Genomic DNA, 72089 nt, shown 5'->3' on the forward strand with positions numbered 1-72089 from the left:
TCCACCTACACCCTGCTGCCCCACCTGGCCCAGGCTGCTGCGCTCCTGCCTAATCCTGAAGTTGTTGCTAGGATACACAGAGCTGTGGTGAACACTTAGACCCCAGGGATCCGTTACCATGACTTCAACAGTATTTCTGACCCACTTTTCACACTGTTACCAGATGCATGACCTGATGAGTCTAAGTTTTATTCCTGGGACACAAACATATTCTCTTTATTGCAATCAATTGACTTTTAGTGGGATACTTGTAATGAAAAAGCAAATCTGTGACAAGAACTGACATATTTATTTCAGTTAATTGTCCATTGTTGTGCTTTATTTGTTTGTGTATTTGCTTTACCTCAATAAATGCATTGTTTCTAATACATGTCACATGATACTTTAAGTTAAATGAGAAGAAGTCATAATGTGTGCTGCTTATGGTGTTGAATAACACAATATCCAGGTCATTGTAATCAAACCCTACATGCAGTGTTACTTCCTGTTTACCATGTAAAATAGATGAGAGGCCCTCTGGCTAAGGCATGTGAGACGGGCCAGGACAGAGGACACAGTGTTCATGGAAAGAGAAAGAACATAGAGCCCTGAGAAAATGCGTTATTCTCTCATTGGGACAACTTTACCAACTGATCATTTTTCCTTGAACGCTTGCTTTGCAGCTTCTTCATCACCCTCAATCTGGTAAGGTTTAACTTTATCCTCACATCAATATTTTCCTAAAAAGCAACTCATTACATAATTCTCAGGTTTACTGTGCTGCTTAATACTTATATTTCTTCTTCTCTAAAAAATATGTCATATAATTAGGTTAAATGACCAATATTGATATCCCTAAAGTGTTTTCATTTTTCTAATGTAACATGTTTGTGTCATGGAAGTATCATGACTGTTTTATTAATTAAGCCGTTAATTGGCTCCAACACTTCAATGCTGGTTTACACAGTTTCTTGTGAACAAACTCTACATTAGCGTTCAACAACTGCCATCTGCCGACAGGGGGCGCTGTTGGGTGTTTTAGCTTATTAGCCTAGCATTTTACTAGCAAATTCTTAGCTCGTTTATTCATAAGATGAACCACTACGATCCACAAATACTGGCCTATCTTGCAGTTTGCACGACGTTTAGATTATGTGCAATGAAACGGCTTTATTAGCCAAGTATGTTTGGGGAATTTGACTATGTTTTTTGTTGGTAAATGTAAAGTGCCTTGTCTTTACAAAAAACACTCTATTCATATTATTAATATAATCATACATGTTATTATTATAATCAGAAATAGACATAAACCCTCAGTTATAAATAAGGACAACAAAGCTGAATATTATACACAGAGAAATATTATGCACATAATGGTGAATAAAGAGATACACACACGCACACACACACACACACACACACACACACACACACACACACACACACACACACACACACACACACACACACACACACACACACACACACACACACACACACATTAATTGGAAACAATAAGGAATTACATATGCAAAATATATATCTTCAAGGAAAAATGTATACAAAGAATATTCCAAAAATAATAAATATTGAATTAACATAGATATCAAGTATTTTGCCCTGCCCATAAGTATGTTAACATGTACTTTTCCAAAAGCAAAAACTTTACATTAACAGGGCAGCACTTTTTTTCCTTTTTTTTGTATTGAACTTATTTAGAACATACAAAAGCTCGGTGAGGATATCTTCAAGTTATCAACAAAAGTGCAACAAAAAAAAGACAATAAAATGACATTAATTCACAATAAGACAAAAAACATAAATAATACATCCAATAAGAGCCAGGGGGAAAGAAAAAGCATAAAGGCACACAAACATTTAAGAGGCATTAAGCGTACTTAAAATAATAACCATTTGGAAATGTCATTGTAAATCTTTATAGACAGGTTACAAGATTGTATTTTTAAGGGACAGACACGGCAGCATTTTGAAGGCTTAGTTCCTGTTAGGTTGTTGGTTTCCGTGAACCGGTCAGAGTGAGCCCTCTCTCTTCCTGTCTCTGGTGTCCACGTCCCCGTGCTCTCCTACCGGCTGCGATGTGTTACGCGCCCCTGCTTTAGAAAAAAACAGAGAAGGAAAACTTCATAGAAATGGCGGAGGGTACTACGACTCTCAAAGGCTTGCGAGCCCAAATGGGTAAGAAACATCTTGGCAGTCGTGGTTATTTCAACCCACTTGTGTTTTACAATGTAGTCAACACTTTGTAATGTGTGTGTGCCGCTGCCGCCGCTAACCGGGGTATTTGAACGAGTTGTAAGGAAACCAGGCTAGTAACGTTAGCTCGCTGTCCGGGTATCTGCTGACAATGGATGCGGAGAAATATGCAACTTCTTCTAAATAAGTTAATGTGGATAATCTATGTTAGTGGATATGTGGTAAAGCTCCTGGGTTTAGCGACGTAGCTAATGTTAGCTAAAGTTGTGACGTTATTTTAGTAGCCGGGTTTGAAAGCCGGTTGACATATCACGACTTGTCTGGCGCCTAGCTCAACTAGCTGTGCTTTAGCTTTGTTTTACCGCATTTTAATCTCGTTTTCTGACAAAGTGCAGCTGTGTGGATATATTAGACAAGATGGACAAACTTGTAATGCTTAGTAAACGAAGCTAACTACGTTGTAACTGCCATTCTCCAGTAGGTTAGATAACGCTGCGCATCACTTGGGGATTATTGTCAAAAGTGATCATCTGCTAACCCTATCAGGAAGAGTTCAGGAAGCTCGTTTCTTTGCACGTTAAAGTTGACAGCGATGGGAAAAGATGCCTTCAGGAGACACTTTATATTGCCATGTTGTATCTTCTTGCTCAGAACTCCTCTTGTCTTACACAAAACTGTATTTTCTCCTCTATATCCATTGGACAGTTATGCTTATTTGTTGACATATGGCATAACCCCCTCCACTCTCCGGGGAGGGGAACTATAACAATGTCTGACCTGAATTTGAAATATAGCTCAACACTGAGCAGTGTCAGACACGCATCTCTGATAAGAGAATAAGGCTGCATCGCTGCTTTAGTGAAGGAGTTTTAGTTGGACCAGCAGCCCTATAAGAGCTCTGTTAAGCAGAAGGCACATTGCTTTTTTTGTAAATAGTACTTTATTGGCCAGCGGCAAAGTCTATCAATGCTTCTCATCCATGCCTCAGCTGGCCCCTTCCAGACGCAGACATGTTTACTGTGTCTGTATCTGTGGGCATGAATGCACAGTTTGTTATGACTCGAGCTGCAGTTGGTTTCACCGTTTTTCTTAGTGTTTTAGGGCAAAAGGGAGTTCTCTGCATACCCAGTGTGGGTGTAGGCATGTTTTACTCCTGGCTGGATCGTATTTAGTACATATTCTTCCTGTTTCCCTTGACTTTCCATTCAGTTCTTTAAATTTGGAATTTACGCCCCCACCCAGTTCTGTGGTTTTATGAAAATATCCACCACTTTAAGAGTGATGTGAGATGTAGGAATTCTCGCACTGTGAGGAATAAAAGGATGTCCTCTTGCTCGGCCTTCAGTTAGCAGAGGACTGACAATGATCAAATAATGCCAAGAATCTTATGTGCATTTCCACAAGAATGTGAGCAAGGTTAAAATGTACCCTGCTATTATGGAAGCAGATCACACTGCTGCAAGTCACACTGCAAGCAAGGCTGTCCTGATCCTGGCTCAGCAATTGCTGCTGCAGAATTAAAAGCATGAGAAGTATTTCTGAACTGGTCGGATTTAACCAAAGGAGGAAATGGATCAGCGGCAGCCTCATTTTCATTGTCTGTTTCTTGGATCTATCCGTTTAGCTCTGCTGTTCTAGTACAGATGCTCCCTCTCTATTTTATTTCAACATTTTACATTGACTGACAGGATGTGTTACAGTATGTGTGTACACACACCAAAGATTTGAATAGCAAAACATCTCAATTTGTATAGGCTATAACTAAAGGGCAGTCAACATCAGTCAACATCCTGGCCTACCTTTCCTGAGGATTTTTTGTTTGGGGTCATTTCCCTTTTGCAATCAGTTCCAAATGTTCCACTAGTTGTATTCTCTTTTGATGCTGGTACATTGTAAACAAAGACCACAACTATAATTAAGGCGTGTCGTGAAAGTTTGATTCAATTCTGTATCATGTTACAGTATGTAGGATGTTTGGTTTGTCCCTCTTGGTTCTAATTTGTTAAATAATTACAGGTGTAAAAGACTATTAAAGTTTATTTACGGTCTGTGTCTTGGTAAGTACCTAGTACTTCCAAAATACATTTTTGTGATATATCTGTAGTGTGATGTGTTTAATAAGAACTGACATAAAACTAAAAATAAATGCACTGAAGGTTCTGGACCTAAGCGCCCGATGACTTATGATAAAGAATTTGATTTGAAAAAAGTTAAGCAACAACTGTATTAATAATGCATTTGTATGATCCCATCCACTTGATGCCCATCTCCACAAGGGAATGTGGTCCAGCTGGAAGAGGAGACTCCTCAGGAAACTGGGATGTGTCATCATTATCCTGCCAGTCCTGCAAATAGCCATGGCTTACCTTTGCATGAACACGTCCTCTGTAATCCCATAGAAGATCTGGTGTGCCGTGCATGTTAGTGCACGTGTGAGCGTGCATCAGCAGTGTTATCTGAGGACCTGAAATCTCCAGCCAGCCATGGGAAGCTCTCTATGCCATAGATAGTCAAGAAGCCAAGTGATAGACCTTGCAGGGTTCACTGAGATTTAGGACAAAATTAACAAGGTAAAAGGAACTTTTGTTTTGGTGATTGAATTAAGCTGTTATAGTGTTTGGTTGGAGTTGAAAAATCCCTATGTACTTTGAGTACTTTGTGGCAAATGTCTGTCCGCCCTTGCTTTAAGCACTTCCTGTGCAGAAGCTACTTAATTGTCCTGAGCAGGCGGGCTCATTAAAGGCTGCAGAAGAGGGACAGAAGACGGTCAAACCCACTCTTACTTACCAACATTACCAACATTGTCTCCTGCCAAAATATGTCCAAATGATTCTTGTTATTTAGAAAACTAGCATTTGATCAGTGTTAGCATTCGGACATAAGTGTTATGAAGTATTGTAGGCTGCCCTGTTTCCTGTTAAGTGTTTTTTTCAGGCCTGCAGAGCCGGGTCATCCCCCCCACTCCCTGGTGGCCTTTACTGCCGCCATCATAACCCGGCAGCCTGAAGGTTGAACCACATCAATCAATAGGTATAGGCCTGTATGTGGCACTTAACATCCAGTGGTTTTGAGCATCTCCTAGTCTCCTACTACCTACAACTGCTGGATGATGTTGTAATAAGTGTCAATATAGCTAAAGAAATATACATATTCAATCTGCTGAATATTAACAAACAGAATATTAATTTAATAAGTCATTGAAATATATATATTTTTTTATTACCACATCATTGAGTTAGAAAACGCACACTCCAGCCCCTGCTCATTGGAGTTTTAACCTGATACCCGCCCAACCCTTCTGCCAACATAAACCTGAACAATAGATCATGTAGCGTTAGATAATGAAATTGATCAGCCCAGTGTATAATGAGTGCCAGGTTAATTACTTGTGGTTTTGTCCCTCTAACTTATTAAAGTGTCTAGCCAGGTCTGTCGATGCAGCAATGATTTATGTTAATATTTGCAAATCTCCATAGTGATGATGGAGTGATTAAAGACAGCTCCTCTGATTGGCTCTTTTTATTTCTATGAGCACACCTGGCTCTCTTGTGGTCTGTTGGTAAACAGGATCTCTTCTCCCATCTCATTCCAGTATTTGAATCAACACGTCAATGTGTGCATCAGATTCAGAGCAAGCGCCTCTTTCTGACTTGGGTCTTTTATGCCCTTAAATTGAACAGTAAGTTCACCGGGCAGGGACATCCTCTGTGGTTGTGGCTCTTAGAAAATTCAGTTAAATCTTAACAGTTCGCAGGTTTTGCGACTGAAAAAAATATTACAGATTGTGATTTCACACATAAGTAGTGTCTTAACAGTTGGTACATTTTCAGCGTTTTCTCTCTGCTTTCTTTGACGTACCTAATGTCCTGTAGTGTAAGAAGCTCTTACCATTGAAGCTTAATATTTGTGTTTTAAATAGTTTACAGTATTTAGTTTGAGCTGCCCCTTCATAGATTTATTATCAATCCACAGATTGCAATATCTGCATCATGCCATGATTGATTGTGAATGTACTGTAAGTTGTACAGCCCAACTAAGTAATTGTTGCTTGTAAGTTAGTTGACACATCAGTCTGATGAGAAGGCTTCAAAGCTTTACCGACATGTTTTATATGTATTTAGCTATGAGTCATGTCCTCTCAGATTCCATGTCTACCTTGATGCAGGCTTAAGCACGGCTGGCTGAGAGCTCTTCATCCATCCTGAGCTGCTCAGTGCATCACTTAGCAACAGTTACCCTGCAACACAGGCGGCCTGGCATTTATTGATTGTATTTTTGTTGCCATTTATATGAATCTTTGGAGGCTAAGAAAAACACGGAGACACGATCCTGGGCAGTCTTCTGCACAACTGGCCCCTGAGCCTCAGAGATACAACAGCTGAGCATCAATTTAAACATTTTGATGTAGAAATAAAGCTGTTCTAATTGTGTGTATCATTTGTACCCTAGATATAGATGGCATTTCCATCTGAGTATAGATCAGCTCTTTTGGCCCACAGTGCCTCGACTGCTTTTCCTGTCTTCTCTCTCGAGGAAAGAAGAATGTTTGTGTTGTCACAAAAACGTCACAAAATCCATGTGCTAAGAAACTGTCTGCTAAACATGTGTGATACCGTACCATGCTAAATCATAGGCTTGCGTTTAAGATCAGTGTGTTCTTTATGGTATTGTATTACCCACCACATATACAATCATATAGCATGGATTCTTGTGAATGATAGTCATTTGTCAAATACACAACAACAATATGCTCTATATGGTAGAAATGCATTGAAATCAAATATGTTGCTCTTTCACCCACTGTTTGGCCTACTTATGACAAGTGAGATTGAAAAAAGGAAGTCTGAGAACAAAACTAAGTGGGCAGAAGAACACTTCTACAAGGCGCTAGCTGCAGACTTTGACCCTCTAGAGCTGGATGTCATCGATGCTGCTGCAGAATACAGATAATCAGTGCATGGTTACTTGCTACAGCTCCTGCTAACCTATACCTGGTTTGTTACAGCTACTTCAGGAGGGATGTTAGGTCAAAAATGTATCCGAGACTAACGTTATCAGTCTCAAAATGATTGATTCTTATTTCTTTTGTCTGCATTAACACATTTTGTTTGGTTTAGGGGCGCAAACAATGCATATTTGATATTGAACTAATGTTATCTCTTCTTTTGTCCTGTCAGGCTTTTTGCCCGCTTTCTTGTCTGCTTTTCAGAGAGCAAGGCAGGAGAGTGTAGAGTACATTTCCATAGAGATAGGACATGCTCACCACACTGTGCACGGAGTAACCATGCTCTATGCCTGTGGTGGGCCCAGCGTGAATGTTTTCCATACGCTATGGAAACCATGGTAAAAGGTGTTGCTTATATGAACCATTCATCATCATATAACCATTCAATTCACTGACTAAGGCTGCACTTCCTATAGTTGCTTTGTGAAGAAAAGCCTTCCATGGATACGCTGATGGGAAGAGTTTGATGTGAAGTAGCAGATATTCTTTAGCTTGCATTAGCAACATCCTAATGATGTGTTCAAGTACGGGTGGGGGAAGGTGACAATACGGTATTTGTTTACTATCAGAGTTTTATCACACAATATATTGATATTGCAAGATAAAACTACCCTTCCCCTTCCCTTTATCAGACACTACTTAAAGAGGAGCAGATCTGAAGTGTGGCTACTTAATGTTGGAAATAAAATAAAAGTCCTCGAGTGCGGGTATACACTGCTTCGAGGCACATCATGACTCTGCAAATCATGACTCGGCAAATCATGTTACAAGCAATGGAAATAAGCCATGTTTTCTCTCGTCTCTCTGAAAGCTGAGGGAGAGGCAGTACTAATGGGCTTTAAGTTCACTTGGTCAACATTGGATTGGCTTTTCTGTGATACTAAAGCCTACAAATCAATATGGTTTACAAATCTTTATATTTATTTTTCCACATTAAGGGTTTTTATTGATGACCCTAATGTTTGATATTCTTTATCCAAGTGAGTCAATACTGCTGGTGTATTTGCCTGTTGTAGATTAATGACTAGAAACTGCATACACTACGACGGATCATTTTCAAGATATTTCTTTTAGATTCACAATTAATTTAACTATCATTGTTTTGTTTGTGTTAGATTCAGTAGCATACTCTCCGATTTTAGAAGTTTCTCTGGCCATGCTTTTTAACTGTATAACCACAAAACACAAGTTAATGGTGACAGTTTATGTAATTTGCAGTACAATAAATAGGCTTACACTTTGAAGAGACAAGGTTATATAAACATAATTGTAATGATAATAACAGTCATCGAAAGTTGTATTCATTTTTATTACATGCAAATTGAAATGAGTAGTTTTATTGGGTTGTAACAACATTAAAATGTTATGTTAGAGAAAGAGATTGGGAGGGCCTTTACGAACTCAGAAGTGTTCATCAGTGGTGTGCATATCACATGACTGACCCTCAGTGTCTCTGTCAGCAGTTCTGTAATGCTGAACACACACCGACAAAGTGGGAAAGAGGCTGGAGAAAAGGCTGATACCAGGACACATAAAGCTTAATCATTTCCTCACTGCGTCCTTCCTTTCCGCCCCTGTATCTCCTATTCATGATTTCCCTGTTAATAGATTTGACTGTGCTATTGGCTCTTTGTTGGTCCGGGTGGGAGAGTTCATACTTGCTACCATAAGAGCATGTTTGTAACCTGTATGTGAACTTGCTCCATAGCGTTTGGGTAATATATTAAAATGAAAACAGCATGTAGTCTATAGAATGCACAAGAAAATAAAAAATTAAACCGCTTCAAGCACAGGACGACTTGGAATTGGAGTAGTTTGGTGTAACCCTAGTAAGTTGTGCACCCCTGGCGTATTAGCTGTATACCGGGAAGCTCACAAGAGTTTGATTCCAGACATGTTTCTCACAGCAGCCCATCCCTCCTAGCTTGTCACAGGAAGCAGTGTATAGCTGGCTACAGGGTTGACCATGAGCGGGGGGTTATGTCAGACGGCTGAATAGCTGGATTGTTCTGTAGCTTCAAATCCGTTGGATCTGTCTGAATGAGCATTCCTATTGAGAACAAAGTGGCTGATTTACACTTGAAGGAGAACCCAAAGAAATTCTGATCACTAGATAGTATTTGATATCCCAGCTTTGCAAGACATGACATGATGTGGCTGTAGTTCTTGGTTTTTTAAACTGCGGATGTATGTGTGTTTCCTACAGCTGCAGCTGCACAGGCCCAAGCCGAGGAGCGGCGCAGCCTGGCAGATAACAGCCCAGGACCTACAACCAACGCTCCAGCTAAACCTCAGGGGAATAGGCCAGGTAAAAGACACCACATGGTGACACAGAAACAGATTGGTTCCCACAGACACTGCCCTGTCACCGCTCTATTGTATTCCATAATCTGAACCATTAGATGCAACACAATCCACTTCCAGCACCCTGTCAGTGTAGCTTACTGCAGGTGAAGCTTAGTCATTATCTTATTACTGTATCTACAATGACAGTCACATGCACACGCCTGCTTCCTGATTCAAAGCTGTTGTAACGCTGCGCTGCGTTCTAATTCTCTCCTTTGTTTTCTGAATATGCGCTGCTGATATGTTTTACCTTTTTAACCACATGAATACATGTATGTGTTTGCAGTCATTGACGGTGCTGCACTTAGAATAGACGACCGACTGCGAGTGGCAAAAGAGAGGCGAGAGGAGGCAGAGAAACAGCAGGGTGAGTCGGCTATCCGACTATCAGCTATGGGCTCTCAGTTCCTGTTTCAAATGATTTTAGCCGTAGCTTTAGAAATCATACTATAATACGTGTCTCTTCTTCCTGCATGTATGCACATATTGTATGTGTGATCAGCTTTGCGAGACTCTCATATCATGGATCGGGAGCGCAAGGCCAAGATGCAAGTGGAGCGGCAGGTGGAGGAGCGACAGAAAAAGCTTGACGAACAGAAAAGAAAGGAGGAACAGAAAAGATTGGCTGTGGAGGAGAAGAGGAAGCAGAAACAGGAAGAGGAAAAGGTAGCTGCAGGCTTATTTTTGCCCAGTTCATTTGACTCGTGTGGCTAAAATAATTCAAATGTCATCGAAACACAGGTTTATGTTGCAGAGTTTCCTTTGTATATATTTTATAAAGAGAGGAAATAATCTGACAGTGTAAAAGGCAAAATATAACAACTATTTATAATATATATTGTGGTTATGACATTGTTTAGTCTTCTTCACTTAAGGGTTTATACGGCTAAATGAATTGTAAATATCTCTTCCTCTCTGTGATGCTGAAGGAGCACTATGAGGCAGTGATGCGGCGGACTTTAGAGCGCAGTCAGCGTGTGGAGCAGAGACAGAAAAGATGGTCCTGGGGGGGGACTGTCCACAGACTCAGATGGACGGACAGGTAGAGGCACTTCCTTCACCCGTATACAAGTCCACCCCTTTCTCTTCTGTTACCATGGTGCATTAAAGAGCCAGTAAGGTTACATGGAAATCTCAATGCTAGACATGGAAGTCGTCACGTTGATAATGGGATTATGGTTTATCAAAGACGCAATTCTATCCAGACTAGGGCTGTGCGATTATGGCAAAAATCATAATCACGATTATTTGGGTCAATAATTGATATCACGATTATTAAATACGATTATTCATTGACTTTGAAAAAATCCATTTATTGAACTTTAAAACAAATACAAATAATAATTTGAACAGTATCTTTTTAACTGTTGATTTCCCTGAACGTATAATTCAACTGAAAAACCAATACAAAAATAAATGATACATTTATATTTACATTTAAATAAATAATATCAAAATAATAAATACCAATAAACAAGATCAACAAATATTTTGGAGCGCACTTCCACAAGCTACTAAACATATATATATATAATAAATAAATTAGACCAAAATTAATTAGATCAAATATGTTGCAGTGCACTGTCACAACCTAGCAAAGCAAAATAATTGTTTTTTCCGATATTATGTTGTTTTCGTAATTGTGGCAGGCCAAAATCGTAATTGCGATTAAAATACGATTAATTGCACAGCCCTAATCCAGACACAACACAAACAAGCAATTCAAAGCTACTTTTTGCCAGACCCTTAGCTGTATTCTGTTAACGTGCTCGCAAGCTGGTACACATGACACTTGGCCTGAATGTTATCATCTTAGGCAAAGTACTTTTTCATAAATACAGAGAGGTAACTGTTTTTTTTGTATTACTGTGATTCATACAAAAGTAACTTGTGATGCCATATTCACACAAATATGTTGATATGTTTTTCATTTGTAGGGGCAGCCGCATCTTTAATAACATTGATGTTAGCAGCTAACGGGTTATCAGTCAAGCATTATTTCTTGATTTATTTATTTCCAATGAATAGCTTCAAATCTGAATCCCGAAGCGACAAAGAGAGTCCCTAATAAGACCGGTAAAGTGGATTTCTAAACAATCTTATTAAGTCAACACTCAAATTGTTACTATATCTTGCTGACAGTACTGTCAAAATGTCAGCAGTATGCAAGCCTTGCAAGATCAGAATATATAATTTAAATGAATAGTCTGTCAAACTCTCACAACACTACCTGCATGTGAACACTTAATGCCACTGTACAATCACTCTCACAGTTGGAAGTTGCAGAAATCTGAATAACTTTTGTAACTATGAAAGACATGGGTAATTTAAATGACATTTTGTTTATATGGTTGAGGTACTATCTGATGACTCTTTGGCAAATCCTCTTATCGGTATATCTTGTAATTTAGTCACTGGGTGTCAGGCAAAGGCTGAGGGCTTGTCTCTCTTGTATGAAGGATGTGCCTCGGCATCTTGTGTTTTATGGCTCCTCTCTGAGAGCTGTCTTTCCCCACAGGAGACTCTGATGCCGGTGCCTCCTCTCCAGTAACTATAGTTATCTCCCCTGCCTCGCCAGAAAAGCCTCCAACGAGTCGACAAGGTTTTGTTTGTTGATAATATGCTCACCAATGTAGCAACACAGCATGGACTGGCACTCTAGATATCTTGGTTACCTACTATGCTTTCCACAGCCCCCACCCCACCCACCCCACCAACCCCCACCTGCAGTCTAACTGGCAGCTTTTCACTAACAGTTTTTGTATGGGTGGCCTGTGTTCTTCTGAATGTGCCTTTTTTTGGGGTGAAAAGCTGAAAGTGAAGCTTTAGGTTTTTCACTCACTCACACTGTCAAGCACCTCCGGCTCACACAGGCGACTTTGCATGGAAGTCCAATCTAATGGCACACAAAAAACAGGACTAATATCAGCTCTGGATTCTCTGGCACGGATCCTGTCGTGTTCGTGATGCTCTTTATAAGTGTGTGTTGTTCACTAACCACCGTGCTTTGCTTTAAAACCACAACAACTTCGTTATGGTTTGACAAAAATGTACATTCTCATGTTAAACATGATATTTATCGACATATTCATGCTTTATATCATGTGTTTTGCTACGTGTGCATCACTAAATGTGCACTGCATTAGTAGCACGTTAGATCAATGTGTAAGGGGGGACAGTATATCAGGGTATGTAGCTGCTATGTTTTAATCTTAGGAATAGTAATGAAACCGCATATATCCCTTTATTACCATCTTGCAGTTCCTTGTTCTCCCTTGTGTGCAACCAAATGCCCTCCTCCATTGGCCCACCTCTAGTGTAAACCCCTCCTCCCTTGTCTGTCTCTCCTCCTCCCTTGTAGTTGACAAGCGCTCCACATCCACCATGAACCTGAAACAGATGTCCGAGCCTGGCATCAGTAAACGCCTATCCTCCTCCTCTGCCACCCTTATAAAATCTCCCGACAAACGTAAGTCTCCTCTTTTCCCTCTCTCCTTCTCCTTCCCTCCCTTCCTCATTTGCTCCCTCCCTCCCTCCCTCCCTTCATCTGGCTGACCCCTTACCCTCCCTGCCCTCCTGTGCTGTCTCTAAACCAACAGATCTTGGTCCAAACAGACTTATTATCAGCCAGGTTTCTAATGTTTAAGTTCTACCAGGTGAACAAAACAAATCCTGGACTGATCTCTGATTCTTGTACTCTCCATGTCCAGGACTTTACACACAGGCTCACTGGAGCACTGACAGACTGGTAAACTCATGTTAGCTCTCTGTCTCCGTTCCTGCTAATGACAAGTATGCTACTTGCCTTCTAAATCCATAAAAAGTCATCTCTATAAAGCATTGAATCAAATTTCATTTCAAATGTTCCGAATCAGAAGGGGATCCAAGCACCAGCAGGTGATTCATTCATAAATGTGCTCATAGTGGTAAAGTAGCCTGTCACAGTATTCCTAATCATATTTGATTCACAAAAATCAACACAATTAGCTGATTTTGACATTTCACTATAATTTCACTGGACTGCCAGTTCCTTTTTCTGTTTTCTGATATTGTTGATTCTCTTTTTCTCTCAACCTCATATTTCAGCTTTTCTTTTTCTAGGCCTTTGAGAATATCTTTTAAGAAGTCCGAGATACTTTTTTCCATTCACAAGACATGACTAAATTCACCGTTGGGTGTTTCATCATTGTCTCCCAGGTGTTAAGCAGAGGAGTTCGTCTTGTAACCGGTTGCCTAACAATGGCAATGCTGCTCAGGCCAGTAAGGAAGACGGCAAAAAGCTTCAGGTGGAACCGACAGGTGCAAACAATTCCAACAATATGCTTTTGTAACAAAGATGGTGTACTGTGCACAATTTAGCAAACCACCACAGTTTATATAGAAAACCTAAGCTTTGTCACAGGTATGACAACTACAAAGCAGGCTGACTTTTTACATGCTAAAGGATTACACACTTTTTTAATACTACAACTGGGTACCTGCATCATGTCCTGAATTATTCTCACATTGGGAAGTTAGCACTCTCCTCTGTATACTTGTGTGTACGTTATCTATTTAGACTTCACGTCAGCTGCTGTCTGCCCTAGCCCGGTGACTCACACAACGCCAAATGAAGCGCACATGACTTGTAAACTGTCTTTGGGGATTCCTTGTGGACTCCAGTGCCTGCTTGGCTGTAACTCCACTCTCATGTCCATAGGCCGTTCCCTCAAGAAGAGAAGTTCCTCCCTCACACGAGTAAGTGCGGGCAGAGCACAGACTCCTGCCAAGCCTGATAAGGGGACAACGGATAATCAAGGTGGCTAGCATGAACCATCGGCAAACGTTTTTTCTAATGCCACTATCTGCATCACTCAGGCAACCCTTTTTTTAAATAACAAGCATGTCGCTATCATGTTCACAGCTTGCTCACCCTGAATTTTGCTCGGATTTTAAAACTTCATCAGCACTGTCGGCTACTAAGAGGTTTTGGGATAACACATGGCTTTTTTCAGTGTCATCGGCTTTATTTGTCCTTATAAACGGGCCAACTCTTCATGTGTTTCCTTTTCTTCTGTCTACGTTCTCTTCCAATTAAGCATTGCTCACTGACTGCTGAATTATCCCTAGGCAGCTGCTAAGCCTCTCTAAACTGTGTCTGTGATTTACTGGGAACACTAGGTATGCCTTAACCTCTCTGCTAATTGAACCTACCAGATCCCTTTCCGTGCCTGACTGTGCCATGTTTCTTACTGACAGATTATCTTTCTCTTTTAACCTTTTTTTAATTGTTTTATCAAGGAATGGTTATGTTGTGCTGTGCCTGCACTAACACAGTGAATTGTTGTGTTGTCACAAAGTGTTGATTGTTTTCTCCCTCCAAGATGACGTCATATTTCAGTCTCTAGGCTCGTGCTCCATCGTGGTGTTTGTCAGTGCCATCCCACCATTGCACCCCCAGAGCACCGGAATATTCACAGCAACTCACTGCAGTCTGTGTATAACCATTAACCACCAATGCTTTTGTTTGTCCTATAGCTATGTCAACATTCGTGCAGACCATCAAATGTTAAAATGTTCTTGTTTTGTATACATGTTTGTTTGGTGTGATTAACCTATACAGATAATACAACACGCTAAAATCATTAATTCTGATTTAAAAATAAAAAATAAACACTTCTTTACGCCATTTAACCAAAAAACTCCCAAAAGATAACCCATATATTTTATGATAACCTTAGCTCAGACTAATAACCCAGATTGTGAGTACCTGGGTGAAAAGCATCTTGCTGTGCTGCCAATCTCCAACGGCTAGCACTCAACCGCTAACAAACAAGTCCGTCTGCAACAGATGTCTTCTCGGTAAGGGGCTCCAAAGGGAAGTGTGTGACTCCTTTTGAAAGAGATAGCATTCAGGGACATGTGGCAAAATCAACCCATCAACACTTTTAACTCATCTCGTATAATATCTGCTTAGGTAGCGGCGACGGCCTAAATATGGAATTGCTAATTCTTTCATTTCATGGAAGCAAGAACTCTTTGTTTCTGCTGTGAAATCAATGTCCACCACAGTGCTTTCATAATATGCTGTCAGCCTCCTTATCTTAATCCATGTTGGCACATATTTTATATTAAATATGGAAATGTTTTCCCAGCAGAAGCTAAAAGAACTCTTGCCAGGCCACAGTCACTTTGAGGTTTTTTCACTACCCTATAGGTTTCCTCTAATGACTCTTTTGAAGTTCACTAATAAATTGTTTTTTCCCATCAGCACGCCTCCCTCAACCTTAAAAGACAATTGATTTGACCTCATTATCTGACTACTGTTTTAACTGATCTTCAGTAACCAGACAATCAGTCTTTGGTCTGTCTCAGCACTCTTCCATGGCATCCTTTATCCTCATTTAATATCACTGAAAGTTAACAGGACCTTGATCAGGAGCCCATGTAAGACTATTGACACACAACCTTTGGTTCTTAATGTTGATTCTTTCCTGTTGGTTAAATCACGTGGTGAATTCTCCAAACTTAATTGACCCCCCCTTCCCTCCTTTGTTTTACTTTCATCCCCCATTCTCATCCACTCTTTCCTTCTTGGCTTCTTTGTTCTCTTTTTTTTTTTCGGGTGCTTTTTCGGCCGTGTAGCTCGCAAGGCAGCGGTCGGCACTGTGGACGGAGGGGTCCTTAGTCGCCTGCTCACCCCCACCCAGGCCTCACTAGCTAGGAGCAAGAGCGCCGCCGCCCTGTCAGCTGAAGGAACAAATGCTCCAGGTAACCTAGGAGACCCTGACGGAGAGAAAGGATGGCTAGACAAAGACCCTGCTGCTCCCTAGTTACATCATTTTACCAGTAGCAAATCATCCCAGTATCACTTCACTACATCCAAACTCATTCCCCAGACATTGTCCTGCTGTAGATCCTCCTGCTTTTCTAAGGATCCTTTCAAAGTAAATGGTTGCCTCTTGGTGGTGGGATTACAGAAGTCGCTGCTCCCTGTTTTTAAAGTCGCTGTAAACAATCAGCTGTTTATGCTTTATGTACGGTTATTATTTGCAGCAAAGTACAGTCATGTGAGAGAGCATAGTTACACAGTAAATATTCACACACACACACACACACACACACACACACACACACACACACAGGTCCAGCTCACATGCAATCTCAGACCTGACACAATTGGCTGTTGTGTGCTGAGCTGAGCAGGTCTGACTTGGCTGGGAGCATTTCTCTGCATCTGAGGAGTCTCCGGGTCCATGCTGGGAGATTTGCTCTAAGCTGCTTACCTGTTGGTTCTTGTTACGTCAGAATGAGACTGTTGGGCTCTTGCATGTGTTCTGGTAGCGAGACTAAAGCACTGGGGACTTCAGTACACGTTGCTGAAATTGGGATAGCTAGCATATTCCGTTAAATATGAGGGCTTAAAGTCACACTGATCAAATTCAGTATGTCCCAATTCTGGCACTGGATTTGGTGCTGATATTTTGTAATAAAAATATGGCCATCTAGGCGGAGTTGAGCATCCCACAGGAGGACTTGCATGCCTTACATGTTCTTTATGTGTTATTATACAATGCGAGGGATCTACATTAGATAAGGCAGTTGTTGAGAACATACAGCGTAGTCATCTGGTATGAACCCCCTGACACACACCGATGAACGCAGCATTTTTCTTGTTCACTTTTTTTATGGATGGAAAGTAGCATACTGTAAAGCACTGACTCACTTCAAAGCTGCAACTGTATTTCCCGTGATGGTTTTAGGCTGTTGTGTTTATTGACCAGCCATTACAAACCCATTAGCAGCTATAGATCTCCTTGCTAAGTATAGCCCCAGTAGAGCGATGACACATCACATTAAAAGCAGCATTCATAGCCCATGATAGGGGAAATTTCATAGCTGCTCAGTGCACAATCGGAGTAAATTACAAAACACATTTGTGAACAGGCTGTAGCAGGGAGTGTTCTCCAGGTCCAGGATTATCACGGCTAATCCCTCAATCTGACACGGCAAGCTCATAGCCAGCGGACTACAGTCTTTACTCTCCTTGCTAAATACAGGAGACATTAAACTCGTGGTAAGGACAGTCATTTAACAGCACAGTGTCTACATTGTAGACGGTCGTGTTTACAAACTACTCCGATGTGTTTCTGAATTCTTAAAGTTACTGTAAGGCAGTGTTTGTGCCAGAGATGGCTTTGTCCTGCTATGAAAAATGTGGCATTCAATGTCAGATTTTAAATCCAGAACGTTAGAGTATTATGGCAGGAAGAATTCTAAGTCTACTACTCAAATTTGTTGTTACTTTAACTGAACACAACACTCGACACTATCAACATTCATTGTGTGTTTAGTGTACTAATGAATCTGTGTGATGTGTTTGTTGTATTGTGTTTGTGGTAGGTTTTGTGTAGTGTGCTGTGCTGTGGTGTTTGGTGTTTTATGGTGTGTTCAGGGGCTGGGAGTGTCTGGGGTTTTTGTGAGACTGTTGCTCTCTGCTCCTCATGTCTCCTGTGATCTTCAAAAAACTGTTTCCTGCCTGATGTGCTATTTCTAACAAATTGCTTTTTCTTGTGCTCTTGTCCCCTTAATAAAACACTCTTTCACTTCTTCCAAACATCATCTGCCCTCCCTTCCTCTCTCTTTTCTCCCTCTACTCCCTTCATTTGTCTTTCCTTTGACTCTTTGCTGCTTTGCTGTCCAACTCGACTGCTTTTCACGCCTCCCATTGGCTGTGCTTCCCTGGCCATGCGATGACTGTGTCCTTTACCAGAGTGTCACCTGTGTCCTCGCTCAGCCTCTGCCAGTCCCCTGAACCCACCACGGGGGGGCCCCGTGCGCAGCCGCAGCATTGACCGGCAGAAGAGCGGCATGACCACCTCGGTGTCGGCCGACGGAGCCCTCGACCCTTCAATGGTGAGAACACCTCTTTATGCTAATGTGCCTAGCACCACTGGCCTACGAAGAAAACTGAATCAGACAGAAAAGAAAACAATTGTCAGTGTTGTTATTTACTAAATGGAAAGCTTTCTCTGCCGATAGTTGTGACTTCCTGAAAGTCCTCCCTCTGCCCTTCTCCTTAAGCTGGTTCTATTACCCTTTACATAAATGTATATTTATATGGCTATGCTAATGGTTATGCAAGTACTTATCATACATGTGTGTAAAATGACAATGCAAGAGGTATACCTCAGTTTGATGCTGCATGCTACGGTATCAAAATCTGTTTGCTAGATTTGAACTGTTGCTATTTCCGATAGAACTGTGGTCTCAATGTTGAGTCATTTTACAGCCCTTTGTCAGTCAGTCAGTTTGCATTTACTGATGGAGTAACCTGGAAATATTATCACTCCTATCACAAAGTGATAACAAATTTAGCAAATGAATGACATTCAGGTTTTAAGGATAAGTAGGATACTTTATTTCTTTTTTTTTTATAAACATCATTTAGAGAATATTGTACAGTATTATGTAATTTCTTCAGTTTATAATTATGCTTTACATGAGAAAGTCATTTAATTTGACTTGGAAAATACGGATTGACTATAAAAAAAGATGTGTGTGTCTTTGACACTTTATTTCATTGTTGGTAGCACTTGAGAGAGACACCCTTTGACAGCACAGAGATGTTTTACATGGTGACAAGAAGTGCATGCTTTCCTGAATTGAAATGACATGCTTGGTGAAATAAGCCGATGTTAGCAAAGACTCTGATTTATGTGCACATATCTGGCCTCATTTGCCTGTCAAAGTATTTCTGCAGGATGAGAACAGTAGGGAAATGTTGTTCCTGCTCCAGCTGTTTGACCTTTGCTGGTCGATCATAATAGAAACTTGTTCGTAAATTGCCAAAATGTTATCCTGCTTACTGCTACTACTTTATTCAGGGACATTTTCTCTGAGTTACTCTTCTCTAAATAAAGGTTAACTATGTTTAAGCCACCCCCCAGAGAAATGAAGCAAGCTGAGCTGCAGCAATGTGTCTGCACTACCTGCAGAAGGGCTGTCGTAGGCATCGGCCCTAGAATCGACATGTGGTGTCGGCACCAAACAGAAAAGCTGCTGTACGCTGTGTATTCCAGTGACGTCACTAACTGATCATGAGCTGTTTTATTTCAGTGTTCAATAAGCTTAAAAAATTTGACACAACACTCCTTGATGGATAACAGACCTAAGCTACTGAAAAGCTATTTGATTCAGAAAAAAACACTTCCACCAAGCTGCTGACAAATGTGGTTAAACTAGTAACACTGCTTCTTCCTAACACTGATCATCATGGGTGATGGTTCAGATTTCCTCACTTTGTGGCCAGTAGTGCCTCTCTCTCTCTCTCTCTCTCTCTCTCTCTCTCCTCTCTCTCTCTCTCTCTGCCTCTCTCTCTCTCTCTCTCTCTCTCTCTCTCTCTCTCTCTCCTCTCTCTCTCTCTCTCTCTCTCTCTCTCTCTCTCGACCATTTTCCTCTCTGGCTGTGAAGGGCCTCATTGTCATCCCATGAGACAAAGGGATCCACAGTGGCCGGATTATAAAAAGATCAGACCATGCAAAGCAGACCCACCCTGACTCTGAGGCCTCTTCTCTCCTGGTCATTTCATTGTCTTTTCTCCTCCACACGCACAAACCGGTGTGGAGATCATTGAAATGCACAGCTGATCACTCACTCTGACACACTGAGTTAGGCTTTCTGACTACAAGCGGGGTGTTTCGAAAGGTATATTAGAAAACAACAATAATCGTGCAAAATGAAACTATGTAGGTCGGCTGCATGCTTACTTGTTTAAAGGATATTATTCGGGGTTTAGGTTTGTTATGGGGAAATGACTTTAGTGTAATGCTTCGAGATGACTTCTGGTGGCTCCAATACCATATTGACTTAAATAGGAAATGAAAATCTTGTCCCAGACTCCTTGTTATAAACTGTGCTCCAATTGCCTGTTTATTGTCCAGGTTATCTTTCCAAGACTTTGATTGTTAAGCTGTGTTGTAAACTCTATTATAAAGGTGGGGCCATTTCTTACATTTCCCTCCTGTTCAGACCTAGCATTTACATTTGCTTTGTTGATCCATCACAAGTGGCTTCAAGTCAGTTCACATCTCACATTATTGGACTTATCCGGTGACCACTTTGTGTTGAGAATAAACACCTCATTCCTGTTTGCATTAAGTAACTAAATACATATTCTAGCTGCAAAGAGCATCGGATAAGAGCAGGCGGGCGGGCGGGTGTCAGATATCGGCAGAGCACTGAAATAAAAATCACTGACACATCACAGGAACTATGATAACAGATTCTCTCTCTGTGGTTTCTGTGACATGAGATCTTTTTTTTGTAACTTATTTTACAGTACAGTTAAAAACAATATATACAGAGCTCAGACATTGCGGACAAAGTGATCGATTGATTTCCGCACACTGAATTTGAGCTGACCAGGACTTCGTTCAATGTGACCCACAATCCATTAGTGTACATTAGTGATGGGATCACAAAAGACGCATGTTAATACCTGGTCTGAACGTTCAGTACTGAAGGCTTGGCTGGGACAGCGCTGTATATTTTCCTGTGTGTGTGTCACATGGTTGACCTTGCTGTGCTCTCTGTCATCATGTTTACGGTGACCAACATAGCACATGAGCATTAAAAATAGATGAATTAAACCTGATCCACGGCTCCTTCACAGGAGCATTGTGTCACTGTTTAAACATAATTATATTATTCATCTTCCTTCTATTGATACTTACAATAATAATAATAGGCCCACTTGTTTTTTGGTATTTTCTTCATCAATTGTCATTTATTTCTTTTACACAAAAATATAATGTATTACTTATTAAGTTACAATGAATGCTGAACAATATTAGGGAAATGTGCGACATGCAAAACATTTTAAAGGTTGCGATAACAATATTATTTGCAGTAAACAGATATTAAAATGCACTCAGTTCTCAGTCCTGCCATTCTGAAGCTCGGTAAACTGCAAAAAAAAAAAAAAAATTGCTTTCCTTAAATGGCGGTCTCTTTTTTGAGTACATGATTTACAACTTTTTGGTTAAAGACACAATGATATTAACATTAACATAACCTAAAGGTAATTTAAAGGATTTATTTTAAGTTCTTAGCATGATCCTTTTCAGTGATTAATAGTTATTATTTCCTCACTATTGTCCCATCTCTGTGGAACTACAGAAGGACAAGACGTCTTCATCGCCTGGAGGGCAACGTCCCGCCTCCCCATCTTCTACCCTGGGACGCAACCGCTCACCATCCCCGGCCCCCATCCCGGCCCCAAAGAGGACCCCCTCCCCGGCCCCCATCCCGGCCCCAAAGAGGACCCCCTCCCCAGCATCCAAGTACGACTACTTCTCCAAAACAGCTTCATTGATACTTGACTTTTAAGTTTTATGAGTTTGGATGCAGCTTTTCCTCTTGATTTCATGACAAAGCACAAACAACTCGCACTTTGTTCTTACAGGCAGAATTCCAAGACGCGCCCGCCCTCACCAGGTGCGATGAAGCAGCGCCCCCCGTCCCCCGGGTCTTCGTCAGCCAAACCTCCACCTATCCAGAAACCAGCACTCACTCCAACAGGGCCCGCCACCTTGAGAAAGAGAGACTCCAAATCCAAGGATATGTGTCCTGTCCTGGCTGTGTCTCCTCTGCCCTCTGAGTCCAGCAAGAGCAAAGAGAAGGACGGTGAGCAATTCTCTGTCCACAGTTTAAATGCTTTATTGTTTTCGTTAAAAATGTACTTATACTGTAATGTAGTTAAACCATACCATTTGTAGTACTAACCATGTATAACAGGTCCATATAAAGTCAGGCTTAACAACCCTGGTCAGCTGACAAACTTTAATAAGTCAGTACCAATATTTGCTAAAGCTGATATTTATTCTGGCAACCAGGATGTTTGCGCTGGTGCATCGAGACGTGCTGTCAATTTCTGGGAGTGAAGTGACCCAGCATGATATCGTTTTCATCTTTACTCGATATAAATATTACCGTGGGTCCAAACCCACTTACACTCCCAAGATGGGTCCAAGTCAGATATTTGTCAAACTCTTTATTCAGATAGCTTTGTAAAAGAGATGCAGCCATCGTTCGGGCGTGATCAAGCTCATATCTCGTTGTTTTCTTTAACCAAATGGACACAAGTGCGGCATGATGGTTTTACGTGACACACACACACTCACACACACACACTCACACACACACAGGTTGCATAGACGGGTACGTCGCAGTCACTAACACACACACACTATAGCGCGCACCATGTTGTCAACGGGAAAGTTATACAGCGCAAAAAAGATAAGAAGACATCAAGGTTTCAATTTGTAACACTTTTAAATCTTAAACAACGTGTTGAGGAAGAACCGTTAAAACATTTGCAAACAACTACCTTAACCAGAGTCTTAGTGTAATTATTTCTAATATACGCTGCAAAGACTAATCTTAGAGCTCTGGTCCCAACAGCGAGACCCCTCCCTCTTCTCGTGCACCATGGAGTCAGTAGGAGGGAGCAGGCCGGGGGAACGCCCCATTTCACATTCTTGTAAATAGATACTGATTTATTAATAGTTTAATTTATAAATAGATAAAGAAATCTTGTCTCTTTTTTATATTATAGTTTATTTAACCCATACTGGAAGGGGTGGAAATAGAGCAGCAGGAACTATTGGATGAAAAATAAATTGCAGTTAGGAGGGTTTGGATTACAAAAGTGTGTGTTGTGTGTGTGTGTGTGTGTGTGTGTGTGTGATTGTGTGTGTGTGTGTGTGTGTGTGTGTGTGTGTGTGTGTGTGTGTGTGTGTGTGTGTGTGGTGTTGTGTGTGTGTGTGTGTGTGTGTGGTGTGTGTGTGTGTGTGTGGTGGTGTGTGTGTGTGTGTGTGGTGTGTGTGTGTGTGTGTGTGTTGTGTGTGTGTGTGTGTGTGTGTGTGTGTGGGTGTGTGTGTGGTGTGTGTGTGTGTGTGTGTGTGTGTGTGTGTGTGTGTGTGTGTGTGTGTGGTGTGTGTGTGTGTGTGTGTGTGGTGTGTGTGTAGCAGGGGTCCTGTTAACTTCCATCTGGAGTCACATCCTGTTACAGATCGGGGGTGTTTGCTGCTGCCACCTCCTGGAGAGACGGGTGTTTTTTTAATTACTTGCAGCCCGGCAAAGATGGTTGTCAGCTGTACATATGAAAGATGTTGAAACTAAAAAGTTCTAAGTGGCACAGTTTAGGCACATTTATGTTAATGAGTGTATAAAACGGAAATACATAACTTATATGTTATTTGATATCATCTAATGCTTTTATTAGACCAAATAACAAAAGAGTGTTTGTTTTTGATGTAACATACAAATGAAATACTTGACAAAAGTCCACATCTGACATTCTGCTCATCAATTGTTCAACATTGCCTACAAGGCCTATGACCACGGGTCAGGTTTGGTCAAGTTGACATAGATACCTTACAGAAATATGCATGCAGTAATCCACCCTCTCTTCCTCTCTCTCTCTGTCTCTGTCATACACACACACACACACACACACACACACACTAGCTCACACACACACACACACACACACACTAGCTCACACACACACACACACACACCCCGAACGACATTGAGTCTGCTGGTCTCTGTCCTTGCCTCAGGCAATACAATGATGCTATTATAATGCATAAGATAGCCTACTCAAAGTGATAAATGATATGTAATGGCAAAATCTGGGATGAACACATTTCTTTCTCATTGTATGTACTATCATATTGCTCGTCCCTGTGTACTGCTTGTGTCTGTTTGCCCTCTGAATTATTTCAAAGAGCTCAGAGACCATCATGTGAAAGTCACACAACTCAGAATCATGCCGCTTCCTCTATTATCCATGTGTCTCTCTCTGTTGAGAAATGGGTGACATCATGCAGTGCGTAACCTATTTTCTTTTCCTGCCTTGTCAGACTCTAAAGGCTCGACGGGCACTAACTCTGCTGCCGAGGCGGCAAAGATCCTGGCGGAGAACCGGAGATTAATGCGAGAGCAGAAAGAGAAAGAGGAGCAGCTCAGGTTACAGAGGGAGGAAGAGGAGAAGTAAGATTATTGGGATTATTCTCTTAATTCTCTCACTTTTACTGTTTTATTGTGAGTCTTCGTACTAACTGCTGTCTCTACCGTACCAGGGTGAGAAAGGAAGAGGAGATGCGCTTAGCGGAGGAGGCCCGTCTGATACGCCTGGAGGAGGAGAAGAAACTTGAAGAGGAGAAGAAAATCAAAGACGAGGAAGATGCTCTTCTAGCTGAGGAGGAGCGGGTGAAAATGGCCGAAGAGGAGGCGGTGAAACAGGCCGAGCTGCAGAAGGAGCGGGAGGAGGCCGAGGCGAAGGCTCTGGAGGAGGCCGAGAGGGTCCGTCAGGAGAGAGAGCGCGTCATGCAGCAGAACCAGCAGGAGCGCATGGACAGGAAGAAGGTATGGAGACACCAAGGAGTCCTAACCTCAGTGACTGCCTCTCTGTTTACATTATTCACCAGCTTGGTCTCTTCATGACAACATCTCTTCTTCCTTTTATACATATCACTTTTTCAAGCTCTTTTTTTCCATTTCAGAGAATTGAAGAGATCATGAAAAGAACCAGAAAGGGGGAGAAGAGCGAAAAGGTGAGCTCACATTCACTCAGCCAGCAGAGAGAATGCTTTACTCTGAGTGTACGCTAACACGTCTTTGTGTCTCCTCCATAGGGTGAGGCAGGAGAGGATGATGATGAGGATGAGGATGATGAGGATGATAAACAGGAGGATGAAGAGGACGATGAAGAGAGAGAGGAGGAAGAGGACCAGATAAACTGTGAAACTCAGAGTAAGTGGTCAGGCGTCCACACTGGTTACAGTTTCAGGACATTAGACTGCATGAAGATGTATGTATCACTGCCTTCCTGAATGTGGTGCCTCACCACTGAGAGTGAATGTGTGTCTTCCCCTCTTTGGGTTTGTTTGCATACACTTTACATAAAACGCCCATTTGTGGGAATTGCCATAAAACTCAACATGACTTATGACTCATCTAAACCAAATCTGTTCCTCTATTGACATCATAGGCCAGGACGAGGACAAAGCCGAGTGTGATCTGTCCTCCGATGAGCCGGCGGCGGAGCGAGAGGTGCCGCTGGGCAGCGTGAACGGGAAACCAGAGACAGACGACAAGGAGAATAACAACGGCATGAGCACAGAGGAGACTCAGGCAGTGAGGTATGATTGAGACAAGACAATGAAATAATGAGACCCTCCCAGAAAGCGCTCGGAGTAGTGCTGATAATCTCCTAAGTGTATTGTAATCTCAAACAGAAGGGGCTCAATTCATTGATTTTCTTTAAATACTACAGTGGATATCAAAACGTCAGACCCATTCATCCCTACGATAGGATAGCGTGAACATATCAGAATTGGTATATTTCAATAAGCTTTGTCAAAATAGCCGCAACAGCAGGCCGATCCCCCTTGTGACAGCCTTGCCAGCTCTTTGTATTATCCAAAATCATATGAATATAGGCGGGTGCAGGCTGGTTAGGTTTAGTAGAAGTTCAGTGGAATATGATTTTGTCCGATTGGCTAGACAATTATTCCAGCCCTATCTTTTATTAGACTGGATTTCTTTCTGCTAACTCAAAGCTGTGCTTCTATAAATCTCATGAACCTTCTGAAACTCTTTTCTATCCATCTCCCCCTCCTCTCCAGTCCCGTTCCTAAGGGCCGCCTGGTGGAGGGCTCGGAGTTCCTGAATGAGCAGGACTCCGCCAAGGTGGGCTTAGTCTCAGGTCTGAACGGTAAATCCAACCAGTGGAGCTTCGAGGAGCTCAACGACCTCAACGTCCACTCCAAGACTCGGCCCCTGATCCAGGCGGAGGACTGTAAGCAGGTCCTGATCAGCTGTGACGGGAGCTCGGATGGGACCAGGGTGGCCTTCGAGGACAAGGGGACCCCCGTCAACCCCCTGCATTCCTCTAACCAACCAATAGAAGCCCTGTCAGGTGAGGAGTCCCGCTCACCTGTTGGGAGTGTTCACTCTTTGATGAACTCTTCCTAAAGTAATCACTTCCCCCCCCCCCCCCCCCGTGTCTCCGCAGAGATTTGATGCTGCAGCCATCGCTAAGACGCCTCTCTCTGTTGCACTCGTAAAGTTCCTGTCCAGCTGAGCTCCTTCAAAACAAAAAAACGGCTTCCTCCTCTCTCTCCTCCTCCTCTTCCAGAGCGAGGAGCACAAGGAGAAGCGGAAAGACCACCCCAAGTGCTACATTTGCACCCCACATTATGAGGAAACAAATATATTAAAATGAGATATATATATTAAAAGAAAACAACGTTATGCTTCAGGGAAATTCCATATATTCCTTCAACGTGCTCGCTTCAGGTCTCTTTCCTCTTCCTCTTGTGGTTAGTTCTCAAAGTTTTTTTTTTTTTTTTCTATGTTGTGTCTAAATTTGATGATGTTTTTTTTAAGAGTTGTGTCTTTGTCAGGGGTGCATTTGTTGTAATTTATTAATTTTGGCTTTGTTGTTATTGTAATTATTACCTATGTCTAGTCTTTTTGTTCTTTTCTCTTGTATGAGAATATTCCAGGACACATGCACACTCGGCTGCGTGAATTGAACAGAGTGACTTAAAGGAGGAAAGGTTCAAACATTCTGTTCTGTCGGGGGTTTGGTGGGGAAAGCATCCCAGGTTTCACGTGTGATTCGTCTAAATTTACTTGACCGGCTGCTCTTTGCAGGATCCAATATGGCCTTAATATTTCCTCAACTACTAATTTTGAATTGTGAATATACTAAATTGCTTGCGCTGAAGCTCATTCATGCACAGTTAACTCTGTCATGTGCTTACACTTGAAAGTAGACCCTGCATTCATACTTCATTTTGCCCCCATTGTCCTGTCTCCCGGTGTGTTTCCTTATTTGGCCACTAGGCGGCGCCTGGAGCTCCATCTGTTACATTTGAAGCTGAATAGTGTTGAGGTTCACTCGCAGCACTGTAGTGAATTTGGTTGTTTGTTCAGTGAAGTTTCTGCAGTTTGTTTCTCATTTAGGGTTCGTTAAGGTTTTGTTCATTTTTACATATGTACATAGAATTTATGTTTACGAGCGACATTGTAATTTACATCAGATATGAGTTGCATCACATTTTAGTCTCATCTCCTGCTTGAATACCCATAACTGCAACATACTATCTTAGCAGTGGAAGTCCATTCGTTTCATTCATGGCTACCTCTGAGCCTCTGAGGTGGTTTGTGTTTGTTACTGAATTGAACCTTGAATATTTGTCTGAAACTACAAATGAGGTTTTCAATGATCTAGTTCTAACTTGAGCTTTTCCAACACATCCACCCATGTGAGGCTTCTTCACCATTTACATTTATTTCTCCTTTTTCAACCAACCTTTTTGAAATTCCCAAAACACCAGCTGCTACATCTGACACAATGCATTTCAATTATTTTTTACAATATAATTTGGCTGTTTGTTTATATATAAAAATACATTTCTACATATATTTAAGTGTTATTGTGTTGTGTATATAATCAGTATTAGGCAGATGAAGCCATGTGTAGGATGAGGTGGCGTCAGGATGTGGATAATTGAAGTCTCTGTTCGTGTGCTTTACGTTTCTGTTGGACTCGTGCCCTGTGACGGGATGTCAGTTTACGTTTGGGCAGCCTGGATAAACTTACATAAAGCCCTCTTCCACATGAGCTCTGGAAAAAACAAGGGGCCAAGTAGGGACCCGCTATATTTTCCCTCAAATATAGCGTTTGTTTATATGTGTATGTTTTAGCGCTTTAAGCCCCAACCCTGATTCTGAACTTTGCCTCACGGAGACTAAACACATTTTGATGGCCAGTTGTTACAGCCCTCAGCAGCATGTCTGACCCAGGATCAGTCGTGGCCCGGCCTCTTCATGATACTTTTAATGTCGTCACAATGTGTTTTATATGATGTTAAAGGTCGTGGGGATGGATAGTTCTAGTGTAGGCATATCAGCTCAGGTCTTAACTAATCCTTGTAGTAGCAGGCAGAACATGACGTGGGTCAGACATGTTTTCTGTCTCTTCTGGATTTTTCATGAACTGTAATGAAATCTTGAAACTCCCTATGCTTGAACAGTCCAAGCACGAGGTTTGGAGGACCTTTTATTGTTGCCTTGTTCTCTGCTGGCTAACTAAAATCTCTTTGTACATAAGGACTAGGGGCTTTAGATCTTAGCTTTGATTAATAAGCACAAAGAATGTAACGGACTCCATAAACCGTCCTTCATCATTTACCATGTCTCTCGAGACACGAGACTCTTTGCACTGTCACAAATGACTGGCTATGTTTAGAGAATGGTAACTGAGGAGTAGCTTTACTGTACAGACTCGTAGGAGAGTGTGATATTCTGGAAGAAAAGAGAACGTCATTTGTGGATTCCCAGATGTTTTAGAAGTCACATCCCCAAACCTTTCCTACCCCTCTAGTCCCGTGTAGCATCTGTCAGGGGGGCTGTTGTAGCTGCTTCTTAAACACACATTTCGTCTACTCCAGGTCCTGCTGCATCTCTGAGGGCTCGAGTACAGAGCCGACTGCTTTAAGTCCTCAACGTTTTCTTTAACAATAGGATAGAACGGTGCCTTAGATTGAGATTTAGTATTTTTATTGTATCACAGTTAACTAAGAAAGCTTGTCCTTACCTCGGCCTCGACAATCAGTCTCCCCACCCAGGGCGACTTTGTGAATATGAATATTTCTCTGAAAGATTTACTAACAAAGCCCTTTCCAAGTAAGATTTGTACTGTAAATATATCTAAAAGTGTACTGAGATGATACAAACTGTTAAAACAAATAAAGTCTTGCAAAAATATTCCATTGCCATTTTCTTTTATGTCTTTCTGAAAGAAATAAGAGACTTCACATCATTTTTTCCTTTTATTCTCGTTTAACATTTCAAAGTCTTGAATACACAAGCTGTTTATATTTCAGCATAAAACTCAAAGACCTCATTTTAGATTTGTATTTTTCTGATAATCCATTGGAAGATACATGTAACAGATTAGTAATCAAAGCTGGTATGTATGAGCAGCGTTATGCATGTCAAAGCATATTATTCTCTCTGAAATATTCCAGTAAGGCAGTGAAAAAGCTTTTGTCTCATAAAACTACACAGAATCCCGGATTAGATTAGACTAATAGTGCACATCACAATCCCACAAAAGAAACTCTGTTGCCATGTTAGTATCCAACACTGAAACAAGTTGCATAATGTATGAGTAGATAAATGACTCAAGCTAGTGCATAATTAGTTGAAATAACCTTTATCGTCTGCCAACCTCATAAAGAGAAGTTTCACCAATTTGACATTTGTTTGCTAAATCACAAACAGAATAACATTTATGTTCATTTGAGGCCGTAATAGCCTGTCAACAAAAAGGTTATATTTCTGCAAATTAACAGTCTAAATGTCAGTGTTGGCGCAACTCCACTTTAAACACGATCCTCTGTGCAGCTCACACCTTCTTGGCACAGTCGGGGCAGTGGATGTTCTCTCCGTTGATCACAAAGCGCTTGTTGGCCAGCGAGAGGCAGCACTTCTTGCAGTTGAAGCAGTACTCGTGCCAAGAGAATCCCTCATAGTTCACCACGTTGGTGCCGTGGCCGAACCCTGCGGAGAGCGGAGGACAGCCGTCAGTCAGCAGTGTGAGACAGGTAACCATGCTTCACACACAGATCTCTTTAAAACATTCATATCATTTGTAATAAGGTACAGCTTGGGCTTAGGTAATGAGAACATTGAGTTTTTCTGAAATTAATTTGGATGGTGTTACTGTCAGCTGCATTTGACTTGGAATCATTCAGAATGATCAGTATGATGGCTGGCATAATTTATCTTAAAGGCTAAACTGGGTTAAATAAATAATATACCAGAGTTTAAAGGAGCAGGAAAAATGGATTAAAGGGGAAATACTATTTCTTTATTCAGCTGGTCTGTAACACCTCACATTTTTCAGAACCATTCATGTAATGTTTGTACTTATAAGAAAGACATTTGAATATCTCTTTATTTAACCAAGTAAATATTGATTAATTAGCATATTATTATTATTTCAATATAAATCATATTTGGGCTTTGGAGCTGATCCACCTAAATATGTCTTATGGCCAGTGGGTTGTAATCTGTCGGAGGCCATTATAGTTGTACAGAAAGAAAGTAAAATGCACTACAAAAGTATTTCCCACTATACCCACAATGCATTCATTCTAATAAAAACATCTGCTTCCCTGACCTGTGATTGGGTTTTTGCATCCATGGCACTTCTTGGCCACATCAGTCTTGAAACAGTCCACGCAGTAGACGTCGTTCTCGTGAGAAGTGAAGCGAGCTCCAGCCAGACCTTTGTGGCAGGTTTTGCACACGAAACACTCCGAGTGCCAGGGCTGGTCCTGGTAGCTGATCCCTCCAGAGGTGATGGGCTGAGGGAGAGAGAGAGAGAGAGAGGAACATCTTAAACACTACAGAGGTGGAAAATCATTCCTGCTGCTGAAAGTGAACGGTCTGCACCACAGTTTAATTGATATAGACTTGGCTCTATACTATGGGTGAGATGATATGATATGTGGTTGTACCTGCTTGCAGTGGAAACACTTCTTGGCAAACTTCTTGTCGTGGCAGGGAGCGCAGTAGATGTCTTCCCCTTTGGTCAGGAAGCTCTGCGTGCGGATGGGCTGCTTGCATTCAAAGCAGGTAAAGCATTCCTCGTGCCACATCTTGTTCTTGTACTCCACATTCTGGGACCCTGAGACACAGAGATAAAAAAGCATTGTTATGGTTTAAAAGTAAAAACCAGTCCACTCTGTCTGACAGTGGAGTGGATTCTTTGGCATCCCCAAAGAGAGGTTGAAAAAGAGGTAAAGTACAGCTAGATCGAGTTTAAAAGCAGGTTAAATCCTTGGTAAGAAAGTGTTGCACACATTTAATAAGCCTTTTCTTTCATTAAAGCCTCTTCTTTAAATGTTTTTTCAAATGTTACTTGTTTCTCTGTTATATAAAATAGTTGTTACTAGAGAAAATCACCTTTATGGGTTATTTATAAAGAACATACTCATACATCTACTTCATCAGTGTTGCGCAGAAGTGTTTCAATCAGGTACAAATGAAAGTGTTGGGCAACCTGAACAACAATTATCATAATGTTTTATTCAAACATCCTGATTGGCAATCATCACATTTTCCAACCGTGCCTGACCCACTTCAAACCGGAAAGAAAAGCACAGATACAAACTACACAAATACAAACGTGTCTCTAGCAAAACAACAAAACTTAGCTCATTGACAACCACATCTTTTATAGTAGCAAAACAAAAAGAAATTCGTTTTTAAAGTAAGAATAGTGAGCCCACCTGGCAGGACCACCTTGTAGCAGGCCTGGCACCGGTTGCCATCCTCCCGGGAGCCACACTTGCCGCACATTATCTTGCCATCGTCCCGGGCGTTGAACGGCTCGCTGGCCAGCGGCTTGTAGCACTTGACACAGCGGAAACAGTCCTCATGCCAGTGACGGTTCTTATGGTGCAGCTCCTGAAACACAGAGGATGTTAGGAGAGGTCTCTCACCTTGTCCTCATGCAGACCTCATTAAAGTTTCATCATGGAGAGTGAGGCTCAGGACAGATTACAGAACGAGCCAATGAGACAGACGTGAGCCAAGAAGGAGTTAGGAGATTTAGATGCTAGAAATTCAATATAAAGAATTTAAACCTTACTCTTGGTTTATTTTTCACACATTCAGCTGCCTGTGACTGAGTGGTGAGTTTAATTTGGAAGCAACCACCACTACTGAATGACGGACACGTTTTATTAGAGCTTGAGACTGGATGCTCTCTGAACAGATATAGACAGATATATCATCCCTTTTTTTTAATCTTTTTGTATTAATGCAATAACATTCATAGTAGACATCTAAACAATTCAGGGTGGATATTACTTTTTCACAGAAGACATTTTAAAATGTTACGGTAGAAAAGGCAAAAAGTGTGAAAAAAATCTATGATGCCTGATTTCTGTTGAAAGGACCTATGAGCAGAGAGCAAATCAACTCAATTGATCTTGGCCAACATCTCAGTTTCAGATGTTTTTTTAATCTATAAAAGCTGAAAACATGATCTGAAACTAGTAGAAAACGATTTTAGACAATTATTTGTGATAAGTAAAAAGACTGATGAAAAACTAAAAAGACATGTAAGTGTATATGCATATTGTACAAATACGGAAATTGTAGCTAATTTATGATGGGCTGCATTATCAAATATGTTAAATAGGTTTTGTTAAATATATATATTTTTAAATGTGTCCAATTCTGTTTATTATATTTTAAAAGACATATGTCTGAGCAGAACACTGTGACTTCTGCAGCCATTTTCTGTTTATTTAAATGTTTTGATTGTATCTTCTCTTTTACTCATTAATTATTTCTCTGTGTCACACAGTGTTTTCACCTTGGAGTCAGCGCCGATGGGGCGTTTGCACTCTGCACAGGTGTTGGCGCAGAGCTTATCGAAGCACTTGGTGCACACGTGCTTTTCGTCCTTCTTCACATATTTCTTCCCGTGCAGGTTGTCCCGGCAGTAGTAGCAGTCGAAGCGATCAGTCATGGTGGAGGTGAGATAACTCCTCGGACCTCCTGAAAAACACGAGACATTATCAGACTCTAAACATCCCTACATGGCAGAAAGTCACCAGATGGGGACACTGTTGCCTTTTCTATCATCCTCGTGACTCTGAAAAAATGCAATTAATACATTTATTTATATACAACTTACAACACCACAATAGTTGATTAAAAGGGCTTTACAGAAATAAATAACAACAGAAATGGGGAACATGAATCAGCATTTAATGACTAAAGCAGCAAACTCATGCCCAAGGCTGTTACTGTAAATCTGACCTCTAAATGCAAAACAAATCATATAACTTGGACAAAATACATTTCACATGTGTCTCCTTGAACATTTAAAAGACACATGGAGCTCTTACAGAAGCATTCCAGACTGATGAGAGAAGTGAGCGTGATGTTAGAAAATGCAGCCCACAGATGGCTGTGTGCTTTCCAGCCTGCAAACTTTTTATCAAGCTCTCACTGAAAGGCTTAGGTCATATTTTTAGATCGTCTGGCTCATTCCATTTCCCTCCCAATCTCATACCCCCACTTCTCTTTGGGCTGTATTTTGTCCAGGTCAGATTATATAAGATTGTAAACACCATGTTGTTTCTTCATTTATCAACATTCCTGTATTCCCATCACAGCCGGCGTCCCCTGAGAGCAGACTGAGTGGTTTCCTGAAAAAACGGTGCGTAATGTGGAGTGTGTGGAAGCTGTATCAGAGAGAGCAGTTTGTGAACTTTTAAATTGATTTATATCATGTTAATCCAGTAAACACAAATGGAAGAAACAATGGGAGGAATGGCATTTTTTGTTTTAGTAACCATAGGAACAAGGACAATATTTATGAAAGGCGTCTGCAGCTAAGTGGGACGTGGTAAACAGCCGTGTGAAGGAGAGGAGCCTCCTGCAGTGAGGTATGTGCCCCTGGTGTGTGTGGATTGAGAGATGAGAGAGGGGTCTCTATCTGCAGCTGTGCTCCAGGGATAAAGACCGGACTGAGCACTGAGCCCCTCACTCCGCCCACACTTACCTACTGGTGGCATCTCATGGCACTAAAGCAAGGAAAACCCTCCCAGTCTGTCGAATCACACACACAATGTTGGGGTCTCATTACTGAACCGAGCCAGACCTATTTTGGAACTGGACCCTCTATTTACAGCGCTTTAACCTTCCAGAGGGGACAAATGGAGAGGGATGCAGAGTGATGACCACTGGGAGTGTGGAGCTATTGTGGTGCCATTTGAGACACGTCCAGTAATCTTTTGTTACAAACAGTGTGACAGCTGCCCCCTGTCAAACAGCCATGGTATGTTCCGACCCTCAGCCGCGGAGGGGAGCGGAGTGAACCACTGTGGTCCCTGCTTTGGAGAGCAGGAAAGGTCAATGTGAGACCAGATTGAGGGGTGAGTCAGAGTGTTGGGAGATGATCAGAGACAGGGTGACCCAGACACGATATCAGCCAAATCAAAAGCTACACTGTCAAAATGTTCTGTTCTCTCTTGACTCCTTCTTATCAGGTCATTTTAAAACTATAATATCGAGCTCTCATACTACTTTGGAGATTAACAAAATCACTGTTACTGCAAAACAAAACGAACAGAGCACAATTCAAACTCTGGAACAGCCTGTTCTCCAACATACATCAATAAATTCATGAAATGAAAGAGAGCTCCATATGTAAAAACACAGATTTCTACGACATGATGAAACCACCATAAAACAAAAAAACTCGTTAAAAAAAAATGTAATCATAAACCCATGAGATCACATCTAAAAAAACACACAATGTGGTTTAATTTTGGATGAAGAAATACTTCAACAGTTCTCTTCAAGAAGGAAAAACAAGTTTCAGATTTTAGATTTGGACATTCGAATGTTAGCTGTTAGTTTTGCTGCAAGATGTTGTTTGAACATGCCACACATCAACAAGAGCTTAAAAAAGCTGAATGGACCTTTAAACTTAGATCATATAGTTTAAGATTGTTACACATTTCAATGAGTCCTGTATTGCATAAGGACATCATAAACACACAATCCTCAAATCCTTATCTAGTGGCAAGTCTTCAAATTAGTTGATTAAAAAAAATTAAAAAAATTGAAGGATTATGTTTTTTTTATTGGTAGATAGATTATTTTACTTCTTAGGTTAACTAAAACATTTAATGTCCACTGTCACTAATCTGTAAACAAGGCTATTTTTCTTTTATGAAGTTATAAAAAATAGTTGTTATACAAGACAGTTATCTTGTGCAATATCATGTTAAAAAAGCTTTTACAGGTTCAGTTTGAGTCTTGGGCAATTTTTCACAAGCTTCACAGGGAAAAAACAGCACGTTTTTTTGGTTTTGCACCTGATTATTGATAACATATTAAATAACTTCATGTATCATCCACAGTTTGCACCAGCCATTTGTATGTTAAGTTACCTGAGTGTCTGTAAGCCATGATGCCGGTCAGGAGGAGGAAAAGAAGAAGAAATGAAAAGAGACTACCGGAGGAGACAGTAGCATCCACAGAGGGTCACTCCCAGAGACCACAGCCTGGTTCAGTTATGGGGGGCTGTATATACCCCTCTGTGACCCGCACACACCCCTGAGATCACGTCCAAATCCAACCCTAACCCTTAACCCCACACTCCTTTTTAGGGTATGGATTAGAGAATAGGGCGGATGAGGGACAGGATGAGGGACAGTATGAGGGGATAGATTAGGTGATAGAGACTGGAATCCACTGCTGTAACATCAGAAGGTACAAAATAAAAAAGGGTTTTGAATGGTGGCCCTGAGGGATCACAGATACTCCCACTGCCCCGATATAAAAAGTTTTGTTAGAGTGCTCAGGACATGTACAGATGACATGCTGGATCACTTAACATCATAACTTAAAGGGATGACTCACAGGAGCGAGATGATATAAATGACTGAGCTGAGGAGAGACAAAGAGTGTCATATAAGTCTGTCTTCTTATCTTCTCTTATATAAGTTATTAGTTTAGTATCCAGCGCTTGAACCAGCCCTTTTTAATACATTTTATCTGAGTAAGTTAGTAGGAATAGAAGAAGAAATAAAAAAGGAAATACAGGAGGAGATGGTAGCATCCACAAAGGGTCAAACCCAGAGACCACGGCCTCGTTGAGAAAGAGTATTCAAACTAAACTGCAAAGCGAGGCGAAGTAGAATATCTTAGAAAAGAGATGAATAAACGCTGCCAGTGATTTCTTTCCTGTTTATCTTTTTGTGATTCTTGTTCCAAAAGGGAAGATTTATTTTAAAGCTGCAGGAAACACCGGTTGCATTCCTGATCTCCTCTCTCAAAATGAATGCTCTCACTGAAAACATTCTTCCTCATCCATAAGATGAAGAAGAAGAAGACGAAATTAAAACCTTCATCTTTTAAACTTTAAAATAATACGAAAAAAGCCCAGGCATTTTTGATTGCATGTAAACCGGCAATAACTTTTGACTTGGCCAATTGGGCAGCAGAAACAACTGCAAATTGTTTGATAACTTATTTACTCAAGCAGTGGATACAAAGCTTTGTAAGATTAATTCAAAGGTGTGTTCTGGTCGTTTGACGTGCAATAATCACTCCTTTGAGCTCTGTTTTTGGTCTCTACCAACTCCTGAGGGAAGTATCTCACTCTCTCGCAGAGCAGCTGAGAGCCTCAGTATGTTATCCAGCTGGTCTGTAACTGTGTCAGTCTGCTGCTCGGTGCTGAGCAGGCTGTGGACTGTGAGTTCTACAGATGGTCTGCAGTGTGAGAGTGAACCAACACCGTACATTTGTGGGCTGGAAAACCAAAACAAATTAGCTGAAAATAGCAACAAAAAATCCCTGCAGAGAACTGGATGTTCACTTTCTGTAGGGTCATCAACACCTTTAACATTACATGTAGTCATGGATTGTATCTAACTACTGATTAAAGCTGCTTCACGTAAGTATTACCATTTGTATCACTGCCAACCCACTATTCTGATATAACCCATCATCATCTTTTCTGCTTCGCGCAGATGCTCCACAGATGGCACTTTACTCTGATTGGTTTGGGCCTTCAGAGTCAGACGAGCTTAAATACAGAAATGTTGGATCATGCTGGGAATGAGAGGAGACTGAGAGCCACCAGAGACCATAGTAACTCTTAACTATATCAAATAAACTTCTTCATGTATCAGATACAAAAGCAATCAATGCAGTCTGCGTGACTGTGTGCTTGGCCTTACAAAGGGCATCTGGTTGTAATTACATTATATTTGATTTGGTCCATTACCATGGAGCCCAGCATGGCGTTTGTCCTTTTTCTAATCTGTCACCCAATTACTCTAAAGCCATAAAGACTAATTAATGAGCAGGAAGGCGCCAAGACTCCCGGCCTACCAAACCTCTTCCAGTAGTGGGTCGGCTCTCTGATACAGCAGGCCATCTGTTCCTCCTTCTCTAATGTTTCACACTCCTGTTATTTTCTTAATCCCCAACCAGACACTTTGTCTGTTCTTTCCCTTGATTTCACATCTCTCAGTCATGGCATCATGCATTTCTCTCTGATTATGTAACTTGCATAAGAAAGTGTCGATCTTACTTTTATATATTATTGAGCAACAGTATTCAAAAAAAGGAAGCACAATTAGCGTTAGCAGGATGTGAACAAAGAAGAAGAACGTTTGTGAACTTGCAGAAAGAACTTTGTGAGCACAGTTGATAACACAAGAATACATATATATTCAAGAAAAATGCATATTACATATTTGGTATGAACATATTGTTTAATGCTTCAATGGCAAGTTATTTTAGAAGTAAGGTAATGTGAGGGGACACACATTACTGTACCACACCGGCAGTATAAATATAATGTATTATAACCATCACATTTGGAAAATTGTTCACTTTAGTCATTTGTTTTCTTACATATTGAGCACAGTCAAATGAATCTGTCTTGGTCAAGTTTTCTCATTCTGCATTCAATTGCCATTTTAATAATCAAGAAACACATTTAAAATAAAGTCCAACGTAGGACAAATGCCAAAAAAGCATGCATGTTTACCAGACTACCTATAGTAAACAACTGTTATTTAGATGTATGCTTTTATGCTGAAGCACTGTCTATCTGTCTTCTTCCTGTTTTGAGTTTCCTGACAGCGCTCATATGAAGTGGTGTCAGTCTCATCTCATCTCATCTGTCCTGATATGACTGGATTGCAGAGCACACATCTACACCTGCCACCTCCAAAGCCTGCTTTTAATAGAGCGGGACTAACTGCTGATCCTGTGGGACAATAAATAAAACTATAAATATATTCTTTACAAATAGAAAAATATAGCATGAAGGCTTAATCACTTTCTTTTTCACTGATGGAAACACTGCAATATGCTCAGAGCATCTCATGAATGTTTTGCTAGGTGTTGCCTCTTGGCTACAGGCCCATCACCTCTCAGAGAGGTAGTTTGCTGGTACAGAGAAACAGGAAATCTGGCATGTACTTCCTCAACCATCAAGTGCAAATCGCTCAGTGTGATAGGAACTCAAGCCCACACTCTGTTCACTGTTACCAATGGCAACAAAAAGGTTGTATCTGAGAGCTCATCTCTCAACATGACCTCTCGCCTCCGGACATCCATGAGTCTCAGTCATCCTCCAAATCTCAGTCATCCTGGTTATTGCGCAGACAGAGCAGTGACAGAGCGAGCCACACTATCATTGTCAGGGAAACAGTGACTCACCTACACACACACACACACACACACACACACACACACACACACACACACACACACACACACACACACACACACACACACACACACACACACACACACACACACACACACGGACAGACACACGGACAGACACACGGACAGACACACACTCTCATTTGTCCAAACACACACAAAAGGTCAGTGAGCGCAGCAGGCAGGGTGTGGCAGCAGGACCCAGACACATAGAGGGCAAATACGTGTGGACAAAAGGCCACAAGGGGGGCGCTATCATCACAGTAACACTCCTGTCTAGTGGATATGGCTAAGTGTTGCCCCCCCCACACACACACACACCACACACACACCACACACACACCACACACACACACACACACACACACACACACACACACACACACACACACACACACACACACACACCACACACACACACACACACACACACACACACACACACACACAGAAGCACTTTCAGATAAAGCCTTCACTGTAGGCCAGCAAGCACCTGAGCTCTCGTCTCACATGACCCGAGCCTCTAAACACAGTCAGTCCTTTCTGATGATGTGAGGAGCAGCATTTTTAAGGAAGCTGTAGTAGTGACTTCCTTGAGGATACATATAAATCATATGAAATCTTGTCTATCTCTATTTTGTAATTTCTGAGACATGTGATGTTCTGGCATCATGTTAATTTACATGTTAATATTGTATATGTATATGTTCACAATAAGAAACTATTTTTTCCCACACACAAGCAGCTCTCAGTAGCTAATCCAAGCCGATTTCTGTTATCCCCTTAACTTAAGGGTACTTTTACTTTACAGGAGTTTATTTGAAGACTCTACTTTTATTTCTGAGGGAAATATTGCACTTTCTTTGCACTCTCTTTAGCGATCTGAACAAGCTATAATAACAGTAAGTTACTAAAAGCTTTGCAGAATAATAGAATAACCAACATATGATCAGCTTCTAAAATGTGATGAGTCTTCATGGATGTAAAACCTTTCTGGCAAATTAAATACTTCTTTATGAAATACTATAATATGAGTTTACTTTTGAAAAATGTGTTTGTTCAACAACAACAAAAGGACACATTCTACTTGAATGCTACAATAAGAGGCTACTCCATTTACTTTGAATGAAGAAATATAGAAAGTAAACATTAACTGTGTTATTAATACATTCCCATCTGACTCTTGTAGCCCTGCATGAAATCCTGATCACATTAGCTTCTTCTCTTCTGAAAATCGTACAGTCTTTTCATTTCCTCTTATCCTGGCTTTTGCTCTCGCCTCTTGTCTTTCTTTCTGTTTTATTTGAAAGTAAGAATGTGCAATTCAGCTGAGGCTCTGAGCTAAAGAGAGGAGAGGAAGAGGAAAGCAGTGCAAGACAAGAAGTTCAACATCCACAAGAGAGATGATTGCCTCCACTCAGCCAACACAGACAAACAAGCAGCATTGCCTATTTAGGAGTATTGCACTGGTCTGCTGAGAGCGCTGTTTCATGTGTCTCATCAACTCGATCATCTACTGTACTCTTAGACACACCCTCTCTCTTTTCTCTTTCTGTATGTTTCTCTGCTCCATTTGAAGAATAAAAGTCACGATGAAATGTCTATAAATAAATAAAAATAAAAATAATTTGTCCCCTTAGTGTGGAAAATGTCCTCCTGCTGAATTCTACACAACATATGAATGAACAATCTGTTATGGTGCTGCTGGACTGTTTTTATGCTTATTTTATATCAAACATTTAAAATTAAAAGACTTATTATATACAATTAGTAGTCCTAAAATTGATGTATAAACTGCTGCATAAAAATCCTTTTGAAGTTGAATGTGAGTTAATTTATTACTTGGTGAAGTTCAACGTTTTTATGGCTTTTGAAGGATGGTGAAGTCATACTTAAGCCACAAGGAGGTCCAGTGTGCCAGAGAAAAAGGAGCTAATCTCCAGGTCTCTTTAATGACATCATGCATTTGGTTTGGCAGCTGCCCAAAGCAGAAAGGGAGGAGACGGTAGCTGATTTAGGTTTTCAACAGTTTCAAGCCACACATGATGGTGCCTTTGGGCTCTGCTGTTCATTATAGGGATGCCAGGAGTCCACTTACAGTATACAATAACAACATGTGCATTAATAATATCACAACACACAATGTCCTCATTGAGCTGGAGTACATCATATTGTTACGGTTTACAACTAGACATTATGTTATGTATGAGGGAGAGGTAATGAAAGTAGTATTCAGACCCTTAATGTCATATTTAAATGTCATACATTCAAAACTTCTATCTAAACTATTTTATTGTACCATAATTGTACAGCTATGTAACCAATATCTTAATGTTGTAGCTTTATGGGTTAGATGACATTTTTTAAAGTTTTGGTTGTAACAGTGCAACATTTTATGAAGTATTCATAGTTTTGTTTCCAGAACTTGCCATTTAAAAGCTGTTAATACAGTTAAGAGTAAATGTAAAGGAGCATAATTATAAATTAGCATCAAATAATAAATAAATCTATTTATTCTGGCTATTAACAACATCGCTCTTATTTTAAAAGGATATAGGTCACTGACTGATAGCTAAAATATATAACGTTTTTTTTTTTTGTAAAGGAAAAAAAAAAAGGTTTAAGTATGTTTCTCTAAAATATACGAACACGTGGGTGGAACTATAAAGATGCACGCAAATGGATAGTAACACATGTGCATTGCCAAATACAGTTCATCACCTGTTAGGCAGCAAAACACTGTGCTCCAACTAAGCTTAAGTGGACTGAAAAATGTATTTGTCACACGTTTCTGTATTTTCCAGTCAGGACGCTCTGTTTGTAACTCGGGATGTAACTGATCTCAATTATATCGGAAATCTCCAACCGATGAGTTAAACGCAGCAATTACGCACTTGACATAACTAATCCTAAATGGACCGAATAGCCGGCTGGTGATAAACTTCCTCTGTCCAGTGAACAGAGCAGCTGTCTGATAACCTGCGTGAAACAGAGCTGTGGTTTTGGACTCACCTCTCCAAAGCGAACAGATGCGCGTCTCTCTCTCAACTAGCAGCAGCAGCAGCAGCAGTGTCCGGTGGCTTCAGCTCAAATGTCAAATCTGCGGAGGCAACGCAGCTTTAAAAGACAGAGGGAGCAAGAGAAAAACACTTCAGGACATGAGCCAAACCTCTGCTAGCTCTCATAAACAATGACCTCAACCAGGAATTTACAAGATCTCTTAGTGAAGGCACGCGAAGCAAACGGGATTCTACAAAAAACAATTAAGTCATAACTTTTCTACATCAACGAGCATGCAGATTTAATAATGGCCTGTCTGTGTCAGAGGTAGGCTGTGCAGGATCTCCATTTATTATATATTTCATTGTTTTAATATGTAAACATTTCTGGTGTTTATTAAAGATGGTCTTGTTCACACTTTTGCCCTTCTTCTGTGTTGGCCTCACTCCTCTCCTTCTTTGGTAATGAAAAGAAGAATCAAGATGACTCAGTCTTAACAGCAAAGTAAATACATGCAGCCCTGTACACTTAACCCTCAAAGTTAAGCCATTAGAATTACAAATAGATGATGAAATGCACGAAAGGTGATCCTCTTAACAGATGCCAGCTTTAATTTCAGCTGTCATTGAGACTAAACAGCTCTCAGAGCTCCATCCAAGGATCCAGAGGAAACATCTGACTCCAAGGTGAGAGGGAGGATTCGTTTGTTTGTAAAGTCAGCATGAAGATATGAAGGGAAGGTTTAAAGGTCAAGTCTGTAGTGTTTAAGGTGACCAGGCTCTTATAATCAACTCTGACAATAAGTATGTTGTCTTTTCTACTCGTAAAAAAGCTTCCACTTGGTAACCCATTATTACCCCATTTCAAGTTGATTTAATTAACAAACACAATAAAAACTGATACTTTGGATAGATGTTGATAATCTGTGAGTGTCCTTTACATATCTGGCTGGAGATATTTCACTGTGCACATTTGCAAGAGTAATGGCAGGCTAGAATTTCCCTAAACAAAGAATCCAGTATTGAGTGGATGAATTGAAATGCAACAGAGGATGCAGCATAAACCTTCATCTGTTATGTATTTCAAGAGCCTCATTTTGTGGAAATCCTTGTAAGTGAAACTCTTTGCTTTATTTAAAAGCATTACATATTTTATTATGAGTGTGAAAATGGTGGAATGATCCTTGATTGATTTGACACATTCGACAAAATAAAGAAATGTGTGGAAATCAAGTGTAATGCTGCTGAGAGACCTCTATTATTATCCACACAAGCCAAAGAGCTAAGTGTCCCTTTAAAACAACTATTTCCTCCCTGGACCTACTCCACTATACAGACATTCTTGAGCCGACTGGAGGGAGTTGTGCCCATATAAGGAACATGTTACCTGATATCTAGCACAAATTGTGCCTGAGAATAAAATGCCATCAGTCTTTTGCTGTGCAGGGTGCGGCTTTCATATTAACACCACTCTGCCTCTATCTGGGGTACAATTCTTTATATTAAATATTTTTAGATTTTTTGTTTCATTAAATGTGACATAAAGAAAGACTTTTAAACTTGGTGAACGTTTTATCAAATGGCGAGAAAAAGACGTAGCTACTAAAGCAACGGTCATATTTCACACAGCGATAAGGCATTAAAACACACACACAAAACACACACATTGCAGTGTGTAGAGCTGACTGTTTGAAAACACAAAGCACAGCAGGCCTCTTTGGTCAGATACTGCTAATGAGATGATAAGCAGGATAAGAGGAAACATTCAGTATTTCTTCTCTTAATAAAACGTTTCTTTAAAGGTGGGGTAGGTAAGTTTGAGAAACCGGCTCGAGATACACTTTTTGTTATATTCCATGGAATGCTCTTAACATCCCGATAGCAATGAATATCTTAAGTGCTTTGACAAAAAATCCATTCAAAAAATGTCATCTGTGGAAGCCGTAATACTGTAAAAAGTACGACCAATCATTTTAGCCGGCCCGGCTAAAATAACTGGATGGCCTACCTGCCTGTCAGCCTTCCATCTGTGCACAAACTTATCTTGTGCCCTCATTGGTCATGTGCGCGTTTGTGTGTGTTGGAGGAGGGGCTCTGTAAAGAAGTGGCAGATTTCTTCCGGCTGTGTATTTTCAAATTCTAGCACACTCGAGCTGGTTTCTCCAAAATTACCTACCCCACATTTAAATGCAGAAAACCCCCCAATAATGACTCTTAAACTTGGTGAATATTTGATCAAATGGGGGGAACAAGATGTCGTTATTAGAGCAAAGTTCACATTTCACATGGTGTCATAGAATAAAACCATTTCTTTAAATGGTTTTTAAATTCCCAACCTTTTGAGCATACTTTCAAATGAAACAGCTTCAATCTTCAATGTAAAAACTTGCATATGTATATAAAGGCATAACCAAACTTAAATGTTTTCTTTTGACCTTAAGAATCCCAATGAGATAAAATGCCCAGTGTTACAAAAAAAGAGGAATGTCAGAAAAATCGTTAAAAGTAGAAATCTCACAAGCTTTCATATTTCTCATGTGACCCTTTGGTGGGACTGTGCCCTCTTGTTCGAAACAACTGCAACCCAAATGTTTGGAGTTAACTTTCCTTTAACCAGTCTGAATTCGACGTTATCCCACAGGAATATTTGACCATATTTAAAATCTTGTAGGCTTGGGCTATCTGCCACATTTGAAGGATATAATGGTTAGAAACCGGTTCTTAGCTACATGTGAAGTCCAAGAGTTATGCAACTCAAATTAAATCACTTTTGGCGCTAATCTCCTTACATATTTCTTGTGGATGGGATGATCCTTGGAGCTGGACAGCTGCATTCTTACACTGACATGCAATAAAAAAGGAAACAAGGTAAATGAGGAGGCCATTAGAGCGAGGGCTTTAATCAAAAGCACAGGCTTCTGTTTATTGACTGTTGCACGCACATGAACAGGTGAGAGGATATTTACACAGATGTAAACAGTCAGTACCTGCAACACAGAGGAAGAGAACATCCCTTCTCTCCCTCTCACACACACACACACAAGTACACACATCCATATACACTTGCAGGAATGACACACACACACACATTCACACACAGAGAGTTTGCAGTATAAAGATAGAGTGGACTGTCTGAAAACACAAAGCACAGCAGGCCTCTTTGGTCAGCTACTTCAGACAGGAGTTCCAACGATAAAAGCCGATCACAAGTCACCATTCAGAGAACAGAGAGACGCTGGCAGAGCAGTACGCAAACACCAACATTTCAGCTTTTGCAGATTTCACATTATTTCATATGTCAGTTGAAGATCAGGGGCACACACTCTGCTTGTATATATGTTCTATATTTTCTTCCTTTCAGTGAAAGATGAATGATTCATGCTCTGTAGAAGTCGTGTCCACAGCATCAAACTAACACATGTACCTGAATGGTGAATGGATGAGATGAAACAACAGTATAAAATGACTTATATATATCCTTCTCTGTGGTCACTGCAATGTGGAATGAATTATTTACAAAGAAATATCAATAAACCAACTCAACGTCTACTGATCAAGATTCATTAAACTGATTTAAATTAGCTAATTATTCAACAACCTCTCAAATCATAAAGGAAAATCATATAAAAGCAGCTGCGAGATAAAACACCAGAGGAAAAACAATAAAACATTCCTCATGGATGAGTGCAAATGATTCAGCTTTCTTTTTTTCATAATCTCGCTGACACAAAATGAAATAATAGCACAGACAAAAAGTATAAAATGGTCAAAAGAAAAGAGTTTCCTGGATAATGTGGTGTCAATAAGTTGTGAACACTTTCCATTAGGAGTTCCTGCACAGCAGAAGATAACTGTGGAAGGAAAAGCAATATCTTAAAGTCGTCTCTTCCTTCCACCTCTGTATCATCACCAACACACGTCCGACTATCCCTCCCCCATTTCTCATTTTTATCTTATATTACTTTCACTCTTTTAAGAAACCCTTTAATCTTCTCGGGCTTCCATTTTGCAAACACCAACATTTGTTTATTCAGCTCACCAAGACGATAGACCACAAAACGGTAGTGTTAAAATAAGTCACCACGTTCAAACTGTTTCTTGGCTTCCGTCAACATCAACACAGCGTTGCCACGGTGACACCCTATCAACACTTCCTGTAAGACCCGCAGTAACAGCTGACCGACAATCATTAACCCCTCAAGATCACAATTGTGTACAGCAGAGAGAAACATCCAGCACATCAGCAACTAATGTTGTTCTATTCTTCTCATAATGATGAACTGCCGCAGCGCCAAGCTTAATATCAGAGATACATTGATTAGAATAATAATCAGGTAGACTTTTCTGTCTTCTTCACAGACTGTATGGTCCTCATTAATCTTATCTCTATTGTTTAGTCGATTGACAAACAAAAAATGTTGATAATAATTATATTTTTTAAGCAAATATGCCTCACATTCACTGCGTCCAGCTTCTCAAATCTAAACATTTGCTTATTTTTCCATGGGTATAAAGTGAATATCTATGGGTTTGTAACTGTTGATATGAAAAACAAATCAAGCTTAATCGTATTCACAAAATTGTGAGTTAGTGTGCTTACCAGTAACATGGTACTAAGTTCTTATTATTGGTCAAAATGACTAACCAATAACAGTTTCCTTAAGAGTCCAGTTCATCTCTCTGTTTTTTCAGCTTCTTCTAATCAGAAGATTTTCATCCAAAGTCTTAAATTAATGTACGATTGAAATAGAAAATGTATGCACAAAGTTAAATGTCTATGACAAATGTGACTCGGCTTAAAATACTTAAGCTCTGTTGCAAAAATAATACAAAGGTCGTCTGCATTCTGTTTTCACTAAATGTCCAAATGCAGCACAGAAATGGCACAAATCTTTCTCTTTTAATTTCGGAACAACAGCCCTTCAATCTGCTGTGAGCGACATCAGCTTCTAAAATAAGGTGTAAAGTCCCTCTCTATGTCACAGTCAAAGGTCATTGGGAGAGATCAACAACTTTCACTGCCAGGTTACACTGCATCAGTGGCATCACATTGTTACAGACTATTTACAGGCCAATAGCACAAACTGACAGCCCAAACACTCACTGAGTATATTGCTACCTTATGGACGGAGATGTCTGGATAGTTTTTGTATTTTTTTTTCTTTTTTACAAAGGAAAACTACCGCCCATCCTGAACTGGCTCTGCTTACAAGAGCTGATCATGGGTTGTCAGGCTTACAACTACAATTCCCAGGCACTTGATTGTAACAAAACGTACAGTAAAGTCGTCCACTGGGTCAGCAACATTCAAGGTCAGACCCAAATCACAGAAAGCCCTCAGCCTCCCATACGAAGAAAAAAAAAACAAGCATCCTCAGCATGCATATCAAAGTTATAGTACTCTGGTGATATAATGTACATCCACAAATAAGCTAGTGGTTGGTACTTGCATTTACACACTAACACATGCTGCTAGACCTCTGCAATGCTACAGCAAGGTGACTGACACACCGTTTTAAGCCAAACTAAGATAATTGAATATCAAAAGATAATAATTGCAAATAAATAAGTCTATATTACAATTATGACAGATGCCAGAGAGGTGTGAAAAGAGCAGAGCGAAAATGAGGTAGAGACATTGATTTGTCACTAGAGGAAGTGAGAAAATGAAACCGGGAAGAAAAAGTGTGGGAAGAAGAGGAATGAGGCAGGAGGAAGAGGAGGGGTGTCAGGTACTGGTCTTTGCTCAATGGCTCGGGTAAGTGTGAGTCGGACGGTTTGTCTGGGTCTGCTCTGAAAGACGGTCTTCACATCCGTAGGTGGTGGTGGGGGTCTGTGAAGGGCGGCTCAGAGTCGTCCATGGGCAGCACCAGGCGCGTGCCCCTCATCACCAGCTCGTGGTCTCCGTACGTCAGCTCTCTGTCCAAGTCCTCCGAGGTGGAAGCGCCCGCAAAGGCTGGAGCTCCACTGGTGTGGGACCCTGACGCGTCGGTGCTGACTGTGATGTCACCGTAGGTCAGGTTGAGGTCACCGTCTGTCAGGATGAGGTCGGAGTCGTCATCCTTCAACTGGCATTCATTCTGGGGAGAGAGAGGAGATGTCAGATACTCACACAAACCAGAACAATTGTGCAAGATGCTATTAAGCCATTCTATATTCATTATTAAGGCTAATTTTTACTAATAAAAGGTTGCAAATCTGCTTAGTGATTATTCTCGTTCCCTTGTCTGCCCTGTTACATTTCTCAACTGAAATGTTTTTGCTTCATGACTCATCAAAGTATCTTTTTGTCTTTGGTTAAAACAGGATAGAACTTCACAAACACAATCCGGCCACAAATAGCTCCCGTATGAACCCCTGTCTGACCTCATAGGCCTGAGGGCTGGTGAGGAAGCGGGCGAGGGGTCCGCAGCAGGGGGGCAGCGTGGCCGTGAGGGGGGGGGCCGCTGTGAGTCAGGATGGGCTTCACGTAGCTGGAGAGGGGCTTGAGTCAAGGACAAAATACATAGACAAAATACATAGACAACAAGCACTGAAGGAGAGTGGTAAGACACAAAAAAGGAAAAATAATATTCCTTTATAGTGTGATTAATAAATGCTGACAGAGTATTAAAAAAGGTTAAAGGGCAAAATCATCCAAATGTAAGTAATTTAATTAGGTCTTTTACATTAATGACCTTCATTCTACCCAGTTATTAAAAGTGATCATCTGTCTTCCTGTCTGTACATGGTGCTCCCTCTGCTGACTGACGCTGAGAACTACTGATGCATCTAGTAGTACTCTCAGTACTCTCAGTACTCTCAGTACTCTCAGTACTCTCAGTACTCTCAATACTCTCAATACTCTCAGTACTCTCAGTACTCTCAGTACTCTCAGTACTCTCAGTACTCTCAATACTCTCAGTACTCTCAGTACTCTCAGTACTCTCAGTACTCTCAGTACTCTCAGTACTCTCAGTACTCTCAGTACTCTCAGTACTCTCAGTACTCTCAATACTCTCAATACTCTCAGTACTCTCAGTACTCTCAATACTCTCAATACTCTCAGTACTCTCAGTACTCTCAATACTCTCAATACTCTCAGTACTCTCAGTACTCTCAGTACTCTCAATACTCTCAGTACTCTCAGTACTCCCAGTACTCTCAATACTCTCAGTACTCTCAATACTCTCAATACTCTCAGTACTCTCAGTACTCTCAGTACTCTCAATACTCTCAGTACTCTCAGTACTCTCAGTACTCTCAGTACTCTCAATCATAATTTATTCTTTATCCAAACCAAAGGCTTTGTAGTTTTTGCCGGTTTTTAATACTGAATAACATTCTTGTTTTTGTTATGCTATTTCATGACTGATTTCCACTGTTTTCTTTTTTACAGACTTCTTGTATTTATATATTTTTTAGATTTCCTGTCAAGTGAGACAAGAGACAAAATAAAAGTATGTTTCTTGAAGTCAAAGACATTGATGAAAACCAATCATCTGTCTTAGAAGGATACTTGTGGTCAAAGTTGTACCACTTTCTGAAGAGCCAGGCACTTTCTTGTTTGGTGCTTCTTCTCTCTGAGCCGTCAGTGATACTCGACTGTAAAAGCACAGAAAATGTGGTTAAGCTGTACAGTCACATTAAAGCAACAAGTATTTCAACGGCCACACTTACTGTGTTATCTAGATCAGAGTCCACTCCCACTCTGTGGAAGAACAAACAAGCAGATGTCAGTCAGTTGCAAGTATAAACTGTGAAGCTTGTTTCCCCCGTTTAGCAAGTTCCTGAGAGGAAAGGCTGCGCGGAAATGTTGGCGTGCTGTAAAAAAGCTCGAGCATTCACCAGAGCCAAAGGTTAAATTGAATGACATTTAGAGTTGTAATCCCAGGAAAATGTTAAACATGGGGGTCATGAAGTCTGGACAAAAGAAGCATTAGTATAATTCTCTGATGTTATCTGAAATACCCTGACACATTAAACCTCTCCAATGTTCAAAAATACTAGCTGCGAATCCAGTTTGACCCAGGAATAATAATAAGAGCAGCTCAAAGTGCTTTGCAGAACAAAAAGAAAACATAACAACAATATTAAAATAAATACAGAACAAGATAAAACATCAACAGTGATCCTAATGAACTTCCCTTGAAGTAAAGCTGACAAGAAATTAAAATAGAAAAAAAGCAAAAAATTCAAAAAATAAAATAAAAAATGTAAAAAAAAGCAAAACGGAAAAAAAGACATTTCTTTGAGAATTTAAAGTTAAGCCAAATTAAAAGCCATATTAAAAAGATTTTTTATTTACTTTTAAACATTTCAAAGGAGTTTGCTGTTCTAAGATCCACGGCTGGTGGGTTTGACAGGTGAAGAGGAGACATACCCAGGGTTCATACACCTTTTCACCAATGATTTTCAATGACTTTTCCATGACCTTTACCTAATTTTCCATGACCAAAAAAATGATTCTTTCTCAGCGGTACCACTGAAAATGGTTTATTTTAACATGGAACAGGAAAATAAGGTCTGCATATGAAACATGTTGTGCCTATCTAAAACAAATAGGCTTACTAGCTTCTACACGCTAAAGCAACTAAAATCTCTCACCAGCAAAATACCTCGTCAGTTAAATGCCATTTTACGTTTCATTACTATACGATACAGTATTTATTATCATTATAGTATTACTATTTCGGCGATTAGCTAAAATATAAATTATATTTGATGCAACTTTAGTTACATTTCCATGACTTTTCCAAAACTTTGGGAAAAATATATATTTTTTCCATAACTTTTCCAGGACCTGGAATTTGCATTTTGAATTTCCATGACTTTTCCAGGTTTTTAATGACCGTAAGAACCCTGCATACCGTATGTGCTGGCAGGACAGCATCTGAGTGGTGCCCCCTCCACAAATCCAAACAGTGAAGAAGACCACCAGCAGAGTGGTGGTGAACATCATCTGACGGGCGTATGTGGCCGTGTCCCTGATGGACAGAGCGAAGGTCATCGCGCCTCGCAGTCCTGAAGGGCACAAACAAGGATGTAAATCAAATCAGGTGACAACTGTTTAAATCCTGGTTGGTTATCTTTCACTAATCCACAGTGAGCTGCAAGAAACTAGGAAAGGTTTTAGAATTCTAAAAGCCTCAAAAAGGTCTTATTTTCACCCAAATGTTTTTACCCTTTTATGAACATGTCCTCTCCAATCTGTAAACCACTAACCTGCGAACATCATCATGTGCTGGAAGTTGGATCTGATCTTGTTGCGTCGGCCCAGATTCAGGAGCAGCGACAGAGGGTAGATGTTTGCAGCTCTTCCAATGAACACAGCCACCTGGTTGGGAACGAGGTTAAGGAAAGGACAACAACACAGAGACCTACTGAAGTCTCCTCTCTTCTTCTGCAACTTAAAAGTGCTGAAATGAGTGTCAGGTCCAGATTCCTGCACTGATACTTACATCTTAGTTAAATGGTGTGATACATCAGGCTTTGGGAGCACCAAGTTATGCAAAAGATACAAAAGCTCCCACGATGAACATGGGATTGAAGACGTGGCTCTGGAAGGTGAAGAGGGCCAGGCCCATGTAGGAGAAAATGAAGTTCTCTGCCAGGAAATTCAGCAGCTCGAACAGCTGCAACAGTGGAGCTTACAATTTCAGTGCACGTACTAATGCAGTTATTTTGTATCATTATACTTGTAAAGAAGTCACCTTATATCTAATCACTTAGACAGTTAAGAGACATGAGAAAAAAGGGTTTTTAGCTTAGATTAAAATGTAGATACACATTTTGAGGGTAACCAGGAATGTGGAGAAGAATAATTATATAATATAAAATGCCGTTTGTCTTTTTTTGAATCTATCAAATCAATAGATCAATCAACAGGTGAATTGAAACGAATACATCAGAAAGTACAGCAAACCTATTACTATTGTACAATGTGAAAGTGTGTAAATGTACAAACATCTGATAGTTGTGTGATACTTTTGACTTGTAAAACAAAGCCACTAATAAAATGCCACCGATAATTATTTTTACTCCTCTCAAAATAAACACAAACATGGAGGAACCATAGAAACAGGTGGAGCAGTGGTGTGCAGGTCTGACCTGTTTGGTTCTGTCCTGGGAGTCAGGAGACAGGTTGTTGAAGGTGTAGTGAGCCTGAGTGATGCCACAGAACAACACCGCGACCACACCTGCAACACAACAGAGACACGGAGATACAGAAGATTATTACTTATACATAAACATCAACGACATTCCTGTTTACATCTCTGTATGTAAATGACTTCTCATCATTCAAAAATTGCAATACTTTGCAATACTGTGTACCATATTACTTCATTTTTGATTTTATTGATGTATATATATTTTGCCCCTTATTTGAACTTGCACTATGTCTTAGTCTGTCATTTTGCAAATGTCCTTGTTTTTAAAATACATATTTAATGAGCATATTCAGAGGGATACTGCATTCCAAGATGTTCATTGCCAAAACTGGTTAACTGAAATCGTTCTGCAGATGAACGATAACAGAACTTGAGTTAAAACACTTTGATGATATTGAACATAAATATTGAATTTAGATTTTTAATTTGAATGTAGCTGCAGCAGTTTATGCAACTACATTTATAAACAGAATTGTCTCAATCTTTTTTATCTGATCCTTTTTTATAGAATGGCAACCCTTTCAATTACAATATACTATAATTAGTCTTTCAATATATGTGTGTGTGTGTGTGTGTGTGTGTGTGTGTGTGTGTGTGTGTGTGTGTGTGTGTGTGTGTGTGTGTGTCACAGGAGATGATTGTGTACTTTTACTCCACTGTATTTATTTAATACCTTTAGTTACTTTACAGATTTGGATTAAGCATTTTAAATATAATCAACCCTTAAATAAGACTTTAATTATACATGGAGAAACATTCACAAGCTACCCTGCAGCATACAAAGTCATTCAAACTAGCTGTACCTTTACTAGCTTTGATAAACACATTAATGCCTCAATAATTATAATCAAAATATATAATATATAATTCTGAAATGGGCCATTTGCTTAATGAATACTTTGACTTGAGTAACATTTTGAATTCAGGACTTTTAACTTGTAACAGAGTATTCCTACACTCTGGTATTTCTACTTTTATTCAATTACAAGATCTAAATACTTATTTTGTGTGTGTGTGTGTGTGTGTGTGTGTGTGTGTGTGTGTGTGTGTGTGTGTGTGTGTGTGTGTGTGTGTTGTGTGTGTGTGTGTGTGTGTGTGTGTGTGTGTGTGTGTGTGTGTGTGTGTGTGTGTGTGTGTGTGTGTGTGTGTGTGTGTGTGTTACCTGTGAAGCCACAGGCCTCAGCGAGCAGGAACGTGCTCCAGGACATGAGGAAGAACAGAGCCGTCTCCAACAGCGGGAAATCCCTCAGTTTAGTGAACTTAGTGACGTACGGACAAGAAGTCAAGGAGTTTAACAAAGACACTGCGAAATCAATTCATGTTAAAGCATCTAAGAAAAGTTTTGGGAGACAGCTATGTTTAAAATATGAATGAATTAATAACGAAATGAGAGAAAAGATATGAGAGCAGTGACGACTCCGGTGGCCACTCCCAGAGCGAAGGAGCCGCTGAAAACCCCGATGAACATCCCGAAAGACTTCAGCAGCGCCATGACCTCGAACGTGTGGCTGTTGTCCCCTTGTGGCTGGTACGCTACTATAGACCTGATCAAAAGAACAGTTAGAGAGAGTAAATCATGTCAAACTTGAACGAAACTCACTTTGAAGTTAAATACACACTTCACAGCTTATCAAACTAAAGTAAAGGACTGCATTCAGAAAATGCAGAAGGCTTGAACAATACGATGTAACTTTCTAACCAGGTCTGTAAATAGAAACTCCTTGACTAAAGTAGGTCACTTTTTTTTAGAATATCTTTTATGCTTTTCTATTTCTTTATTAGATATAGCTGAAGATCAACATGAGAGGGCGAGAGAAAGGCAGCAGAATGCAGGTCTGCAGTAAAGACCCAGCCTTAGAGCAAGGGGAGAAGAGCAGTCACATCAAACACAGCACACGAAGAAGTCAGAGTGTTGGATCGAATGTGACTCAGTGTTAATAATCAACTTATAAAGTGGCATGCTTAAAAGTTACTAAGTGAAATTGCAGTGTTGAACAGTAAAGATATGTCATCTATTCTTTGGACTGCATGTGCAGGTAAGTTGATGCTATGGTCAAGATATGTTGCTAAGGTAGCTTTCTATGGGTGGCTTCACTTTGTACCTACAATACACTGAGAACATTATCTGTATTGCTCTGATCATTGCTTTGTTGATCCTGACTGGTGGTTCATATAAAGTGAAGTGGGTGCATGACAGAGTATAAGGATTGATGTGGGGGTTGTCTTTAAAATAACTAAATTAAATTGTCAATGCCTTTAAGCCAATATGCATCGACTATTTCCCAAAAATCATGTGCCGGGTTGGAACAATAGATGATAAAACGTAATAAACGCTCTGGTCTTACTAACGTTATTTTAACAACCAACCACAACAAGAAAAGAGGGACTGTGTTTTTTTTTGCCAAACATTCAACATCGTTACTTGCAGTTTTCTTTCTACAAGGTTAACAACCATGTTTTCTCAGAAGAGAAAGACTACAGAGCTACTTGTTTAGGTTTATGAAAATGTCTTTATAACACTTCCAATGTTTGAAAGGCTGCTCATTGACATATCTGTGTTATAGCTACAGTGAACTGCACAGTATTAAAGATTAAATGTGTAATCCATCGACTTCATGTCAGGTGGTAGTCAACACTGAACCATCATCCAACCAAACGGACAAAATACATATTTAAAGATCAAACCTTGCATCAAACCTGGGTCGAATATCTTTAAACTGAGCCGGGGCTGGGATGAGAAGGATTTTATCGCAGCAAAATTACTCAAAATTCAACACGACAGTTATTCAAAAAAGTGAAACAAATATTCTGCTGAGGTACTTTTGCGATAAAATGCTTTGAAAGGGATATATATTTATTTATACAATCTACATCCACAGCCCCCACACTCACAAAACAAATCACCAGGCATTTTGTCTACAAGCATTCCTGGCACCCTGCCGTCTCTTTGGCTTTTGTATATACAGTATCTCCAAAAAATAATAGGAATATGAATGTGCTGACTAAAACACCACAAAACCATTTACAAGAAACCCCAAAACTATGAATAAATATTTAAATGATCTGAATCTCTGGTTGAATAAGCCCGAGTTGAGAAAACAAATGGCTGGTGATTTGTCATGTTTGTCCCAAGGCACCGCAAAGGCCCACAATGCCATGCTTAGTGCACCCGCTCAGTGGGCCGGGCTGAGTCTCGCTGCGGGGACCGGCCCCTCCACTGCGCCTGATATTTATAATTCTGTGGAGTCCAACGCAGAGGAGGAGATAAAAATGATGTTGGACCACCTTGTGTTAAGCATAGCGTTAATGAGAAAAGGATATTATATAGGTTAGTTCAAAGGTCACTGCGGATCGATACAAAGGCATGACTTGCACATTTCTCTCATTGCAGCAGCTGTGTGTGCATTGAAGATGGACAGGGTTACATGCAGACTCATGGTTCGAGAGTGATGTGATTTCAAGACAACTTACGAGGACAGAACCACGGCAACCGCATCGTTCAGTACGCTCTCTCCGAACAGCAGAGCGTAGAGATCCACGTCCACATGCAGCTCGCTGAAGATAGCCAGGACCGTCACTGTGAACAAAAAAAACACACTCAATCCCTCTGGTCTTCTGCATGCTAGAGTAATGTTAACAGCGCACATCAAGAATTGTGTCGATCACATACATATATTAACACTGTAAAAGTCCAACATTCAGTTCTAATTCACTTTTTATTATAGTCCCTTTATTGAAAATAGAAAACAAATCAAAACGTGCACTGACAGACTTTAAACTGCAAATTAGGAAAATAAAATTAAGGAAATAAAAAGGCAAAAATGTTTTTCCAAGTTTATATAACACTTGTTTGTGTTTTCTGAGCTTTTTCCTTTGCCAGTTTAAAACACTTTTTACCAGCTGTGGATCACATCTCCATCCTCCCTTTGCATTGTGGGTAAAATAGTGTCTATCAAAGCAAAATCCAAGAACTGGGCAGCTGTAAAAGACATGATGCTGATTGTTTCAGTCTGAATGCTTTTTTCTGAGTATATTGTATACAACTTTGACAATTGTTGTTGTCGTACTTTTTAATTTTGCTTTGCTTTTCCATAACGGAAAGACAAACAATTGAAATGTATGATGAGTTGCTTGTGTCTTCGACTATTTGTGAGAACCTTTACTACATGTTCGGAGCAATTCAAGACATAAAAGTGACTCCAGGTTATAATGAGTGTAACTTGTAAGCAAATTCAAACTTTGAGGACTAAGAATAAGCATACGCACCGGGGTCTGTGGCTGAGACAATGGCTCCGAAGAAAAGACAATCGGTGAAGAAGAAGTCTCCACCCAGCTGTCCCACCTGCTTCATCAGCAACACACAGCCATACATCAGCAGCCTGACGGAGGGACAGCAGGTGGTTCAGGACATCATCATAAACAACACTGACTTTATTGGCGTTAAAGACTGGCAATTTAGAGATATGTGGGAAATCAGAATGATGGATGTCTCTTTTAGGTTTTGCAAATGAACAATCTTACCCAATAACAAAACAGGAAACAACTGTTCCCAGGAAGGCGTAGGCCAGGATGGATCCCATATTAAGGAAAAAGTGTCTCTGAAAGAAAATTCAAACAAGTTCAACTTCATGAGGAGAGGACAGTATGCCATTAGGAATCAAATGTGGTAAAAGTATTTTACCCATTGAGTTCATATGCAATAGTGGAGAGTAGCTTAAATACTACTGTACCCTTTTCAAGCTGTAGCCAGCATGGAAGATGATCGGAGGTAGGAGGATATTGAAGAACACTTCAGGGTCAAAGGTCACCTGAGTCACATAAAAAAAACACAGCATCACATTATAGTTGTTATAATTCAAATTGACCAATAAAAGAGACTACTTCTTTAATCGATACTATTTGGCTGATGCATTTTGGACAATTTAAATAAATGAATTAATCATAAACGGCACATCTGGGACGTCATGAAGTAGCTTCCAGGTTATTACAATAACAAAATATCAAGCATGGACAAAGGAGAGAGCTTTAACCTAGACATAAGTCTGAATCAATGCTATAATAAATCTTTATTTGATTTTTTGAATAAAAAATGTGGAATAATTCATGACAGAAGACATCTGATGGTGGAAAACCTCCTCTGATGGTGCTACGGCACTGTTTTGTTTACACATTTGTTGTTTTTGGGGTATGATTTTCTTAAAAAGTAGGGCACCTAATGGTCCCATGCAGTCCTCAGAGGTGCACACTGAACCACAACATGCTCATCATGGCTCCAAAAAATCAAAGGGATAACGTTCAGTTACGTTTTTGTGAACAATACAGTAAGCATTGTGCGGTAAAACATCTAATGTCAACCAATCAAATATTTCAAACTCAATTGATGGACCGTACCTTTCTCAGCATCTCATTATCTTGTATGTCGTTCACCTCGTTGGCACCGATCTCTCCTTTCAGAGTGTACTCGTAGAATTTGCCACTGACGTTGACCAGCAGGGTGGCGGGGCTGGAGTTAACGTGGCAGCTCATCGTGACGTTGCTAATGTCCCGAGGAACATGGATACCATAGCGCAACACCGCGCCAACAAGTACACCTAGTGGGGAAAAAGAGGGAGAACGAAGGGGGGAAGTTAATTTATGTAAGCTCTTTATGCTACCAAGTCCAACAAGGGAAATGTACAAGGAGAAGTTAATAGAGAAGTGGAAGTATGGTGTTCATGATTCTGGGACTGCCTGGTTTCAGGGAGGCATCAAACGTTTTAGCAAGATAACTTTGTGGTAACCAATTGAAAAAAGGCAACTTCCTCAAAAAGCCAAAACTCAATGATGGCATAAACTTAGTGTAGAAATGACATGTAACAAATGAATTTGAGAATGAATTGCCCTTTCAGATATGTGCTGGAAAAACAAGGCCCTCGTACATCCAAAGATGCAAAGCAAAGCACAGCCACACAGGTATCGTGCTGTGGTTTTAAGCTGATTATTGACTGTTGAGTGAAGCTATGCTGTGTGACAACAAATACAAATACAAATGCTTATCAAAATAAGAATGTCGCCACCTGACAAAACTAACCTACAAGAGAGTACAAGATGTCAAGCTCTGTTTGAACATGCCCACACTTTTTAAGAATATGTCGGCCTTTTTAGAACCAGACATTTTGACTTCTCAAGCAGGCAGAGATTACCCTGTGGATGGCTCTGTGCCATTTAAGTTCTCCAGTGTGCCAAGCCGGTGAGCCAGCAAGGCAACAATCCTGGAACTGGCACACTGTTGTGATTGACTTGTTGTGACGTTGTTGTGGTTGCTGTTGTTTTAAAGGGTTATTGTTTAATAGTTTGTACTGCACAATATATAATTTGTTATCTTTGTTTTGTGTATTTTCCTACTATGTCCAAATGTCTGCTGTGAAAAAAACCAGGCTATACAAGCAAAAACATATTTGCAAGTTTAACATAATTCTAAAACAGCATGACCAACTTCTCATCCATTCATAAACGTATTTAGTTTAGATTAAATCATTTTGTCAACTACCTAGAAATGCCAGTGAGTGGTGTTTGTCCAACCAGGGGTTTTGTAGTTTTTTCAGTAAAGGAGGAAACAGTCAGTCACACATTGAACATGCCCAATGTGCCTGTCAGACATTATGTGTGTTTCAAGCTCTTTTACTAGACACCACAGTTTAGAGAAGTGACATTTTGGGACTACTTTTCAATGCAACGGGTGGCAAAAAAAAACACAACAGCTGCCTGGATGTAACTTTCAAGAACAAGCAGGTTGATGTTTATACTGCCGTAACAAAGCTTGTTACCTTATAGCATCCATCTGGAACCATTATACTGCTATACCCAATTAGGTATAGAACAGGCCACCTAATATCTCTATTAGGCCCATTATCGGAAATTAGTTATTTTCCTCACATGCCACTTTTGCATGTCTCTGAACACTTTTCAATGTTATAGTCTGTGGTGTTAATCTATGTAGAATGTTTTAGAAGTGTTGACACTGAGTCAGTGTTTCCAATACACAGTTTGTTCCTCCATTTGAACTTGAAGTAATGTCTAGTGTGATGTAAAAACAAAAGGGCAATATTACAAGTATTCCCTGAAAATATATCAAATCAGATCAGATTTTCCTTTAGGAGGAAAGATTTCTTCATCTGTTGTGATTTTTGATTGAATTTTTTTTTGCAGTGTATAGTTTGCCTTATGTTCTTGTTATTTCCTTCAGTCTCTTGGTATTTCCTAAATGTACCAACCAACATGCGCCACAGCGTCATATCTTATTTCCGGGGATTGTAGAGCAGATCTAGTTATTGAAATGCAACCATTCACAACATCATCATCATCATTCTCATCATCAGTGGAGAATGACAGTACAGATGATGACGTCTCTCGGTCACGGTGGAGCAACTCACCGTAAATCATGGCCAGTCCAGTTTCATGCAGAAACCTGAAGCGCCTGTGCTTGAACAGCCAGATGGTGAGGATGGTGAGGGTGAGGAGCATGATGAAGATGAGCAGGTCCGCGGTGTCCTGTCTGTGGCTCTCCTCAGCCCTTTTCTCTGTGACGATGTTCTCCATGGCACTGTCCTCCTCCAGAGAAGATGCTGCTCGGCAAACACAGATGCTCACAGACACACTGACTAGCATGAGCAGCCACAGCGTCCTCGTTGCCCTCCAGGCGCTGCTGACAGTGAATTTAAACACCATGACGGCTTTTTTTGCAGTCAAATGCTGCAGTGTCGTCGTGGATAAAAGCAAACTTTGTCCTAATGTGCTTCACGAACTGGGGGGAGAAGAGAGCAGAAAGACGACAGCAACAGAGCAGTCGATTCCGGCCCGGAAGTGAAAACTACTACAGAAAGTGTTCAATGTTTGTTCCGATGTAAAAGCACCATGTCATGATGTCACTTGTTAAAATAAACCCTTGAACATAATTCTCAGCGTATGTGTAATTTATCCAACTTGTGAATGAACAACGACATCTATTTGGCCTTTTTTAAATTGGGTGTTTCCATATCTGGTGTTACTTGTTCTAACTGAGGACTCTTATTATGAAATCTACTGTTTTCATTATTTTTTACAGGAAGTAAAAAATAAATAGCTATTATTAACTAGTTCTCTTATTTGATCAACTTGGCACTAATATGTGCGACATTAAATGTGTTGTTTAATACAACATATGTTGTCAAAAATCGATAAAATGCACGTTTTTTTACCCAGGGCGTTATTTATTACCAGCCTACCACATAGTACAACCTATGAATACATCTAACATCATGAAAACAGATAACCGTAATATTAAAGTTTTTCTAAACACAATATATTTTAGTATGATATTTTCCCTAATATGTTGTTATTATACATCCATGTATTTTCCCCCCGAAACACATCTGTCTAACAAGTCTCGCGATACAGAAAACTAGACGAGACTAAATGTGACGTTCGGAATTATCGGAAATTACACACTAAACTAATGTGGTCCATTGTTTTTTCTGTCCAGTAGAAAATGTGATTAATTTAATTTGATTGAAGAAATGCAATGAAGTGTATACTGGATAGTTAGTTTGTAAGTCAAATACAATACCAACAAAAGACAATGCTGTTAAACAACGTAGTGCTCTAACATGTGTCACATTAGTACTCTACAACAAAATGATAACATCTATCATATTCTTTGTGGTTATTTAACAGAGTTATACTGGAAGGTATGAAGTGTCTCTGAGAAAGGGCAATACCGTTTACCTTTTTTTTGTTCCAGTACTGGAAAGTGTGCTGATAGATGTTAGAAATATTGGACATTTCCGAGGAGTACTTGAATGTAGCACTAGTCAACACAATCACCATCCCATATTTCTCTCAGCCATGTTTATGTCAGCTTCGTGTTGTTAAGCTGTGTTGTCTATTAATCAAACCCAACATATTTGGGCGTTCTTTTTTACGATTTAAGCTGATTTGCGCCCCTTTACTGTCCAAATTACAGAAACGAAGATGACATCTAAAGTGAAAGGTACGTTAAAAGCCTTTGTAATTGTTTAGCCTAACTGCTAAGCTAATGATAGCTAACGTTAGAAGAACTCTCTTTTGTAAACATATCGTCCCCGCTAATGCAATTTTGTTGAAATCAATTCATTAGAACAAGTAACAAGTGGAACGTTTTACGATAATGTTGCTGTAGACATGAACAACAGTGTTCACACGTTAGTTACGGTTTCATCAGGGTTGTCTGTAGCATCATACACCGGTTGCTTGTTAACGTTATGTAAAGTACAAGATGTGTAACGTTGATTCAGGCGTACCCAGAGGAGGAGATAGAAGTACTCAGATCTTGTACTTGAGTAAAAGTAGAAGTACCAGAGTGTAGGAATACTCTGTTTCAAGTAAAAGTCCTGCAATCAAAATGTTACTCAAGTAAAAGTACAAAAGTATCATCATTAAAATATACTTAAAGTACCAAAAGTAAAATTACTAATTTTGCAGATTGGCCCATGTCCGAATAATATATATATTATATTTTGATTATAATTATTGATGCAATAAAGTGTTTATCAAAGCTGGTAAAGGTGCAGCCGATTTGTATTACTTTGTATACTGCAGGGTAGCTTTGGAACTTTAAGTGTTATTTAGGTGTTGATTGTTTTTCAAATCATTAATTAAAATATGCAAAGTAACTAAATGTAATAATAATAAATAAATGTAGTGGAATAAAACTACAGTATTTACCTCTGAATTATAGTGGGGTAGGAAAACAAAGTAGGTAACATTGAAAAACTCAAGTAAAGGACAATTATTTAAAAATTGTGCTTGAGTAAAACTACTTAGTTGCTTTGTTTACACCACTGTGCATACTTGACTCAACTCGTCCTTGGTCACTCACTTGACTTAAACATTTGCTAAACACAGTCTTACATTCATACTATGATGTTTCAAACTAATTTAGTCTGCCTCTTATTTAACTAATAATAACTATTCATCTTGAGAGCCGTCTTGATAGTGTTGCCTGTAACGTATAATGATGACGAACCAGTGGTGGAATGTCAATATGTACATTTACTCAAGTATTGCACTTAAACATATAGGTACTTGTACTTTACTATTACATTACTTTAATTTCATGCTACTTCATACTACAATTTGTTGGAAAATGTTGTACCTGTTTACTCCACTACATTTATTTAACAGATGTGGTTACTAGTTACTTTGCAGACTTATGTTATTAGTAAAAATATAAATCAACAAACACATTATCATATAGTATTGAAGGTTAAGCCACCCAATAGTAATTCAAGTAATTCAAATAAACCACACTTTTACCAATTACAAGACTGAAGTGAGGAAAACATTAATGCATCAATAAGTATAATACAATAATTTAAAATATATGCTGCTTAAATAGGCCTTTCTGCATAATGATTCATTTTACTTTTGGTACTTAAAGTGTATTTGAATGTGAATACTTTTCTACTTGAGTACAATTTTGCATGCAGGACCTTTAATTGTAGCAGAGAGTATTTTCGCACTATAATATTGATACTTATACTTAAGTAGATAACGTGAATGCTAAGAAGATTTTCTACCATGGTGTTCATGCTGGTCTGTTTTGATTCTAGTGGGGAAGGCCGGCTCAAAGAATAAGGAGGACGCTCCTTATGAGTTGGAGAGTCAGTTTGTCCTGAGGCTTCCTTCGGTGAGACAAACAGAAACAGATTATTTCTATAAAATCCCATGTGACCATTTGCTGAGAATGATGTTGATTCAACATTTATCTTTTACAGGAGTACGCCTCGACAGTAAGAAGGATTGCCCAGTCAAGCAGCCAGAACATCAAAGACAGACTCACCATCGAGTTGCATCGTAAGCACATTTCTCAGTGGTCTTAGTCCTGGTTTTTGTGTCCGACCTGTGTGACATTACTGTTGAAACAACACTTTAATTTGTCTTACTAATCACTATCTTATAAAAGCTGTCTATTGATAAAGATTTAATTATATTGATTTAAAATTCAGTACAGAACATGTGAAATTATTCCTACAGTGAAAGATGTTTAGTCTTTATATTTGTTGTAGTTTATAGTAAGTTTTTAATGAGGGTACTGATATATGTCAATTCACAAACATTGGCATTTTTCCAAAATTGTTTTAACTGCAAATATGTGAAAATTGCCTTTTTTATCCAGTTTTGTTACACTACATTACTTACTACAATTATCCTCAAACTCAAGTGTCATGGTCTTCATGTCTGAGAAACATTTGTACTAACCATTTTTCACCTTAACAGTGACTGCAGCGTCCTAATGGCAATGCTTATCTCACACACAACATGCCATTATAATGAATGATGTGGTCCCTCTCCTTCGTAGCTGATGGTCGTCACGGCATAGTGCGAGTAGACCGCGTCCCTCTGGCCTGCAAACTGGTGGATCTGCCCTGTATGATTGAGTCTCTGAAAACCGTGGACAAGAAAACATTTTACAAGACTGCAGATGTCTGCCAGGTAAACCGCCGCAGTGGCATTACATTCAGGACGTCTTACCTACAGGATACATGTATAAGAACATTATGACACGTGAATAAAAAGCCTGGTAGATCAGCACCCTGGCATTAGAAATGAAAGATGTGATATTCATTTATTAAACAGTTTTATTAACATTTAATTAACATCATTAATCAACAGACTGCAGAGTAATTAACTATTTATTCCTTGCATCCATGGGTTAGATGCTGGTATGTACACTAGATGGAGACCTTTACCCTCCTTTAGAGGAGCCAACTGGAACTGACCCCAAGAGCAAGAAGAAGGACAAAGATAAGGACAAGAAATTTGTTTGGAACCACGGCAGTAAGTAGACAAATATCTAACAGAGCTGTCAGTGCTGACCTCTTGGCACATCAGCAATGCAGGAACCATACATTTACTTTCACAGGCGATGGAGCCGTTTGGCCTTAACTCATCCTGTTGTTTTTGTCTCCAGTTACTTGCCCCCTGAAGAACACACGCAAGAGAAGATTTAGGAAAACTGCAAAAAAGAAGGTTTTTGACATATTCATTTCCCTTCAGCTCTCATCCATCTCTATAGCGTCTGGTTATCCATCTCTTTCCTAGGCTCTCTTCCAACAACTCATTTACATTTCATAAAACAGAAACTGTGGTGATAGTGAAAACTAAGATTTACATATAAATAAAGCCCTTCCATCTTAGTTTGCCCCAAAGGCATGCAAAAAAGCAATTTCTCTATTGCCTTGATCAAAGTGAAAGCGAGTGTGCTTGAGCACTACACTTCTACTTTGGCTTCTGAATAAATCTTTGTGACGGTGCACAGCCGAGGCATATTGATTTGGCCCCTTCTGTTTTTAATCGCTAATGTGCTTCCTGGCATGTGGCCAGCTGCTACCTTTGTGTGTGTGTGTGTGTGTGTGTGTGTGTGTGTGTGTGTGTGTGTGTGGGGGGGAGACACAGCGATAGGGAGCGAGATAGATGCCGCTAACACTCCTTGTAACCCAATCTCTTTCTCTCTCTCTTGCAGTACATTGAATCTCCTGATGTGGAAAAGGAGGTGAAGAGATTGCTGAGCACAGACGCTGATGCTGTCAATGTTCGTATCCTTTTAGCTAGCCTCAAATATTCTACACGTCCACCTTGTGCAGTTTAGAAATCATACCAAAACATCACTGGTGTTTATCTCATATAACAGCAAGAAACGGCATGACATGTTGAATCAGATGGTTATCTTTATGAATACAAAATCCAACCCCCTTAGCTTAAGCCTTTAAGAAGCTTCAGATGGTTCATACTATTTGTCACTTTCACATAAACATCACCTCACTCCCATCTAAGTCCTAAAATAGGCTGATTTAAGACCCAAGTGGGTGTCCTGACTCCTGCCTGGTTCACCTGATTTCACTCGGTCTAATGTCTTTGTAAGAGGGAAGCACTTTGGAAGGAGGCTATTAGCGCTCTCATGAAACCTTAAACTTGCCGGACAGAATAAGAGCACAGCAGGGCAGCTTTGAGAGCTCGCTGTGTGTTAATTGAGATGGACCCACTGTTCATTATTTTTGCCAAGTTGCTTGCAGAGAAGCCGGATTCTAATGATAGCTTTAGCATTTAGCATTTAGCATTCAGCAGCAGACATACACATGACGCACTGATGAAAGTTAAAGTTGAGACATCTCCTGTAGAGTATCATCCGGTCTATACCCTTCAAGTCTACTTGAATGTTTTGAAGGACCGTGAGTCTTTTAAAAAGTAGGGCTGAAAGTGGAGGGGAGTCTGCAGAGACTCTGTTGACCTTGACACGCGATGTTCAGGGTGGGAAATCATCGCAGAAGATGAGTCCAAGGAAGGCGATCAGCACGGCTCGCTCGCCAATCTGGACTCCTCGCCCGGCACCTCGGGACACAAGATGGGTCATGGATCCTCTGGTAAGGGAAACGTGTTTTCCATAAGTAAGTCATTGGTAGGAAAAAAAAGGTTATCTCAGAGTGCATGCTAGTTATTCCACTCTGTCAAAGCTTTAAAAGGAGCTTGAAATGCTACCTGGATCACGTGGAGTGAAAAGCCTGAACACTGCTGTAAGTGTATTAGCAGATATTGATCCTCAAATCTCAAACAATGTGATGATACATTGTTTTAAATATATATTTTTACATAATCATTAACAGTTTACAAGCACTTAAAATATTTTTAGGAAAATGACAGAGACTAATTAGAAAAATGAACTTGTCAGTGCTTTATAGTGGACAAACAAAGTAATGGAGACACATTGTGAACTTCAATTCCTTTGTCCTTATTGGCTGACAAATACCCAGATATAATTAAATGTGCAATAAGACGATATGGTCCACTTTATTGGTAAAGCTCTACCAAGCAAAGGTACTTACATTCTACATTTTAATGGTCTGTTTTAGTTCTGTGCAACTTCTTAGAAATGGCACAGATTGCTCTTGTGAGTAACCCAACTGTTGTACAATGATTTATAAGATACTCTCCTCACCTCATCAGCATAGCTTTTCGTCTTCATTTTGAACATGCACACCGCTCTTGTTGGTCTCGATAGCATTTGCCCCAGCGGTTTTGAATGGAAATAGAGCGCACCAAAGCATTAGTTATTCTTCGGCCTTAAGATTATGTTTGCCTCACGATTCCCAGGCAGACCTTCTTAGCTCTTAGGTGCATGCTAAGCATAGTAAGTGCTTGCATCTTAACTTGAGTGAGTGTTGTGCATGAGTGGCATGACAAATCGTTCTTTCTTTAAAGATGTGGTAGCAAAGTCTTGTAACAACGACATTTCGAGAACAAAAACATTTTAAAACCAGTGATTTACAAACTGCTTCTGCACCAAACATCAGAGCAGAGTTTTCATTTGACGTCAGATCATCTGCTCACATTCTGGGCGTTTCCACATTCATCTGGTTTTTACTAAATCTCTTTTGACCTACATCAAACCCCAGCAAGTCTTCTTGCTGTCTCTAACTCTGTCCCCACGTTAATACCACTAATGTGTGTTCCACATGACTAGCCCAGCGCGACGAACTGAGGGAGATCTTCAACGACATCAGCAGCTCCAGTGAGGATGAGGAGGACGAAGGGGACCGGCACGAGGACGAGGACTTGAACATCATGGACACGGAGGATGATCTGGTCCGACAGCTCCAGGAGAAACTCAACGAGGCGGATTCTGCACAGCATGAAAGTGATAGGAACAACCAGATAGGTGAGAGGAGGGCAACTGTAATAGTTAGGTTTAATATGTGCAGGTATTATGTGTCAAGATTGGTAACGGCATGAAAAGGTTTGCCAAACATGGGAGATATAATTATTATAGTGTGTGAAGTCAAAACGATGAATCTAAAAAAATCCTTTAAGTTCTTCACCAAGAAAAAAAAAGTGCTTTTCAAATGTCTCTCTTTTGGGGGTTTTGGACTGTTGCGCTCTGGGAACATATGATCAGCTGTTTTCACTTGTTTCTGTCATTTTATTCTCTAAACAAACTGACTGTTGATTGATTGATTTTTGATAGATTACAAGTAAATGACAATAGTTGTTCGTTGCAGGCCCACTGCCATGGTGTATTACTTTTTGTCAGAAATACAGTTAATATCACATACAACATCCACCTATCAAAGGGGTAAAACGCAAAGGAAAAACTCTTGGATATATGTCATGACTTAGATGTATGTCCATATGTTTATATTCAACAAGATTGAGCACGTGAGCATCTGTAAGTTTTTCTAGAAAGAGCTTGTGTGTCCATACCTAGAACGAGAGCTAAATTGACGCAATAATTCATAAAGAACTTGCAGGTTGTATGAAACCTCAGTGGGATCTCTTGTTCTTCCAGCTTACCAAGTTACACTCTTCATTCATTCATATTTTAGAGGTACAGTCGCGGCTAAGAACTTTGATTTCAGAACTGACTCGTAGACTAGAAACAGTCGGACATGGAGTTAACTCAAACCCCCTCAGATCCTAGTCAAAGTAAAAAATAAACTTGATCAGAGCTGAGTTTTCTGGGTCAGACTTCTAAAACGCGCACTCATGAGAAGCCTTACTTTCACTTTAAAGCATGTGCTGTGCCCTCGCCCACAGAGATGCACACTCTCCTCCTACACTAACCAGTCTGACAGGTGTTGTTGCTCAGCGTGAGACTCGGACAGCTGTCCGTCCTGACAGCTCCATGCCTCCTTCTCTACATACATGAAGCTGTCAGTCAGCTCCTGATGTGCCGGAGTCTGGCTGTGTACGCTTCTGGAAGCCCAGCAAAGTTGTAATAAATAGGTTTTCAAGGACTCCCCCTCTGCTTGATTTTGCATATTAGATGGGCTGTATTAGGGGATGGAGTCAGTAGTGTGGGGAAGCAGGATAGACACAATTGGTTTGAAAGATAGTTGATGGTGATGGAGCTACAGGTTGTTGTTGTTGTGAGGCAATATCACTTTGGCTGGGTTGAATGAGAACCCTCTGTGGAGCCTGCAGCAGACTGATTTAGTTGTGTCTTTTAGTGCTTCGGCCTGCTGGCTCACGTCCTTTTAAATGGATTTGTTGTTCCCATTAACCGCAATTTGTCAAACGAATTGGAAGCATCCTTGTAGTTCAACAAGCAGAGGCGCATATATTACCCTCATGGCTTTGTGAGCGTAGTGCTGCTTTCAAATGATTTCACATCATCTCTCTCCAGCTCCTCTTATTTCTTTTCTCTGCAAAAGAATAAGCCTCAGCCTGAATGACATGTTGCCTGAGTGACAGCGTTAACGTGTGAACCTCCTGCCGCTTCCCTGCAGTTATGGAGTATCAGGTGCAGATCAACAGCGTCAAGGGGAAGCTGCAGGACACCCGCGCCCGAAAGAAACAGCAGGAGGAGCTCATCATGAAAGTGGAGAACCAGGCCCTCAAAGTAAGCCGTGAACACACACACACACACACACACACACACACACACACACACACACACACACACGAGAGTTCCCGTTAGAATATTTTTTTGCCGGTCAACATGTCCATGTTCCGGACAAAATGAGAAAAGTGCCGGTCAAAGGTCTTCTTTGTTATTTATTGAGCTTTAAAACAAATTGATATGATTCGATATTAAACAAACTAATTATAGTAGATTAACTACATTATTCAAAAGTGTACAGTAATTTACAAAAACGCGGGAATAATAAACGGAGCGCTCTCTGACAGCCCGTCAGTATCATGCAGCTCGCGGATCCAGTAATGAGTGACCCGACAGTAAAACTAAACATATCTATAACTAGTTTAGGAAGTTTGAGAGGTAATTAAAATAGCTACGTGTGATATTCTAACCTGAAGTGTGTTTTGTTCCGCTCACCGCTGCAGGTGATCATGCAGAGATGCGTGTCGACTCGTCAGCAGCAGCCGATCTCTCTCTCCCGTCAGATTAGACTTTGCTTGCGTTTATGTCCATATCGATCAGATCTAGCTAGTTCTAGCTAATGATATGACTACCTGCTTATTAAAAGACACCTAAACAATAAGCGTCGCTATGCAACCGGGTCAGGCCACAAAGTATAGCACAGCATTATGCATTTGTTTACATGCCCACCGGAACCCCGAGGCATTACCAACAGATCAACGCACAATCGACCCTTACAGGACATCTCTTTCTCCACATTAAGTGTTAGACATTAGAATTGACTATTCTTGTCTGTCACATACTCTTTTGTCTGTCACATACTCTTCTTGTCTGTCACATAAGTGGCGCAACTGAAGCGGTATTGCGCTAAGGGAAAATTATTTTGACCGGACATTTTGACCGGAGAGATTTAGATTTGCCGGTCTTCAGCATATTTTACCGGTCATAGTCCGGTAATTACCGGCTAACGGGAACTCTGACACACGCACACACACATCCTATCCAACTCATTCCGAAACTAGGTCTGCATGTACAGAAACCTAAACAAGAACATGCAGATGAGCTTGGAGGCAGAAGTCTTCATGTTGTGTAAGTCTCAACAGGGATTTGAAAAAACATAAAAAGAGAAACAGCTGATTAAACTAAGTATTGGAGGCAATTATCTCTTCTTTTCGTATTTTTAACGACATAAATATAACATTTCTCCCATCTGCCCTTTAACCATATAAGCTTTTCCATGAAAATATAATGGCATTAAAATTAACTGTTTTGCCAAGCACTTTTTAGTGGAGACTGTACAATAAGTGGAACATGAGCAGACATGGCCATTTTTTCATTGCCATTTAGAGCTCTTATTGCCCGGTGTTTTGGGAGCCTCGTCTCCAGCGGTTATCGCAGGGAAAAGGTCAGCCGTCTGCATTCCAAGTATCCTCTCTGTCAGGGAGGTTATGGTGACATGAGCAGACCAGGCAGACACAGATTTAAAGCCATCACAATTTAATGAGGCTCAGCATGTCGACTCTGAACAAATCATGTTTGTCTCTCTCCTCTCACAGAACCGCTTCCAAGCTTTGCTGGATGAGATTATTCTGCAGGAGGAGCGGGAGATGGAGCAGGTAAGACACCTTTTTTCGTAAAAGCCGAGTATCAGCACCTCGCTGTGAGCTCTCTACAGCTTTCAGCCCTTTGCATGAATTGATATCGTATGAATGTCAAATACCATGTTTGCAGATGGCATTGTGCTTGCTGTCCTTTTTTAGAGCCAGCAGTTTTTCACGCCTGATAGCAAAGTTCAAATTCAATCACGTGTAATATCATTTGTCAGCGGCTTCAAGCGGAGTTCTTTCTGGAGCTTTTGGCGTAGTGACCACCCACTGTCTGGGGTTGTTGTTTGTATTGACAAATGAAGGCAGCAAATTAATGTGAAAAGACATGTTAATCATCATCCACTTACCCTCCCATTACAACCCGGGGCTGGGGGGCATCAATCAACTCTTCTGTTTTCTGCTCCAACAGCTGGCCTCCCTGCAGGAGCAGCTGGACTCTCTGATAGAGAAGTGACCACCAGGGGGCAGCCTCCTGTCGTCTTCAGCCTCGCACACACACACACACACACACACACACACACACACACACACACACACACACACACACACACACACACACACACACACACACACACACACACACACACACACACACACACACACACACACACACACACACACACACACACACACACACACACACACACACACACACACACACACACACACACACACACACACACACACACACACACACACACACACACACTCATGAAGAGGAGAATAGTCTTCATCAGGGAGGAGGGAGTCTTTATTAGCTTACTTGCTGTGTCATTCCCTTGCAGTACGCATACAGCATACGTTTTCTGTATGAAGTCAATATTTGTATCAGGTTGACACAATGTGTTGTTTATGACTGTATGATGTGAGTATTTGATTGGTTTCAGCTGTAAAAATATTTGTTTTTCCATCTTAAACTTAACTCAACTTTTATGTATTTCACTTCCTGTATGAAGAATAAATGACAGTGATACAAAGTGAATTTGAAACTTTTTTTTATGCATTCCACCTCAAATTCACACATTTTGTCAGTTTGATGTTGGGCATAAAGATCCTTTTTCTGAAGGTGGATGAAACCTTTAAGTGATAAAGACAGTGATCGATGGTGTTTTAGTTACTTTGCCTAAAGGGATGTTCATGAGATCCATTGGTTGATTGATATGGCGCTTCTCCATTAGCCTCCACGCAGGCCTCCATCGCCTGCCTTGTTAGACCTGGAGGAATCCGGAAAGGGTTTGATTAATACATAATACCTTAACCAAATTATTAATATTCACAGGTCTAACAAGCTATTACGCAAACCCTGACCTTCTTATAGGTCTCTCTATAAGCTGCCCATGCTCACTAACTGTTGAGTACGACTTTCGCCCAGATAACATTTAATCGGTGAAATACGTGTAACGCTGTCAAGAGTTCAAGATGTGTCATTAAATATATTCTACATTTTTACAAGACGGAGAAAATGAGGAGTTTTGATACAGAAACACTCAAATATGCATGTTAGGAGATGAATGAACATCAGAATTAGATCCTGGGGAATGTATTTTTAATTTCACTGTGTCTTCAAACTAGGTTAACATCTAGCTGACTGGCACACAGTCACACAGTCGTTTGCATCTTTGTTACTGCTCAATCATTTAAGTATTATACATTAGTTACTGTTTCTCAGAAATCCACCCTTAAACTATAGTATCGAACCATATAGCCGACATGTGGTATTAAACATCGAGTTTATTTAACTGGCTTTCTTCAATTGCAAAATGAAAATTGATTTCAAGAAAGATACTACACATGCATAATAAGGTTACACAGGTTAACAGATGAGTGTGCTCCAGTCTCCATGACATCAACTCAATCTAGTAAACACAGGCAGCATGTTTGACCTTTTTAACCAATCAGGAGACAGGGCTGACTGGAGTCATAATTGGCCCTAATTAAGCTAAAGAGCTGCTTAACTTTAGCAAATGAAGTGCAATGAAATGATAATTACTCACAACAATTTCTGATAGTAGGAATGGCTCCAACCTAATGTCACATATTAAAGTGCTTCCTCTTCAGAGCTGCATTTAGAGG

General features: G+C 40.3%; 4 protein-coding genes across 5 annotated transcripts; 2 read left to right on the forward strand and 2 right to left on the reverse strand.

Annotated features, from left to right (window-relative positions):
* Positions 1 to 2024: 2024 nt before the first annotated feature.
* map7d3 (MAP7 domain containing 3) lies at positions 2025 to 29371 on the forward strand. The gene is given in 21 exon segments (XM_034138002.1): positions 2025 to 2175; positions 9405 to 9506; positions 9831 to 9911; positions 10047 to 10210; positions 10474 to 10557; positions 10559 to 10586; positions 12063 to 12146; positions 12906 to 13013; positions 13742 to 13843; positions 14244 to 14342; positions 16169 to 16294; positions 18297 to 18439; positions 21704 to 21867; positions 21990 to 22210; positions 24454 to 24583; positions 24673 to 24958; positions 25096 to 25146; positions 25228 to 25345; positions 25584 to 25734; positions 26221 to 26513; positions 26610 to 29371. Coding segments are annotated over 21 exon segments (2589 nt in total). The 5' UTR covers positions 2025 to 2129; the 3' UTR covers positions 26618 to 29371.
* Positions 29372 to 29423: 52 nt separating this feature from the next.
* Positions 29424 to 42159, reverse strand: fhl1a (four and a half LIM domains 1a). Of its 2 annotated transcripts, none has more exons than XM_034138023.1 (6): positions 41903 to 42159; positions 33000 to 33184; positions 31906 to 32083; positions 31132 to 31301; positions 30792 to 30978; positions 29424 to 30169 (listed from the first exon to the last, which is right to left on the reverse strand). In XM_034138023.1, the coding sequence occupies exons 2-6, from the start codon at positions 33153 to 33155 to the stop codon at positions 30015 to 30017; spliced, it is 846 nt and encodes a 281-aa protein (XP_033993914.1). In that variant the 5' UTR covers positions 33156 to 33184; positions 41903 to 42159; the 3' UTR covers positions 29424 to 30014. The 2 variants fall into 2 exon arrangements, with proteins under 2 accessions (XP_033993914.1, XP_033993906.1); XM_034138015.1 differs by lacking the exon at positions 41903 to 42159 and adding an exon at positions 35593 to 35697.
* Positions 42160 to 44762: 2603 nt separating this feature from the next.
* Positions 44763 to 59935, reverse strand: slc9a6a (solute carrier family 9 member A6a). Its single transcript, XM_034137000.1, is given in 17 exon segments — positions 44763 to 47969; positions 48256 to 48330; positions 48332 to 48362; positions 49388 to 49473; positions 49549 to 49579; positions 50739 to 50892; positions 51094 to 51205; positions 51390 to 51503; positions 51979 to 52067; positions 53203 to 53308; positions 53443 to 53584; positions 55512 to 55617; positions 56307 to 56419; positions 56562 to 56638; positions 56771 to 56848; positions 57432 to 57631; positions 59453 to 59935. Coding segments are annotated over 17 exon segments (2082 nt in total). The 5' UTR covers positions 59748 to 59935; the 3' UTR covers positions 44763 to 47696.
* A 946-nt stretch (positions 59936 to 60881) lies between these two features.
* Positions 60882 to 70570, forward strand: taf7 (TAF7 RNA polymerase II, TATA box binding protein (TBP)-associated factor). Its single transcript, XM_034137011.1, has 12 exons — positions 60882 to 61047; positions 62648 to 62724; positions 62813 to 62891; positions 63397 to 63530; positions 63755 to 63875; positions 64009 to 64067; positions 64561 to 64633; positions 65345 to 65458; positions 66556 to 66750; positions 68318 to 68430; positions 69966 to 70025; positions 70426 to 70570. The coding sequence occupies exons 1-12, from the start codon at positions 61029 to 61031 to the stop codon at positions 70468 to 70470; spliced, it is 1089 nt and encodes a 362-aa protein (XP_033992902.1). The 5' UTR covers positions 60882 to 61028; the 3' UTR covers positions 70471 to 70570.
* The last annotated feature ends 1519 nt before the right edge of the window (positions 70571 to 72089 follow it).

This window comes from Trematomus bernacchii, unplaced genomic scaffold, assembly GCF_902827165.1.
Source record: "Trematomus bernacchii unplaced genomic scaffold, fTreBer1.1, whole genome shotgun sequence".
Classification (NCBI taxonomy): Eukaryota; Metazoa; Chordata; class Actinopteri; order Perciformes; family Nototheniidae; genus Trematomus; species Trematomus bernacchii.

Bases quoted from the DNA above. Each gene is read 5' to 3' on its own strand.
- taf7 (XM_034137011.1), top strand. The intron at 63,531-63,754 runs GTAAACCGCCGC...TCCATGGGTTAG, and splicing joins AGACTGCAGATGTCTGCCAG to ATGCTGGTATGTACACTAGA. The intron at 63,876-64,008 runs GTAAGTAGACAA...TTTTGTCTCCAG, and splicing joins ATTTGTTTGGAACCACGGCA to TTACTTGCCCCCTGAAGAAC.
- fhl1a (XM_034138015.1), bottom strand. The intron at 32,084-32,999 runs GTGAAAACACTG...TCTGTGTTTCAG, and splicing joins CCATCGGCGCTGACTCCAAG to GAGCTGCACCATAAGAACCG. The intron at 30,170-30,791 runs GTCAGGGAAGCA...CGCTCTCCGCAG, and splicing joins ATGCAAAAACCCAATCACAG to GGTTCGGCCACGGCACCAAC.